At 46.6% G+C, this 67,076-nt stretch overlaps 2 protein-coding genes across 2 annotated transcripts in view; one reads left to right on the forward strand and one right to left on the reverse strand.

The window, feature by feature from the left end:
• The window catches only part of CMTM6 (CKLF like MARVEL transmembrane domain containing 6), a gene marked incomplete at both ends in the record, with an annotated part of 13,504 nt that extends 6,563 nt beyond the window's left edge, over positions 1 to 6,941 (forward strand). The window contains 3 exons of the mRNA XM_084247808.1: positions 1,078 to 1,254; positions 3,397 to 3,495; positions 6,807 to 6,941. Coding sequence (XP_084103934.1) covers positions 1,078 to 1,254; positions 3,397 to 3,495; positions 6,807 to 6,941 — 411 coding nt within the window. The remainder of the gene's footprint in view (positions 1 to 1,077; positions 1,255 to 3,396; positions 3,496 to 6,806) is intronic.
• A 13,369-nt stretch (positions 6,942 to 20,310) lies between these two features.
• On the reverse strand, positions 20,311 to 59,925 carry CMTM7 (CKLF like MARVEL transmembrane domain containing 7; the record flags this gene model as incomplete). Its single annotated transcript, XM_084247809.1, has 4 exons — positions 20,311 to 20,553; positions 23,097 to 23,195; positions 25,556 to 25,735; positions 59,767 to 59,925. The coding sequence occupies 4 exons, from the start codon at positions 59,923 to 59,925 to the stop codon at positions 20,311 to 20,313; spliced, it is 681 nt and encodes a 226-aa protein (XP_084103935.1).
• Positions 59,926 to 67,076: the final 7,151 nt, after the last annotated feature.

Consider the following 67,076-nt stretch of genomic DNA (forward strand, 5'->3'; position numbering starts at 1 on the left):
GTCTAGAAGGATTTTTCAGCTGCATCCTTCAGTGAGTATCCACTTTACTTTCTCCTTTACTACTTTCCTAGTCACTGTCTTTCCCCTGATATCTTAGATCAGTTTCCTAACAAGATGTCTGCTCAACTTTTTGCCCTACTTCTAGTTACATCTCCGTATTGTAGCGAGATCTACTGAAAACATAAGTCTGATCATGTCACGTTTGCTTTATAACCCTTAAAACCAAATTCCTTAAGATAGTCAGTGACAGTATTTAGACATGGCCTGGACTTAACCTCTCTAGTCTCATTTAATAATTTTTATTGTGTTGCCATCCCCTTTCCTCATATGTGACACCTTACCTGTGTTGACTTTCACAGTTCATGTGCAGGTGGTAGGATATATCTGTGTGCATTGGGATGGGGAATGCCATGCTTTTTCACCTCTAGGTCTTTCTGTGTACTACTCCTCTATCTGGAACTTCTTTTCCTATCTTTTACCCCCCCACCCCATCCCCAAATTGACCTTACTGTCTTTTTAGGTCTCAACTTTCCTTCAAGAAGCCTTTCATGATTCCCAAGTTGATTGCATCTTCCGTAGGCTTTTAAAACAGCACCCTGGACCTCCCTGGTGGCGCAAGAGGTTAAGTCTCAGCACTATGAAGCTATCTGCAGCCACTGCGGCTTGGAGTTAGATCCCCTGCCAGGGAGCTGACTCACATGGTGCAGCAGACCTTTCCTGTATGGCCCACTGCCCCCCCTCAGCAGTGTATTTCGGTCTGCCTGTTCTGTTCCCCACTGTCTTTGGTGAATCCTCTCACCCCCTGCAGCTCTGTCCCGCACCCCAGCTCTCGTATGGATATTTAAAAAACAAAACAAAACAAAACACCACCACCACCCTGTGTTTGTCATATTCTGACATGTCACACGTTATTTGTGTTCCTAAGTTCCCTTCAAAACAACCAAGCTAGAAGTTCTTTTTAAGTGTTTGTTCAGTAATCTTGTTTGCCGGAGTCTCCACTTTATAATTGAGTGAACAGATGGTGTTTTCTGAATATATCTGAAAAGCATGTAAGTAAAATGTTTTGTATTTTTCTAGTTGCTATCTCTGCTGGCCTTTATCTGTGAAGAAGTGGTATCACAGTGTACCTTGTGTGGAGGACTTTACTTTTTTGAATTTGTAAGCTGCAGTGCCTTTCTCCTGAGTCTCCTGGTGCTGATTGTGTACTGCACTCCAGTTTATGAAAGAGTTGATAAGGATAAAGTCAAGTCATCGGTAAGCATGAAAATAATATAATCCCTATACTAAGAAAGTAGCTATTTTGGAATCTTGTGTAGTTTTATTGTTCACGGTAATAATGCTTTCAGAACTCAGTAACATGAGAAGACATTCTTCATTATGCCAACTCTGCCTGTAAACAACTGTTTTTCTTGCCAAATGGGGTCATAGAGGGGGTTATTAGAATGAGTGACAAAAAATGTCAATAGTTTATAATTACTGGTCTTTTAATCTAATCTGACTTTTTTAAACTAGGGTTTTGTCACTTTTGATTTCTTACATTTTAGAGTGCCATTTATTGGCTCTCCAATTGTTTATTGTGTACCTGTTAACTACAAGGCATTATATACACTGGACGTAGAGTGATAAATTAAAGTGATACATTTCTGGAGCTTTTAAAAGAAAAGCATGTAATTCTACCTATTTTGACTTTATTAAGAAAAAAGTTGCCTGTAAATGAAGAAAGCATTTGTTAAATTCATTATTTTAATAAAACTGTGTATAAGAATTTTATTTTCACAAAATTAGAGATGTTTAACCTTCTGAAAACAGTCTGCTGAGTTATTTGAATATAGTATGGACTTGTGAGATGACAAATGAGGTAATTCACATATGTACTGCATTTAAGGAAGCAAGAATTGAGCAATTTACCATTTTACTTTTTTTTTGAGCAGTTTACTTCTTGAATGGCATTTGAGTTATCAGTACTGGTTTGTAAAGAATTTTGCATGTTAGAGTTAACATTTGAAAGAATTCACATCTCTGAGGAAAAAGAGAAAACATAGGGTACATTTTTAACTATGAGGAACAAGTGATAAAGGATTAAACACCAAGCAATAAGATTCTGTTATTTTAAATTGAGAAGCAAGCACTGGATTACATATTGCTTATATAGCTAAGATATTTACTTTTTTCTGTATACCCTTTTGTATATCTTGCGTTTTGTGCTGTTGGAATCCATTACCTTCTTTAAAAGAATTTTTTTAAGTTTAAAAGTTAAAAAAATGAAGCATTGATTCCAAACATTTTAAAAATGGACTAGCCAGATAGTGAGAAGTAGTGTAACTAGAATTAGTAGTCTGTCTCTACAATCTGTGTTTCAGGTTCTAGAACTATTCTGTCTCAGATTTATCTTGTTTAGATATCTCCTTGATTGTATTCCAAATAGTAATAAATAGAATATTTGTATATAGCTTCAGAGTATTCAAAGGAATAGAAAAAACAAATTACAGTAAGAAAGACACCTCTTTTAGAGGCTAGAGAAAGCTTTTTAAATGTTTTATAAATGTTAGTGAATAACTGACAGTATAGGAATTCTGTTTGGGCCATTCTGTTGATACTTGGTTTAGTGGAGATTGCTTTTCAGAAAACTCAGAAAGTATCAAACTTAAAACACTTGGGAGTGGCTATCATTTTAGTAGTTTCTCCTCTGAATCAAGTATGTATGTCAAGCACTGTTTTCAGTTAGCATATGAGAGAGACCCTTATTAAGTAATGCCTGAGAGAGCACTTGGAAACCCATGAAGAACTTCATTGTTGTAAGCTGCATTATGAGATATGGAAGCTTTTATGTAGTAGATAAGCTCATTTTGGATTACCCACTTGGAACAATTGAAAGCTATGTGTTGTTCCAGAAAGCTTAAGTGTCTAAGAAACATACTGTTGGCATAATTTTATTTAATGATGGGTGGTTCTTTTGAGTGTCTTTTCCAAAGTGCTTTGAAGCCACTGGCGTACTCTCAGAGAGGCCATCTTAAAACAGAATAATTTGAAAGGGAAGAAAAATACCTTTTTTCCTAAAAGCTGGAATTTAATAAATCCTGGGCCTTTTTGATAATTTTAGTACGTCCCAGATGAGAAGAGGCACACCCAGCCTTTTTGGGGAGCTGCTTTTATTGAAATATATTATCTTGTGATATACTCTGTAAATATGCCCAGTGTCCACAAAGTGTGGATAGTGCTCCTTTGCTGAATGGTCTCTGTATGCCACACTTAATGAACAGATAGAAATTGAAGTAGGTAAGTTTGGACTGTGTCAGGGAAAAAGAAAAAAGTAAAGTGTTTTAAATGGAAAAAAAAAAACATTTTCCATCCACCTAACCAGACTATATTCCTTATCTGTTTTATATGTATGTATAGGATTTTTATATTACTGTGGTAACAGGATGTGTGTTTTTGTTGGCGTCCATCATTTTTGTTTCCACGCATGACAAGACCTCAGCTGAATATGCTGCAATTGTAAGTGACTTACATTTTTATCTTTGCTTATTTTTGCTTTGCTAGAAATAGGAATTTGGAAAGTTACACAAGGTGGGAGAGTAGTCTTTTTTTTTTTTTAAAGATTTATTTATTTATGCATACAAGAACTGTGGTACAGGCCAGAGGTGAGGGGGGTGTGGGGACTCACCAGAGAGAGTGGGGAACAAAACAGGTAGATTGAAACACACTGCTGAGGGGAGCAGCGGGCAAGTCAGGAGAGGTCTGCTGCGCCATGTGGCTAGCAGCCGTGTGAGATGGAACTGGTGCTGCAGCGGCTGCAGAAGTCTCATCGGCTGCCTCTCAACCCCTTGCGCCACCAGGGAGGCCCTTACCTTAATTTAGTGTAAATCTGAATAGAAGACCTGAGAACAAATATGTAAGATAGCCTTAAGAACCTAGAATCTGTCTTTGGAATTTGACTGAGTTTTGTTAAAAACTCATTCATGACACATATGAGCATGATATTACAAATGGAAGTAGAAGAATTGACTTCATTACCTTACGTTGCTGTTGTTTTCAGTTTCAACAAAAACATACCTATATGCTGGTACTGTTCTAGGTGTAGAGAATATGATGCAAAGGAAATATGATCCAAAGGGTCAGCCTAATAAAGAGAAGTTGAACATTTCTATCTGAAATCCTGGAGGTCAGGGGCAAATTTTTTTTGGGGAAATCAGATTATTCTGGATTTTATTTTATTTTTTTAAAGATTTATACAAGAACTGGGGTACAGACCAGAGGTGCAAGAGGGTGAGAGAATTCACCAAAGACAGAGCGGGGAGCGGAACAGGCAGACAGACCAAAGACACTATTGAGGGGAGTAGTGGGTGAGGCAGGAGAGGTCTGCCACGCCATGTGGGAATCTCCCTGGCCAGTTGGGAATCGAACCTGTGCTGTAGAGGCTGCGGACAGCTTCACAGCTTGGCGCTCAACCTGCTGCGCCACCAGGGAGGCCCTATTCTGGACTTTAGAAAATTATATATATTCTACTGAGGGCCTGCAGTAGCACCCTGTAATCCAACATATTAATATTCCTGAAGCAAACCAGAGATAATCACAGTAAATAGAACAGCTAAAGGCTGTAAATAGTTTTACCTTGTGTCAATTTTGAACGAAATGAAATCATGGAACCTGAGATGTTCTTAGCCTTTTGGATTTCAGAATTATAAATCAAGGATCTTGGATCTGAATTGGTACCAGTGTTGTGAATGTAAACAGCTAAGAACTGGCTAACAAATCACTTTGCAAATCAACTGGTTTCCAGTTAGGGATTTGTTCATAATAAAAATGAAATTGTAATTGAGTTGTTAGCTGACAGGTAATTAAAGCTATGATTTTTTTAAAGATTTGTTTATGCATGTAAGAGCTGGGGTACAGGCCAGAGGTGCGGGGGTGGGGTGAGAGGATTCACCAGAGACAGAGTGGGGAACAGAATAGGCAGATTGACTGAAATACACTGCTGAGGGGAGCAGCGGGCAAGACAGGAGAGGTCTGCTGCGCCATGTGGGTAGCTTCCTGGCTGGGGATCGAACTTGTGCTGCAGCGGCTGCAAATAGCTTCATAGGTTGCTTCTTAACCCCTTGCACCACCAGGGAGGCCCTAAAACTACTTTTATGATAAAACAACTCAAAAGGAGTTCAGAGAATTGCTTGGCTGTGATAGCTACCTATACAGGTGAGCATAATTTCTTAGCACTTATATATGTAAAAACAAAACACAGAAATAAAATAAAATAATGCTGAACCCTGACTCATTCTAGTGGTAATATTTATGGCTACATGAACCAGTTGAAGAGAAAATCAGAGTTTGAGTAGTCTTATGATTAATGTTAGTTTATTTACATATTTTTGTTGCGGAGGTATGTAAGAGGGTGATCAGTAAAATACAAGTATAAAACCAAAATTCCGTGGAAGTGAAAGGAAGTTGAGGAAAAGTTGAGTTCAAGGGAGAAGGAAAGCACGGGATAAAAGCTCCAGCTATTTAAAAAAACTTAATTGTGTTTCAATTAGAAGAAATGTTAAATTATTATAGTACTTAGATTTCACTGGATATATTTAAGTGACTATAATATGCTGGAACTTATCTTTTGCAGCTACTTATGAAAAATTTTAGACTTAAATGAATGAGGGAGTACATTTAAGAAAACATTAACAGGTGTGTAAGCAAAAGAGCTGGAAAATCATTTGTCTGGCTTATACGTTATAGAGGGTCCTGCATGGACTGGAGTTCTTAAGGTGGTCAGAGGTGTCTTCACAAACCAGGCAACATCTGGTCAGTAAATTTACCAATCAGCAACGGGGATCGATGCCATTAAGCCAAAATAATGAGTCCAGCAAGGAGAAGTGACTTGGGGTGGGGTGGAGTGGCACTGGTAATTAAATTTAAGTTGAATGTGTTAGTGACACCAGGTAATGAATGAATTTGGAACTCGGGTTGCTGTACAGTGAAATGAGGCAGAATACCTGTTCTTCAGGGTTAAGGAACTGTATGTGAAGGGTCAAGAGACTGCAGCAGACTACAACAAAATGTTAAAAATCACAGAGCTGGAGTGTTAAGAGTTGGAAGGGTAAATTTTATCCTTTACCTCTATCAGTTTTCTCTTTTCACAGAACACGGCTTTAGTTCCCATTTCCATAAGGGTTTTGCTAGTGAAAAAGCTTAATTTGAACCATGGTCTCCTGTCTCTTGACAGAGTTCTCAGAATGTTTGATCATATAGATTACAATGAGGAAGTGATTTAAGGAAGGGGGAAGTAGGTGGTGGCATCGTGTTGCTGTGTCATTACAGTGTGACAGTTAACTGGAAAATATTTTTTTTCCTGAAAGTATTTTTTCCTAAAAGTATCTTCAAATTAGAATTTGTTTTGCTATTAATAGCGTTTTCCATTTTCACATAGGCTCAGTTACCTTCTCACATGCTTTCCTTGTCTGAAGGTTAATCTCATCATTGCTAATAATCCTGTTTTGTGTCATTTTATAGGATTTTGTTTTTTCATCCATGAACCTTATTTTCATTGATTGACACCCCACATGTACACATGCACATATATAAGATAGGACATTTGTGTTTTGTGATTTTGACTAATAGCCATTATTCAGGAATTTTTTCCTTTCATATTTTGGTGACTTTAAAAACTTTCTACCACTAAAGTTACAAATAAAGTCTACAAGAATAAGAAAGATGAATTGATGAATTATCTTGCTTGCATGAAACACTTTGAAAGCCAAATTGGAAATGTAAGGTGATGTTCTAAAATTCCTCCTGTAACTTTACTCCATTTTCTTTCTCAGGTATTTGGATTTTTGGCAAGTTTTATGTTCCTGGCTGACTTTGGCAGTGCATTCTATGAAAAACGTCAGTCATCCCAGCAGAGAAAACCTGAGACCACCCCTGGGGACACCCTCCAACAGCCACTTAATGCCTAAAGACTCTAGGGTGCAGCTTTTACATAAGGCAGTTAACTGTGGGTTACCCCAGCCCTGGCAGAGCGCTTTTGGAAAACTGTGGGAAGGGCAAGAAGGAAGTTTTATCAATATTAGACTTTTTATCATCACCACAAAGTAGACATCAAACATCAAATTGGAATGTTTTGGAATGGTTTTTTTGTTTTTGTTTTTTTTTTTTAAGAGGAAAGGGCAATAGTTTCTTTAAATCACACAGCTCAAATGGCGATAAATTATTTTGTCATTTTTACTAAATTTTCATTATTATGCTTTGTAGCTATACAAACAGCATGATTTAATTCGTTTAGAAATGGTTTCATTTTAAAATTTGCTTAGTTAAGAGTTTTTTGTGATTTAATGTATTTAAGAGATCAATATTTAAAATTTCCCTTTTCCCCCCCATTTACTGTATCTCAGCCTTAAAATTACACTGTAACATTTTAGGATAATTATCACTAACTTTGATACATTCTTAAGATCTCTGGGAGAGGTGGTATTTTATATATACAAAAACAGCAACATCAGTACCCTCATGTTTATGCTGCATTTTGGTTGTTGATATTAAGAAAAAAAAACAGATTTTTATATGATACATAGAAAAATGGAAGAAACTGCATCACTAAGGACCAAAGATAAGAGTTTTTGCACAATAGAGAGAATAATTACACAAGCAGGTTTCGGTTACTTATCATATGTCTGGAAAAGTTCACACTATGAATTAGAAAATATCAGTTCCCCATTTGACTTAGGATTATTTCTACTGAAATTAATACATCTTTGAAGCCAGTATTCTTTTGAAACCCCCTCTTTTGACTTCCTGTCCTCGTCATAATGGTCTGTATCCTGCTTCCTTGTCTGGCCGAGGTGGGCCTCTGGCTCCGACTCCTATTTGTTGACACTTGTCTTCAAGTGCTCCGGGATCATCAAGGGCATAGCCAGGACCTTTCAGGTTTTGTTTTTTCGTATTGCTTTAGTTTTTCTTTGGAGGAGACCTTTCTAAAGGAATTTGCTGGAGAATCTTACCCAGGTTAATTCTGATGTCTGTGTGGAGGCAGTCACGTCATCCTCCAGAGACATTTCATAAACAGTTCTGATAATTTGGGAGAATTGTTTTTGCTCGCATATTCTCTTTGAGCCATCCAGACAGGACACGTGGGTTAGAATCTTCCCCGAGGTCCTAGCAGGTGGTTCACAGACTTTGTCATCTCCTAGATTTTTGACTCAAGGCTATTAAGACCGTGAACCCGTGCTCAGGTCCTGCAGTGCTTTGGTGGAGGTCTCCCAGGCTAGGTTTTCTGTCTGAAATCATGTTTCTAATGAGACAGTTTAATGACCATCCTTTTTAAATTTCTCATCTGCTGTTTATGTGTTTTAGATGGGTTTCAGCTGTATGAGTGTGGCTAATGTGGTTCTCAAAAATTGTCATCATGACCAGACCCAACTTCTCTGTATTACTGACTCAGGACCTTATCCCACTTGTGTCAGAATTTGTATACTAGTGCTGGTGGGTGTGTCACCACTACCTGCTTGGGAGATAATGACACCAATCAGATACTGTTTTTACTGGATGTACCATATAAGAGAGGAGAAATAGCCTGGGTTTTGTATCCAATAGATTGGTTCAAATATACCTGGTTTATGGTAGGCAAGCCCTGGAGTTTCATACGATCCAGTACCATTGCCATTTTAAATATCATCTTGACTTTGCTGAGAGGCACAGCAAAGCATCTGGGCTACCTTCGGTTCCTCCTTCCCCTCACCCCTGCCCCAGTGCATTGGGCTTAATTGAATTTGACAGATATATCCTCAGTTGACGTCCACATACAGCATGTTGGCATTGAACTTGATCTCTGCGTGTTGAGGTCTTGCTTCCATTTGTTTTCATTGATGCAGACGTGAACCTCATAGCTGACCTCATAATCCTTTCCTTTTCAATATGTACACTGTTACTTTTGCTCAATAGACCTTTCTACATGTGGTTTTTAGTCTCCCTCTTCTGTGGGAAGGCCTTATTGAAAAATAAACATTGGGTAAATAACTTTGAGAACTTGGGACCAAAACCACTGCTATGTACAGAAAATATCAGTAAGCGCAAATTAAAAATTTTTTACTAACAGCGAGGGCAAATTTAATTTGTTACATTTCATACAAATAAACTATTTAGAATGGTTCTAAAAATTATGTACTTATGCAAACATTTTGTAATTGCTATGCTTAAATTATGTGCCTGGAGATTGGGACATTATTTTTACACTGTTTATAGCCAATCATTTTTGTATTTATCAGTTTAAATTCTGTGGGGGTCAGGTGTTTTATTAAAAAATCTGAGTGTCTAATTTTGTAGTCTTTTTAAGTAAATCAATTTTATTAAAATGTCCATGTTTAGCAAATGCTTTTTCTGAGTTCTGGGAGTTGGCTCTATAGCCTTGGTGAGTACCTTTCTAGAGGCTGGACTGTGGATCCTACCTGGTGTGGGCATGGGAGAAAAGAATGAAATCCAGTTTCTACCCATGGGCTATCTTTTTCATTGCAAAATTAGAACACACAGTCAAACAACACTTTTAGAGAGTCTCATATGAAGATTGACAAAGGAGTGTTACCATTTAAATGAATCTGAATACTTCCAAAGATGCGTATTTGGACTCTCCATCACATCTCTTGATGTGACATTGCTAAAAATAAAATAGCTACATTCCTTTTCAGATTGTTCAATGATTGAGAAAGTATGAAGTAAAATTAGGGTGGTTCTGTTAAAGTTACAACTATTTGTACAGTTTGCAAAACTCCTGCCTCCAGCTTGATGAGAACAACAAGATCTTTTTGTCACTGGAATTTGTACATTCTTCAGAGTTTTGTGTTGTGTTTTGATCAACATTCCATCAATATACAATAAGCTGCAAGGAGCAAAATCCTAATTAAGTGGATCTTAAATAGTAAGGAAAATTTATTTCACAAGAAACCTGGGTAGGGCAGGTCCATGACTGGCAAATCAGTGACTTGGTTATCACCAAGGACTCAGTTTCTTCCCATGTTTTTCTGCCCACCCATCTTGTGCTGTGAATGGGGTAGCAAGACGGCAGCGGCATCACCCACTTACACAACAGTGTCTAAATGTCAGAAAGGAGGCGATTGTTTATTTTTCTGTCTCTGAGGTGTTACTTTTTCACAGAAACCCTGTGGTACACTTCACTACTTGTCTTAACTAGAAAACATTAAGTGCCCATTTCTAAATCACTTATTGGCATGGGGAATGGAATTACTGTAACGGATTTAATGTAATCAGGATTCCTCCCCTTAGGTTGTGAATACTCCTTTAAAGCACAAAACCTTTGGTTCTGTCAGCAAAGGAAAGGGCCTTTGAGTTGGGGAGTACAGTATGCTATAAGCAAGTTAAAGATTGTGCCTAAACCAGGAGAAATAAAATTCTCAGGTTCATTAGTGACAACACATGGAGAACCCTTCCCTCTCCGTCTTTGTCCTCAACTGGCAATGAAATGTCCACACGGCACTGGGGCTTAAGCCACAACCACAGACAGAATATGGAGCCTCACACTCGGCCGACAGCTAACCAGCCAGGCAGCAACAGATGTATTCTGCTGAATTTGAGGGAAGCTGAGCTCTAGATCAGGGCAATGCCAGGAGCGGAGCATCACCTGTCAGAAGTGCAAATTCCCAGGCCCTACTCAGGCCTACCTAATTAGAAACGCAGTAGGTAGAGCCCAGTAACAAGGGTCAATAAGAATCTAGGTGATCCTCGTCCATGGTCAAGTTTGAGATTCACTTTTGTAGACCAAGGTTCCAGCCTCTGTTCATCTCACCTCTTACTTCACCCGTCTCAGGACAAGTTGTTCTCAGTTCAGAGTATTTGGGTTGGAAATCTAGAATACTTAGAGAGCATGCTGAGATAAACCTGGGTTTAAACTCTGGCCTGCCACTGAGTAACTGTATGGATACCCCACCTTGGCATATTATCAGTGCACACTAAATATTATTAACCATTTTCTACTAAATTTCCTTAATGCTTTCCTCAAAAGGCTGTCCTAAAGACAGAATGAGCTAATTAGTGTTAAATTTCTCCCCTCCCCTCCCCCCAAGTCTTCAATGTTAGGTCTCTTTCCCTTTTTGGTTTTGTGTGCTAACCCGGAAACTTAATTATCCATTTATTTTCTCATTTAGTCATGCCCTTAAAAAAAAAAAAAAAAAACAGTACATTTTTTACAATAGGGAAGTGTATTCCAAGTTCCAAAATGTAATTTGGGACATGCTATGTCCCTTTGATGTTTCTGGGTATATATTATATTGTTAATGTAGTCCAGGATAGTCAAATTCAAGGAGCCAGGGATTTTGAAGGTCCATAAAAATGAACATTTCCCCTCAATACTAATACTATTCTTGGTAAATTAGAACTCAAAGAGCTCACAGTTGTGACTTGTTTTTGGTGCTGAATCCACTAAGCTGAAAAGATACCGGGCATTCGGGCAAAGGTGGACTGACTAGGGCACAGTGGAAAGTAGACACTCCCAGTTTGGGCACCTGTTTGCCCAGGAAGCCACACTCATCTGCACGTCGATTCTCATTGGAGCCACATCACATGGTGGCTTCAATGTCATGGCTCAAGGACGTGAACTTCAGGTGGTTGAAATGAACCACTCATATTTACTGCTCAACAGGAAAGGCACAAATTGTTAGCAGACACCTCAACCTTTGTTCAAGGTCCAATGAATGTGTCCAATGAGCAGCTTCCCGCGAAAGAGCAGACCAAACAAATCCCACAAAACTACAGTCAGTATCTAATAAGCTCAGGAATATTGGGGGTTTCCTCCTTAGTGGGAGGGCATCCTTACACCCAATCCCATACCTGATTGTTGTCCCTGCTTGTCCCACTCTAGTCATTTGTCCCAATCTGAGTCTTCACTGAGGTGGTGAAATCCACTCCAGGTTTTTCGCTGTTCTGGGCTCCTCACAGCCGGTAGCTAGTTACTGGCTGGCCTTTTCATTCTACCAGTCCCTCATATATCTGTCTGTGCAGGGTTTTTTCTGGGCTACCTTTTTTTCCTGATGTTCAATCACCTCATTGCCCAGAATTATTTTGTAGGAAATCCACCTCTTGTTCAAAAGACATGCTGGGAAGAGAGCTTTAGTGGCTTTCTGCCTCACCCAACTGCTGAGGGCCCCGGGCCCTCCTTCTAGAGGCTGTACATTGTTTTTCTTTGTGCCACTTCCACCAGTGAATGCCCCAATGCACTGCTCAGAGTTTTTCCCTGACCATTCTCTTCCATCCTTGTGTAAGGCTGTTAATGTAACTACCACATATTTTAAGCTGGTGCCCACATGCCCAGCCGATTTCTGCATCAGGAGGGAAGCTGGGAAGGAGAGAGCCAATAACGGATGTGCTGCTGAGTTGGCCACTATTGTGTGATTGTCGGCTACATCCCATGGGATCTCGGGGCAGCTGTATAAAACCTGCCTTGGGACGGTGTGTTCCCAAGAGGAGAACAGAACGATCCTCGGACTCCTGGTCCTGTTGGCCAGTTGGACTCCACAGACCAGGACCTCCCCTGCACTTGCAGGTTGCCTTGTGTGGGTGCTAAACGAGTCCCCTGGCAGCACCCCAGGAAACATCCAAGATGACAGTCCATGGTGTGAATGGAGGCCTGAAGCACAGCTGTGTGGTTACAGGTCATACCTTGTGGGACTGGCACTGCAGGGATGGCTGGATTAAGAAACTGGAGAGGCCAAGAAGGTATGAAGTATTGCGTAAGGGGGGTGGTGCCTGTTACAATATAATACGTGAATCAAGTCAAAGATGACTCACTATGTGCTATCCCTTTCATTCAATTATAAACAACTACCAAAGTTACATGCACTTAAAAAAAATTTATGCATACACGAGCTGGGGTACAGGCCAAAAAAATGCATACAAGAGCTGGGGTACAGGGTGAGGATTCACCAGAGACAGAGTGGGGAGCAGAACAGGCAGAGAGACAGAAGACACTGCTGAGGGGAGCAGTGGGTGAGGCAGGAGAGGTCTGCCTCCCCATGTGGGTTGCTCCCTGGCAGGCGGGGGATGGAACTCGTGCTGCAGACGCTGCGGATTGCTTCATTGTGCGGTGCTTAACCCCTGGCGCTACCAGGGAGGCCCTAGATGCACTTTTAAAGCCATACATAGCTCTAGGAGATTCCGGTTGTCGGGTAGAGGAGAAATGGGGAAGCATATGGCTCGAGTTAAATGTACTTTATTGTCATGAGTCAGCTTCATGCCAACTGCATTATAAAAAAATTAATAAGGAAGTCCGGGAAGGAGGCGGCCATGCCTGCGCCAATGAGAATGTGAGCATGTGAGAATGTCACGAACTGAGGTTTATGGCGAATCTCTGTACTTGAGATCCAAACGAAACGTACAAAGCAGTGCTTTAATCGGATCCCTGCATTCAGGTGGTTTTCTGAGGGCTTCCCCTGCGCCGGGGTCCCGGCGGCGGGGCTCCCCGCTGGCCACTGGAGGGCGTGCGCTGCTAGGCCAGGGCTCGCCGCGCGCTCCTTCTGGGTTTGTTTTCGCAAAAGGAAGGCAGTGCCCAGCTGGGAGGAGAGGAGAGGCGGGGCGCAAGTAGGCGCGGCTGCTGGCAAGGGACACCCCCCGCTCCCCCCACCCCCCACCCCTGCCCCCGGCCTCCCCCGGGAGGGCCTCCGCCCTGCGCGCTGCCCCGGGGTTTCGGGAGGAAGCAGCTGCCGGCACAGTACGACCTGGGCACCCCGCTGGCCTCTGCTTGACTTCCTGCTACCCGACACCCCACCTTCCCCCAGGCCCGGGAAGGGTCGCAAACAGGTTTTGTTTGGCTTTGAGGGGTATCTTTAAGGTTAATTTGGCAATATTTAAAAAAAAAAAAATCGAGAAATGTTTAGCCTAAACATCCATATTTTCACTTTTCCCCCGTCACTTGGGATAGCTGACTGCACACTCCACATGCACCCCCTTTCTGCCAGGGGATGTTTAGAATAAAATTTCTTTTTTGCACAACTGATTATAGTTAATTGTGGCTCCTCCACCCCCATAGTTTTCTGTGCACACAGAAAATTATCATAAAACCCTAACAGTGACCAGTTACCACAATCTCCTTACAAGGTAGAGGCACCGGGTGGTCTTCACGAAGTCCCTGTCCCCAGACTTCCCTGCCCAGCGGCCTGCTGTAGCTTCCTTCCTCTCAAACTTCCTCTCAAAAAGTAGAGAAATCCCCCCTTTTCAATCTAAATCACACAAGAAACCCCATTGTATAAAACAGGAAATACGATATTCAAATAAATGATCAATTTACATTGATAACATTTGCTGATTATAAAGGTAGTGCTAAGAATGACACTCCTTGGTGAAACCTGTATTTAGAGTAGGGAGATTTTAGGGGCTGTAGCCTCATCTTTGCATTCTTCTGCTTTGTCTTGGTCATCAGGATGGAGGATCCTGGCTCACCTGGGAGATAGTGGCAGGGTTGTGTTTTTTTTTAACAGTTCGCCTCACATTCTGGGCATCTTCAGCTAGAGGAGGCAGCAAGGCAGCATGGGAGGCTGTCAAGGGGTTCCATGTCAGTGTTTGGTGTTGAGACTGTGTTCCCAATCAGAACAGACACACAAACCAATGGAATCTAATAGAAAATCCAGAAATAAACCCACAGATTTATGGTCAACTAATCTTTGACAAAGGAGCAAAGACTATGCATTGGAGCAAAGAAAGTTTGTTCAATAAATGGTGCTGGGAAAACTGGGTCGCTACATGCAAAAGAATGAAGCTTGACCACCACCTCACACCATACACAAAAATCAACTCAAAATGGATTAAAGAACTAGACATAAGACCTGAAACCATAAAATATATAGAAGGAAATATAGGCGAAACACTACGTGATTTGCACATCAAAGACATCTTTACAGACACATCACCCAAAGCAGTGATAGTGAAGGCAAAGATAAACAGCTGGGACTACATCAAATTAAAGAGCTTCTGCACAGCAAAAGAGACAATAACAAAAACAAAGAGAAACCCCACCAACTGGGAGAACATTTTTGCACCCAACACTAATGATAAAGGACTGATCACAAAAATCTACAAAGAGCAGATGAGACTCAACAACAACAAAATAATCCAGTCAAAAAATGGGCAGAAGAGCTAAAAAGAAACTTCTCTGAAGAGGAAATGCAAATGGCCAACAGACATATGAAAAAATGTTCAACATCACTTGTCATCAGGGAAATGCAAATCAAAACTACCATGAGATACCATCTTACACCAGTGAGAATGGCACATATTAAAAAAACTAGCAACAACAAATGTTGGCGAGGGTGTGGAGAAAAAGGAACTCTCCTGCACTGTTGGTGGGAGTGCAAACTGGTCCAACCACTATGGAGAGCTGTGTGGAGATTTCTGGACCTACTAAACATAGAGCTTCCATATGATCCAGCAATTCCACTCCTAGGTATTTACCCAAAGGACACAGAAACATCAATTCCAAAGAACACCTGCACCCCTATGTTTATAGCAGCGCTATTTACAATAGCTAAGCTTTGGAAACAGCCCAAATGCCCAAAAATAGATGACTGGATCAAGAAGATGTGGTCCATATACACCATGGAATATTACTCAGCATTCAAAAAAGATAAACACATGCAATTTGCAGCAACATGGATGGCGCTGGAAGGGATCATGCTCAGCGAAATAAGCCAGAAAAAGAAAAATACCGGATGGTCTCACTCATAGGAGGAATCTAGAAAACTTAAATAAGGGACCAGGAAAAAGAATAACTATAAGAAAGAAAATATCAAAATCAACAAACAACTATGAACAAGGGACACTCTATGTGGGGTGGGGGGTGGAGAGGGGAGGGATTGGGGTCAAAATAAGGGGATTGCAATTGTTTGGGGAATATAAAAATAAAATTTATTTAAAATAAAAAAAAAAAGACTGTTCCCAAATGTTAACAGGCCTTCCCAGCCTTGGACCATTTTAGCATCCTCACTGGAGGCCCACCCTGAGGGCTGAGCAGATAAATGTGTCTGGAAGAGAAGCCTCTAACCAACGGCTGCAGCACAAGGGCCTCCGTCAGACACTTGCCTGTTTTTGCTCTGGGCCTGTCTGCAGATATCAGGGCCAACTGCCAGTGGAGGAAGACAGGTAGCTCAGGCGAGTTCTGTCCCCACCTTGCCATCCTTGAGGGCCTGGGGCAGAGGGTCACGGGCCAGGCTCAGGAACCAGCCTGACCAGGGCTCAAACCCCAGCTCTACCACTAACCCCACACTTCCTTGACTTTCTCCTTGGCCCCTCTGCGGGACTGCCAGTTATGTTCCAAGCAGGTGTGCTTGCTCAGGCCCTTCAAGATGGCATTTCTGTCGCAGCACACCACCCTGGCTGAGAGAACCATACCAAACCAGGCCAAGGGAGGCTCTGCTGGCCAAGGAGCTGGCAGATATGGGAAGATCAGCTTGGGCATCTCCCAGTGCCCCTTTTAGCCACCATGTGCTAACATCCTCTCCTGGAGGCCTCGGGTTACAATGGGCCAGGGTGACTTTGTCCTTGAGGCAGACCTTTGACTCCCTGTCCTCCCCTGGGGCCCAACATTCCCATCTCTCACATCTTTGCTTGATCCTGCCTGTCTGACTGCTCAGTGGAACACCTCCCTGTGCTGGGAGCTGGGGTGGCGAATACAGATTGGGTTACACATGGACCTGGGTTACCCCAGCTCAAGCAGCTTCCAGAGAGGCCATGGCTTAGAGAAGATATAGCCCAGCCTTGTATTCTCCAGGACTGGGACTGCTTAGCTGTTAGGAAATGGCTTTGACCTCACTGGGCTCTTGTGCCAGCTTCTGGTGGTGTGTGACTGGGTCTTCGTCTTCCCTGGCTATCCAAACAGCTATTTTAACACTGCAGTTCCTAGACAGAAGGTCCTGTTTAATTTTTCTTACTGTGATAAATGAACATTCTAACCATTTGCACAGGGACAATGTAGCGGCATTAATCACATTCACGTGGTTGTGCAAACATCACCCCCATCCATCTCGAGCTTTCATTTTCCCAATTATCAGTGTAACCACGAAACACTTGCTCTCCACCCCCGCCCCCACAGCCCCATCATACGCCACACAATGTTCCTATTCTAGGCATCTTGAACAAGTGGAATCATAGCCACGTTCGTCCGGAAGTGTCTGGCCTATTCAATTTCACGTCGTCTACAAGGTTCATCCACGCATTAGCGTGTCAGCACCGAGTCCTGCTTTAGGTCTCCCGTGAGCACTCTTGTCTCCATCCTCCAAGTTTTACTTTGCAAATACGCAAATCTAAAAAAGTCAATCTCTTCTGTGTCTACTCATCTCCAGTGGGACACACAAACGGGGGGCACCCAGGTAGCAGGGAGTGCTCCCCCACAGGGCTCCTTGGTCCCTTCCCTGCACTCCCGGCTTCACTGACAGCCTTCAGGTTTTATAAGACAGTCCTCAGCAATTAGCCAAGTCAATATTTTATTTAAAAATACACACACACAATAACAAGACAGAGAGAGGGAGATTTGGGAATGGGCTGACCACACGGTGCTTCTTCCAGTGCCTCACCTCTGAAAGAGGGGAGTTTCCCGGCCCAGTATCCAATTTAGAGAAATCTGAGGAAGTGGCTTCTCTCTCCTGAGAAATGTGAAGTAGCAAACCATTGGGGGGGAATTCAGAAAGCCCCCCCTGGTGTTAAGTGAGTCATCGTCCCTGAGGCACTTCTACAAGCAGGAGGGAGAGGCCAGACTTCCCTGGATGCTGCATTTTCTTTCCCAGAGGGAAGGAATGTTTTCCAAGGAGGACTGAAGAAAGATTCAGGGGTCCCAGAGCAAGACGAAGGCTCCCTTCTTGCCCACCGGGGCGGGACTTTGGCACCAAGCAGGAGCACAGGCTCAGAAGTCTTTCTGGGGTCCCTGGCCCCGGGAGCAGGTCAGTTGGGCCGAGTGTTCCGCAGAGCCTTCCAATGGCGGAGCCTGTGGCAGTCAGACAGCTGCGTCTTGGGAAGGAAAAGGCAAAGTCAGGACGGCCTGCAGGACAGGGTGCCCCCAGAAGCCACGCATGAGAAGGCTGCCCCGAGTTCCACCTGGTGCTCTTCTTCCCTGCAGCACTAACTTGTCTTTTTAGTATTAGTATTTTTAAATATCTTTCTAAAAGAGTGAAAAATACTGCAGTGGTGATTCTTATCCCTGCTCCTCCCACCTCAAGTTCCCTCCTCAGAGGTACTTTTAACTTTAGTGGGGTTTTTTTGCTGATTCCACCATCATTTTAAGTAATACATTAATACCAGTTTTTAAAGATTTACCAACCTTAGACATTACCCATTAACTTTGTTTACTTTTACATTTTTTAAAAAGATTTATTTATGCATACAAGAGCTGGGGTATAGACCAGAGTTGCGGGGGTTGACAGGGTCCACCAGAGAGAGTGGGGAACAGAACAGGCAGACTGACTGAAATACACTGCTCAGGGGAGCAGCAGGCGAGTCAGGAGAGGTCTGCCTCCTAAGTGGGTTGCTCCCTGGCCGGCCAGGGATTGCTTCATAGTGTGGTGCTTAACCCCCTGCGCCACCAGGGAAGCCCTACTTTCTTTACTTTTTTTTCCACCATTTTTTGTTATTGCCCTTCACCAGCTTTTTTGAGCAATGATTCGCCTATCATGCAATTTGTTGGGGTGTCATTTAAATAAGGTTAAAACTGGCGCAGTAGGAAGGTTTGGGAGGCTTGAATATAGGGAATTGGTAAGGTTGCCAAGGCCAAGACTGATCACTTTGACCAGAATGCAGAAGCAGGGCCAGGACAATCTGTACCAAAGGTCAATGCCCAAGACCATACATCCCAGCACGCACCAGCCCAAACCAACTCCGCAGTCATGAAAAGCCCACAAAAACCGGTTATAAAACGGAGCCCCATCCTAAGAGCAAACCTCTCTGGTCTCACCTGCTGCTTCTTTTAGCAGTTTATTTCAACAAATCCACCTTTTCTGTTCTCCACTCTGCCTCTGCTGAATTCTTGCACCCCTGCACCTCTGGCCTACACCCCAATTCTTCCTTACGACACAATTCACCCACTTAAAGCATGCTTTTTAGGTCATGGTTTTCAATAGTGCAACCATCATAGTGAGAACATCTTCATAAAGAAACTTGACCCCCACTAACAGTCATCTGGAAGTCACCCCACTTTCCCCCTAACCACTATTCTACTTTGTCTCTACAGTGTGTCTGTGGTGAATATTTCCTATGAATAGAATCCCGCAATACGGATGCTTTGTGACTGGTGCCTTTTACTTAGGTGGCGGCTGGAAGGAAGCCAAAGCTCTGATGTGACGGTCTTTCTGCAGGGCAGCTCAGCCAACACTATGCACATGCTTTGATATTTCTGATGTATTTTTTAAAAAGAAAAAGTGTCAGATGAGAGAAAGAAGTAGATTAGCCCAAACAGCTGATTCAAGCTTTCATCAATTGTACTTCTAGGAATTTTCTTTTTTGTATTCCTTTTTAGTTTTATTTTCTACTAGTTTACATAACTGTGATGGGGGGGTTCCAACCTCACAGCTCTATAGGGTCTACATGTCTCGCTCACTTTCCACCAAAGCTCCAGTGCCATTACCCCATATCACCTTCTCTCCCCAATCCCTCCTCCCATTCCATCTGGTAACCAGAACATTAAGACACAGAGCATAAGAAATATTCTTGTTGTTTTACCAGTTCTCCTTGGTTATTTATAGTCTGCAAAGGAGACCATCCAGTAACTGTCTTTCACTTCCTGACTTGATTCACTTAACATAATCACCTCGAGATCTATTTTGTCCCCAAAGTCACTTACTTATTCCATCTTTTGAAACAGCGGTACAGTATCTAGGAATTCACTCCAAAGATGCAAATTAGAGATGTCAACAGGGACACATTTACAAGGATGTACATTACAGTGTGATTGAGTAATGAAGAATTAAGTACACTTTGGCAGAGTCACACAATGGGGCCATTCCAATAGCACAGAGCCCTTAGGAATGATGGAGAAGAACCATGTGGGGCAATCTAATAGATGGCTGGGGGGAACAGGTTAAAAAAATAACATAACACATCAAGTCTGATCCTCTTAATAAAAGCAATGTGTGTGTCTATAGAGGTTATAGAAACATTCAGAGGAAATACTGGTAGAATAGATACCCCACAGGTGCTGTTTCTGGGGAAAGTGATAGAGCACTTTCATTAAATTTTTTCTAAATGCTCTACATGTTACTTTTGTCATTAGGAAACAAAGAAAATGCTTCGCATCAGAGGCTGGAATATCAGGTGTCCCTGGGCATGGTAGAGGCAGGAGATTCTTAGGTCCTATCTTTCCTCTCCCTCTAACCCCCACCGGTCCCTCAGGGCCTCCTCCACACAGGATTCGTTCCCTGTTGCTGAATTCCAGAAAAGGCCACCCTCCTGTTCCTCTTCTTCCCGAGTGAGGGACTTTTCGGAGATCACCTTTTCTGACAACGGGAACTCACCTGTGGACTGGGTGACACACGAGAACTTGTAGGACAGCCATATGCTCGCCATGCACAGGAAGGTGGCCATGAACCCAAAGACCTGACAGGAGAGAGAGAGGGAAGGAGGTTTCCAGATCAGTGGTCAATTACTGGCACAGTCTTCTCTGTTCCTCATCTCTGTGCTGGTTCCCGCACCAACTATGGCTAGGAGGGAGCTGGGGAAATCACCTGACCCAGCCACCTCATCCTCACTCAGGTGCACAGACCAGACCCTGTCCCTGTTGCCAGCGCCCAGGCCAGGCCTCTGGTGTCCACCTCTCAGCTCTTCACATTGGGCAACTTCAGTGCCCACGTTCAGATTTATGGTTACAACTGACCTGGGGCCAAACCATTCTACTTTAATTACTCTGGGTGAAAAGAGAAAAAGGGGGAACTGTAAATTTTAGTTTGGGTTTTAAAAATTTTAATGTTCAGGTGGATTTTATTGGGGGTAGCCTTGTTTACACTGCATTTATAATAGCTTTGTGTCCTGCTGGCTTTATAGCTGCGTAAACAGCTTTGTTATCGGCCTTACACTGGCAGGAATGTAACCAGTATTACACCGAGAGACGGTCAGGCTGTGAGCATGTCCTCTCTGAGAGTCTACCCAGTGCCCAAGTGTGAGAAAAGCTGACTGAGCCTGGTCTGACCTCCTCACTTGTGGACCAGAACAGGGTGCCCAGAGTCCAAGAGAGCGCTTGGGGGTCGGGGCGGGGGGACATGCATCAAATGTTTGAGCTGGAAGCAGCACACTTAGGTGTTTTTGGAACATCCAAGCCTGAAACCTTTTGCTTACTTGTGAGCAACACTGGCAGCTGCAGCAGCTAAAATTAATGAGCACTTACTATGTACCCACCAGTGTTCTAAGCCCTGCAGCTGTATTGATTCCTTAGCTGCCACCCCTTCACAACAACGCTGCCAGGTGGGTGCTGGTGTGAATCTCCCCTCATTTTATAGCTAACGATATAGAGGCACAGGAGATCAACTGTCCTGCCTAGAGCCACACTGCCACCAAGGGCCCAGGAGGGATCCAGCTGAGAGACCACGCTGGACTCTGTCAGACACATAAAAGGCCTGGGGTTCACTATGGAATCACTGGTGCCAGGCTGAAGCCCCACCCCCCCAACCCTGACTCATGCCCACGAAGCCAGACGATGGGCAGGATTTAAGGTTTAATTTTTGTCAAGTCTGGCTGCTGGTTTATACAGCGCTGCCCCCAGCAAACCACACCACCCCACCACCGCCCCCCCCCCCCCCCCCCGTCCCCTTTCCCTGGCTCCTTTTGTACCGATTGTCTGCACCACATAATTAGCCTATTAGAGCCTGCCCTGGCCGCTCATTGTCTGTTCTGCACAATTAGCGCATTATCCACATCTCGGTCTCCAACTGTCTGTACTGCATAATTGAACAGTTTATTATAGCCCTACATGATGCTATTCTGGACGACAGTGCCTTGTTTGCTAATTGTTTCATGTGCCTTGGGCTGGAATCCTAAGCTAGATTACCACTTTCTCATAAGCAGGGACCCTAGCTTTCTTCTTCGGGCTCCCTCCTGGTATAGGCTTGGTCCTAGGCACAAAGATGGTGTAGGCTAAATGGGGCTTATTTGGGTTCCAGGGCTAACATGGTTATGTGCCACCTGAGTCATAAAACCCAATGGGAAGTTCCCTGTGTGGTCCTGAAGACACGGTGGGCAGGATTCCCTCGGTGCCTGTGTGGGGCAGGTGGCGGCCAGCAGGAGACAGCCGCCCCATTGTGGGAGAGGCACTTAAGGGACTTGGCTGATCCCTGCAGCCACCTCTGCCCGCTGCCCTTTGGAGGATGAACTCCACCCTGAGTGGAATTCTAGGTTCTAGCCCACCTTTGGTCCAAAGTCTGACCAATTTTGTAACTTGTGTGAGTGAAAGACACTGAGCATCACCTACAGAGTTTTGTCTTAAAACTCATTTTCAAAATCTTGCCCACTCAGTGAGGTGATCAGTATTAGCCCACAGGCCTCCACACTGTACACCACTAGCTAAATCAGGAATTAGCTGACAGGAATCTCGAAATCTTTTTAAAATAGTAGATGGACACATATGTATATGTCTTAAATACATATCATTCCCACAGCACTGTATTTTTATATATTTCCATGCTGTTTCTACTCAGGCTTTCGGATGGGACAAGTCCCACCTTTCAAAGTTTTATTTCCTGGCCTGAACACTGTTAAAAAATAAATCAGAAATGACCAAGACAGCCTCTTGGCAGAGATAGCACCAGCTACCCACCCCCCTCCCCGCCCCTCAAAAGGGGCCTCAGAACCTTTCTCTGCATACTGCCGAGGCAGCCTTGAGGAACAAATGATCAGAATGGGCATGTGGATGAAAACCTGCTCGCCCCAACTTAAGCAGTAGCTGTGAGAGGGGGGTCTTGGACCACTCAAATTGCCACCAGCCATGGCGATCCTCCTGACCCTCGCTGTGGGCCCACGACGCAGATCTCTGGAGACTGTTGCTGGCTGGTCAAGATGGGTGCTGACTGACAGAAGCCATAGAAAACAATCCCTTTGCTGCCACATAGCGAGCATTTGAAACATGAATTCACTCCTGAAAATGTCCTCACCGCTCCGGCTACCAGTCCGCTCTCGTTGGAACTCTTGGAGGCGGCCACAATGGAGGCGATTAGGAGGAGCAAGGTACCGATTAAATAGTGCAGAAATTCCTGTGGGCAAAACACAAAGCAGAGCAGAGGCTGAGGAGGTCCATTCTTGATTCCTGGAGACAACCAGGCGTCTGAAGCGATGAAGAGGAGGGAGAGAGAGGGCGGGACACCTTTCTTCCCCCTGAAACACCCCGACAGGAGCGGTGCAGCTCACAGCCAACAAATGTGCAAGGCCAGGCCTGGGAGGTTCAGTGAGAGAAGACGCAGGGCAGGCAGGAGAGGGACAAGATAGGACGGTCCTGTGTGAGCAGAGAGCCCTGGCAAGAACTGCCCCACTCCCGGGAGGGGTTTGCAGACAGGACCTTAATCTCTAGCCAAAGCTACCCAAAAAGCAAACCAGTTTCTCACAACTCCCAGGCTGGAGAGTTTAGGTGAAGCTCCAGGCACTGAGGAGCAAAGATCATTGTGGCTTCTGCTTCAGGAAAAGTTCTGGGTGAAAAATGCGGTGGCTCTGGTGGCCGTGTGGAGTATCCACCCACTCTGTGAACATTCCTAAGTGGAGATTCAGGATCAGAGCCTAAGATGAGGTCACAACCCATCCGTGAAGTGCCATGGGTGTGTGTGGGTGCTGGTTCTCACCCCAAGGACATTTAAACCTCGTTTTGTCTTCCCACTTTGCTTCTCTCTGGAAGCATGTCGTCAGGCCCACCTCTGCGGCTGAGTCTCCAGGCAGGACCGACTCAGTCTTTGCTTCTCCCCGGGCACACAAGGCCGGCCATTTCTGCCCCGTTCACTCTGCCATTAAAGCATCGTGGCAGGCCTGGGTGAGGATGGCCTGTCACTCAGCAGCACAGTCTTGCTTCTGACCTCATCTTTCCTCCTCCTCACTTAATACCAGATCAGAGGAGGAAGGTGGTTTTTTGGATTCAGAGTGAGTCCTCTCGGTCGCCTGAGTGGATCTATTTTTAGCTGTTTTCAAGAGACTTTAGAAATTACGCCTTCTTGAAGTTCTGCCCATTAGGGCAGGCAGCTGTTCCAGTTTAGAAAAGCATTCCACTTTCAAGCTGCAGCGCCTCTCAAGGCTGTGCAAAAATCAAAGATGCTGATTGCTCCCTTAGTGACTAGAAAGACTATCACAAGGCAGATCACAGGGATCTGACTGAAGAGCCGATCAATAGCTGGAAGTTCTCCACCCAGCGAGAAAGCGGAGAATGACACGTGACAGGGAAACCCAAGTGGATGGCACAGCCAAAAAGGGTGGCTGAGCCTAGCCTCCCAACTGTCATATCCCTTCAGTCTGCCCTCCTTGCCCCCCAGCTTTTATTTTCTCCTATGTTCACTATCAGGACTGGAGAAGCTGCAGGAGCTTGTCCTTGAAAGTAGAAAGATGCTGTAACTTTGAAAGGGGCCTTAGAATTTAGGAATACAAAAGAAAGTTCTCAAAATAATGTGTGATAATGTTGAATGTAAATGATCGAACAATCTAGTAAGCAGAGGTTGTCAGACCCACCTACGTACTGTCCAGAGACACACTTTATATCCAAAGAAGTACTGTGTCATGGATCCTTTATCATGTTTTAGTCAACCAGTCTGTCCTATGGGGATGTTAGTCCCTATAGGCTATAGCACATAGTCCATGTGTGTAGTGGGTTATACCATCTAGGTTTGCATAATTACATTATGACACTCACAGAAAAACACTGAATGGTGCATTAATCGGAACATATCCCTGTTGTCCAGTGACACATATAGATTAAAATGGAAAACATGTCATGTAAACAGTAACCAAGAGAAAGCTGGAATGGCTATGCTAGAATCCAGTGTAATAGATTTTACCCCCAAAACAGCTGAGTGGAAAAAGATGTGGTGTATATATACACAGTGGAATACTACTCAGTGATCAAAAAAGATATGTCACTTGTGGCAACATGAGTGGAGCAGGAAGGGATTGTGTTCAGTGGTAAGCCAGAAAGAGAAATACTAGATGGTGTCGCTTATATGTGGAACATAGAGAAACCGAATTAAGGGTCAAATTTTAAAACCAATCCTTAAGCGGCCTCCCTGGTGGCACAGGGGGTTATAAGATGCAATCTGTGAAGCTATCCACAGATACTGCAGCAAAAGTTCGATCCCCGGCCTGGGAGCTACCCACATGGCATGGTAGACCTCTCCTGTCTCACCCGCTGCTCCCCTCAGCAGTGTATTTCAGTCTGCCTGTTCTGTTCCCCACTCTATCTCTGGTGAATCCTCACCCCCCATACCTCTGGCCTGTACCCCAGTTCTTATATAAATCTTTAAAAAAACCAATCCTTGAAAGCTGAGCATAGATCTGAGGCTTCCAGAGGCTGAGGGTACAGCACAACGGCTGGAGGATGATGAGTGCTTCCGGCACAGAGGCCAGGGTCAGGCTACTCCCTTACCGACAGGGGCCAGCTGATACAGGTGAACACACCGTCGAGGCGGAAGAGGTGGACCAGGTAAAAGGCGAGGATCATTATCAAGTTGCAAATGGTCACCACTTCAAAGTAGCTGTAGGCACTGTAGCTGATCCACTGAAGCAGAGAGCTCCTCACACAGATGAAGGCGAGCAGCAGAACAACCTGAGACACAAGTAGAGGCATCAGATGGCACCCGGGGAACAAACAGAAAACTGTGCCGCGGAAGCAATTCAGGTTACTGCCTTCCAAGCTGGCTAGAAGGACAGAAACTCACTGGCTCACAGGAGTACATGCCGGCTGTGAGCGCTGAGCAGCAAGAGCTTCGTGTCCTCTGAAGCCTGATGTGTCGTGCCTCCTCAGAAGGGGCAGGAATGTAGAAAAAGAATCATCCCGTTTATTTGCTCGGCCTCCTCAGAGCAGAGTGGAATATGATGCTGGACCCATGATTTACATACTAGGTTCTACTGGGAGAGGTTGCCAATACCTGCCTACTTTTGACTCAAGATGATGATTCATATGTTACAACCTACCAGTGGCAGAAGCAGTTTTGCCTTTGAAAAATGTCAGCCCTCATCACAAATGCCCTGAAGAAGGTGGGTGTATCGTCCACTGCATGGACAATCCTGGTTAGGCAGTGCCTGCTCTCCATAGGGCATCAGTGAGCACAATAAGTGATGTGTGAATGAATAGCAATGATGAATTAATGACTAGCGTGACATGTTGTTGAATTAGCAGGTCAAGTAAATGATTAGCAACCCATGAATAGCAGAATACACTGGAAGAGAAGATTCTGTGCTTTTTGTGATGGCTAAGGAGAATCAAATCTTGTTCATACCACATAGGGAATAAACTAATGACACCCAGGTGTTAAATGCATATAAAATTAGAATCTTTAAAAACACAAGGAATTTGGGACAAAGAATTTGGACTGCCTCTTTCCAGTAGAACAGCGATTCCCAAAGGGTGTGTGTGATTTGTGTCCTACGGGCCACTTGACAATGTCTGGATACTATGGGGTGGAGTATTGGCATTAAACGGGCAGGGGCCAGGGTGCTGCTAAATACCCCACAATGCACAGGTCAGTGTTGTAACAAAACTATCTGGTCTCAAATGTGAACTCTGAGACAGGTTCTGCAGACAGTGACTTGACAATAAAGTCACATGGTGGCTCTAACACTGGTTACGGGGGGCAGTGCCCAAGCCGCTCTATTTTTAAAGCCCCCCTCATCCCTAGCACACTATCCAGTAACAGGTACTGTAGCAAGAAAAGAACTCTGGGCTTGAAGCTAAAGGCGGGCTTGAATGTTCTGCTGAACAGATCAAAACAGAGGGCTGGGGCTCGGACACAAAGCCACCCTCAGTATTTGCGTATTTCCCTTTGCTAATGAGCAACGTGAATATTTTCATTTTTTCAGTTCCTCAAGGCAACCGGGCATGGTGATATGACTCACACCTTGAGGTGGTTTTAAAGCTCTGAGGGGGGTCTTGCTTCGCTCAGGGGTGTGCATGATTGTTGGGGCTTTATTGCCTCATCAGTCCCCAGCTCCAGACCTCATCTACATCTCCCCAGTCTTGCCGGGACCCTCTTCATGTGCTGGGGTATTTTTATTTAAGGCCTGCCTTAAACTGCAGATAAGTCAGTTATGCCGTATGATTCTCAGGTGGAAAAGCAATTATGCACCTAATTTAATGCAGAAATTAGAATAATTTTTACTACTGTCCATCTGTGACAGTCAGGAAGTTCTGGTGGTGACAGACATGGGAGTTTCCCAACAAACTGAAGTGGCCAGGGCAGGTCTTCCCCTCGGAGCTCCCAGGCGGAGTCATGCATAGCTGGAAGTACTTCATTGCTCTAGCACACACCATCTCAGACCTGCCTGGGAAACCCGCTCATGAAGTGAGACTTCCCGAATCTGCCCCCTTGGGCGAAGGCCCCCTACCATGCGCTCTTCTTTAGGAAAGCCCAAATTTGGAAAGTAAATGTAGACAGGAGCTGGTTTGTAATACCCATTTACTAAAAGCTTCCTTTTTGCCCAAGATTTCACTTATTCCTACTTTAGGTAGCCAGCATTTTATCTAGTGCGCTAAAGATTTCATACCAAACGTTTTAGGAACACTTCTGAAATCAGTAGGTAACACCTGGAGCTGCTGGAGACCGTCTCCCCAGCCCCTAGCATCATTTAGATCAAAATTCAGGGGGCAGCCAGAGAGGTGAAGCAGAAGGCAAGCAGAACAAGACACAGGTGGGGAAAAGGCCCTGTGGTGCGGACCGTGTTCCCTCCCCGACTTGGCCCTCACAGGATCGCTCCTTCCCTCCCACTGGAAAAGCAAGTCAACAGACATTGAATTCAGATGACCAAAGTAGACATTGATTTCAGGACTGAGTGAAGGCTGAGAAGCTTCTGGAAGATAGGTATGGCTGTTTATAGTAACTGAAATGAGACACCGTGCAAAGGACTAGCTTGCTTCTTAGGGTGCTGTCGGCTTCTCTCGTAAAGGTCTGTTCTTTGACATCAAACTGCCATGAATGTTGAAAACACATTGGCGATAAATGTCCAGGGACTTGAGTAAAATTGCAAGAAACTTTAACTCGAAGGGAGGCTCTCACAGACCATCTGTGAGAGCCAGTTTAGTCACTTGGAATCCCCTCAAAAGTAGAAGCCTCCCCTACCCCAAACTGGTCTTTTTGACTCCGTTCTATCCAAATTTGCATTAGAGAGATGAGATTTTTGTGCAAGCAGGAGTTCAGTGTCACAGCGGGTGAAGCAAACTGACATCCCCTAAGGGAAACAGTTGCCTGAGAACTTGTGAACTAAAACAGTCTGGTCCCAGCTCCCCAGCCAGGCGCCAGAGCACTCTCAGCTTGGGTGAATGTCCCTCAAGGAAGAAATGGAACTTTGAAGTCTAAGATGAAGCAGCCTCAAGAGGCAATGCTCGAGAGGTTTTTTCCTGAGCTGAGCAGCAGAACCTCTGGGGGTGGCTGGCGGTTAGCCACTGCTTGCAGCCTGTGCTTGGGAACATTTCCTCAGAAGGCCTGACCCTTCACCTCCATGTTCCTGCCAGGTCTGGCTGTTGAGCACGCCTGTGTCTGGCTAAAGATGACACCAGACTCCTTGTGTCACCAGAGCACCAGGCTGGACGCCGGCAAGTCACCCAATCCCAACCCCCTCTCCCAGGAGTTTTTATTCTGCCCTTGAGAGCATGTTTCAGAGAGACAGGTAGGAGGAAAGGAAGTAACTGATGAAAGCGAACATCAGACGGTCCCAGACCCAACTCAAAGAGGCTTTTCTGCAAGTGTCCAGATGAAAGCCAGCTTGTCCCAACAATCAGACAGGGAGAGAAGGCTCAGGGACTGGAAACTATCTGTGGAGGCAGGCTGGCCCCTAAGTAAGTTTGTTTAGCAGTGGGGAGGCAGGAAGAGGAATTTCCTTCCTCCTCATCCCGAGAGCACCCCTCCCCTTCCTTTGATGCCCCAGGTCCCTTAGCACAGAATTTAAAGCCTTGGTTTGCTCCCATTTATTTTAGAATTCAGTTATTTAAGTTCCCCAGTGGTGCTTTTCTCCTATGCATTTGTCTGATGTAATTTGTTCATCTGAAACTGGAGAACCACCCCCACCCCCACATTGAGGCTTCAGCTGCAGGCAGTAGAAGCCCATTGGTTTGGACCGATCAAAGTATGAGCCATGAGCCGATTGAAAATGGTCCAGTCAGACTTGTAGGTGGGGTAGGGGGGGGCAGCATTGTCCAGTAATGCCGGTCATCACCAGGAGGCAGTGTGTAGGATAAGATAAAAAATCAGGCTTTTCTGCCCTCCTGCCATCAGGATAGATGAGGGAACCCTGTGATCCTGAATGCATGCCTGATGGCGGGCACCTGCAGTGGGTACACCTGCGCTAAGACTGTGCTTTTTAAGGGCGGCATCACGGGGATGCCAGGAGAAGCAGCAGAAGCCGAAGGAGAAGCCCGAAGCAGAAGTAGAGAACGCCAGAGAGCCCAGATAGAGTGAAGATTTGCTGGGGGCTGGGAGGACTGCCAGCCTCCCAGCCCCCCAGCCCCCCAGCACCCCTGCCTGCCACGTACCCGCTGAACCCCAATAAAAGACCTGCAAAAACCACTGAGGACTCTGACTCCTCCTTTACCAGGTCTGCATGGGATCAGAGAACCTGCACTGTGGTCATTCTTGCCTTTACACAGTGATGTCAGAAACACCAGCAGGGCCTCCTTAGTGGCACATAAGTCTCAGCACTATAAAGCTATTGGCAGCCATTACAGCGTGAGTTTGACCCCCGGCCAGGGAGATGACCCACATGGTGCAGCAGACCTCTCCTGTCTTGCTTGCTGCATCCCTCAGCAGTATTTTTGATTGTCTGCCTGTTCTGCTCCCCACTGTCTCAGGTGAATCTTCACATTCCCCCACCCCACACCTCTGGCCTACACCCCAGCTTTTGTATGCATAAAAATAAATCTTAAAAAAAAAACCCAAAAACAGCAACATTGCTGTTCTTTGAACTGTTGGCCCACAATAACAAACAGCAAATTGAGACACCAGGCCCAAGGCCTTTAGGTGCTTCTTTCAGGCAGTGATAGAGGCAGGCCCGGCTGGTCAGGCCTCTAAGAAACTTTGGCTTCATCTGCAAAACTTTCAATGTCTTTGGATGCCAGGAATAGAGTCTGTGAGAGAGCCTAAGAGCCTCAAAGTCTGATCGAGAGAATCCTAAACTGGCTGCTGTCCCTGCCTTATATCCTCTTTCAGGGTTCCCCACCTACAAATCTGATTGGACCGTTTACCAATCAGCTCATCGCTCCCACCTGATCGGTCCATTCCACAATCCAGGCCGCAAACCCATGGGCCTCTCTACTGCCTGCAGCTGGAGGAGCCACAGCTCTGGAGCTGGCCCAGGGGGCCCCCTGCTCCTCCCTGCAGCCCTGAACCAGGGGCTGTGTGCTGTGGGGCGGCGTTTTAGGAGAACCACTGCCGTCTACCATCACTGCTGGCCTCTGCCTGCAGCCCAAGCCCCAGTGGGGCCGCTGGTGGTGGAGGTAAAATGCCCACTGCACTGCTGCTTGCCCACAAGCAGTGCTCTGGGGCCCAGAGCCAGAGGCCGTAAGGTGTGTGTGTGTGTGTGAGGAGTCTCTGGTTTCACAAATAACCTCAGAAGAAGCCAGCAGGAGTGGGGGAATTTTTCCCTGTGTCCCAACAGTAGGCATTTATCACATCTTCAGGTTTTTTTTTTTTTAATATAAACAATCCTCCAAAGAATCTTCTTGGAAAAACTTCTTTGCATGCATATTTCCAAAAGATTCCTGGGAGTGAAATTGATACAGGGCAGCAAGGGGCACTACCGGTTACAAAATTATGGGTGAAAGCATATTCACATTTACAATTTTGATGTTTGCTGCTAAAATGCTACACCATAAAGATGTTCCCCTGCATAGGGAATATTGCCAACACAGATTTTTTTTAAAAAAGATTTATTTATTTATGCATACAAGAACTGGAGTACAGGCCAGAGGTGTGGGGGTGAGAGGATTCACCAGAGACACAGTGGGGAGCAGAACAGGCAGATCGACTGAAATATACTGCTGAGGGGAGCAGCAGGCGAGACAGTAGAGGTCTGCTGCGCCATGTGGATGGCTCCCTGGCTGGGGATCAAACTTGTGCTGCAGAGGCTGCGGATAGCTTCATAGGTTGCGTTTTAAGCCCTTGCGCCACTAGGGAGGCCCACCAACACAGATTATTAACAATATTGTTAAAGAATGGTGTAGAGTAAGGAAAAAAATGTCAGGCTTTTCTGCCCTGCCGCCATCAGGATAGATGATGGATCCTTGGGGTCCTGAATGCATGCCTGATGGCGGGCACCTGGAGTAGGGTGTGGGCATAGGTAGATGGGATTCACCTGGGCTGAGACTGTAGAAGCCAGTAAAAGCCGAGAAAGAAGCAGGAGAAGCCAAAAGAGAAGCTGAGAGAGAAGCTAGAGAAGCTAGAGAAGCAGAAGCCGAGAGAAGGCCAGAGAGCCCGGATAGAGTGAAGACTGGCTGGGGGCCCCCCAGCACCCTTGCCTGCTGTGTACTGGGTAAATCCCAATAAAAGAGCTGCAAAAGCCACTAAGGACTCTGATTCCTCCTTTACCTGGTCTACTGGATCAGAAAATCTGCACTGTGGTGCATTCCTGCCCATACAAATGGAAATCAGATCTTGTTTTAATCTTCATTTACTTGAATACTAGTGCATTGATTGTCTTCATATGTTTACTGCCTGTTCCTATTCTTGGCCTATTTTTCTATTGCTTATATTTTTATTGTGGATTTGAATAACTCTTTATACTCTAAATATTAACCTACTGTCTGCTATAAATATTGCAAGTATATTCCCCTACTCTCTCATTTGCCTTTATTTTTACCAAAGTTAACATTTTTTTATGCAGTTAGATCTATACAGCATTTTTAAAAGTCTTGGTTTTGTGTCTTGTTAAGCATCAGGGATTAATTTTTTTCAGATGGCACCAACTAGGGCACACCGTAGGGTTTGACCTTTACAAAACAGTCAATCAACTGTACTAACATTATTTACTGAATAGAGCATCTTTTCCTGCTGGCTTGAAATACTGCCTTTTACACGACTTTCAACCATATCAATTCCAATCCATTGTCCACAGAGGAATCAGAGCTTTAAAACTCTGAAAGCCTTAAAACTTAAATCCCTTCAATAGTTTGCCAAACTCATGAATCAGGTAAAAATCCTTTAAATGGGCCTCCCCGGTGGCGCAGCGGTTGAGCACTGGGTTGCGAAGCTGCCCGCAGCCTCTGCGGCGCTGGTTCGATCCCCGGCTGCTCCCCGGCCATCGGAGGAGGGTCCCACATGGCGCGCAGACCTCTCCTGCCACCCGCTGCTCCCCTCAGCAGTGTGCTTTGGTCCTTCTGCCTGCTCTGCTCCCTGCTCTGGCTCTGGTGAATTCTCTCACCCTCCCGCGCTTCTGACTGTACCCAGTGCTTGTATAAACAAAACAAACAAACAAATAAATAAATAAAACATGCCTCTATTAAAAAAAAAAATCCTTTAATGAGGCCCAAAGGGGCTGCAGGTGTGGTCCTCACTGCCTCGACTTCTCTGGGCACAGTGGGCTTCTCTGGGCACACTGGGCTCCAGAGCTCCTTGCTGCACGGGTGGCGGCAGGGAGGGTCGGGGGAGACAGAATTCTCTCTCATGACACTGATTGCAAAGCGACCATATCTATGTATTTGTTGGTCAAACATTTACTACCCTTCTCCCCAACTGGAATTTAAGGTCCGGGAGTATATGGACTGTAGAGAAAGTGGCGTTAGGTGGGGTTTTCTCTGCCTTCCTGTCTCCAGCCTCTACAGCTGCCACCTGCGGCCTTGCTTTTCTCCCTGGTTGTGTTACCGGCACCTGATAGCGTGTTAATGCAGTGCTTGGGAGCATGAGCACGGAGCACGCATGAACACCCTGGGCTGAGGAGTGTGAGCATGGGGCTCCTGTAATTGCGGATACCTGGGCCAAGAAGCCAGAGAGCGTGGGGCGCGTGTACCGATAAGTGCCAAAGCCTGAGAGAGATTATTACAGAGATGGGTCAAGACTGAGATGAGAGAGACAGGGAGAGAGAGAACGCATGGAGATTCTTGGGGGGGGAGGGCATTGGGAGGCTCAGTTGCTGGCTGCCCACCCTGCCTGCCTGCTTGCCACTATAGGAACCTTGTAGGTTCCACTCTTACTCGCTGCTCTCAGCAGAGTGCCCTGCACACAGGCCCTCAGTTCACCACTGAGTGGATGAGTGGTCTAGGGTTGTCCTGCCTCCTCTGACAGCCGCATGACACTGTTACACTTCAAAAAACCATGTCCCTCTCCTTCCCTTATGGGCCTCAAGTCCTTTGTGAAGAGGATGGGTTTTGTCTCTGGACATCACTTAGGTTCCTATTTGTGTGGCATCCAGAGATGAATGACTTGGCAGCTACCCTCTGAACACCGTTAGAAATTGGCTGAAGGCTCCTATCAATTGCCTTAGGAGGTGTGGCCTGCAGACTCTCCAGTTTAGGTGTCAGGGTGGGGGGTGATGGAAGAAGGGCTTCCAGCTCCCCGCATCGAGAGAAGCGGCAGGACAGTCTCCACTGAATGCCTACAGGTACCAGGTATGGTGACCAGCTCAGTGCAGCTTCCAAACAGCCCCACTGTGGCCAGGGAAATCTTGTTTCCTGAGTGCCAGAAACTCTAAATGGAAATTTGTTGAGTAAATGAGTAAACAACTGAGTAAATGCAAGTTGTATGTCCCTTTCCCAAGGCTTCCCCTATATTCCAGGCACTGCACTGGGCCTCCTTCCTGTCCTGTGTCTACAGGGCAGAGAGAGAGACAGGTGAGGAAAGGAAGGTGAGGCCATCACCCTGGGGAGGTCCTCCCTGTAACACACGGGATGAGACCAGTATCTTTGCTCTTCTGACCACCTGAAACAAATAAGGGCTTTAAACCCAGAAGTAAGGGCTCGCAGGCACAGTGGTGTAAACACACACGCACAAGTTTAGCTATAGATATAGGTCAGAGGGATGCCCAAGCTCCAGGTGAGCAGGCATTTGAGGTCACCTCTGCCTACCTCTACCTAATTGTGTCCACAGTTTATGGGAGGTGCGAGGGGGGCGGGGGGGGGCGGGGAATGCACACTGGTAGGGGCCATGACTAATTCCTGCCAAATGCAGAGTAGGCCTTCAATAAAATATGCAGAACTGAATTTGGGGTTAAACTGGATTCTCACAGTGTAAACATGGCGGGCCATGCAGCCTTTCATCTGTAATCGCTTCCCCTCAGGCTCTCCACAGTTAATCTCAGGAGGCAGTGCTGAACCCAGAGGTTTGCTTTTAGCCCTCAGCAGAAGAGGGGGCAGCCTGGGTGCTGCCATGACAAGCAAACAGAATGCCCAGCAGTTCAGACACCTACTGAAATATTTCTGGATGAGATAAAACACAGGACCAGATTTGCTTCACAACAACACGGAGTGATGGGAATGCTTTTAAACTTAGATTATGGTGGTGGCTGCACAACTGCTGTTTGCTAAAAAGCAATGAATTTAAAACTAGTAACTTCTGGGGCCTTGCTGGTGGCGCAAGGGGTTAAGATGCAACGTATGAAGTGATCCACAGCCATTGCAGCACGTGTTTGATCCCCGGCCAAGGAGGTGACCCACACGGCACAGCAGACCTCTCCCGACTCGCCCGCTGCTCCCCTCAGCAGTGTATTTCAGTCAATCAGCTTGTTCTCTTCCCCACTCTGTCTCTGGTGAACCCTCTCATCCTCCACACCTCTGGCCTGTACCCCAGCTCTTGTATGCATAAATAAATAAATCTTTTTTAAAAACCCAAAAAACTAGTCGCTTTTATGCTCAATAAAGCTAACAACAATATGACGGATTAAATGGATGGGGATAGAGCTCATAAGGACTGGCCAAGCATTGGTGATTATTGCAGCTGCTTTAGGGGTACACAAGGGTTCCTTTGTGTTTCTGTATATGTTTGAACATTTTCATATTAAAAAAGCTGAAGACATAATATCCGATAAGCTCCGAGAAATAACTACCACAAGAGGACGGAGGGGTGGGAGGGACTCATGGATGGGGATTTGCAGCCATCCCTCTTACCAAAAAGGCACATGTAGAAATTAAAAAATCATTTTTATTTTCAAAGCCATCATTACATCATCAGTTTCATTTAGAGAGCAATTCAGGCAGGGTGCTGTCATGGGACTCCACCTGAGAGTAGATGGCGATATTTGGTGCCTTCCGATAAAATGAATGAAAGTGCAACAGTTCACTTTCCAACCACAGACAGACCAAGCGATTAGATTCGACATTCACAAAAGCCGCCAGTGCAAACACCAGCCAGACACTTGTCTGCAGTCAAGAACACCCAGTGTCTGAATGCAGCCACAGGTGGGCCAGGTGGACAGCTGCCTGCAGCTCTTCCCAATTCCTGAAGCAAGGTGGGCTGAACATAACATGTAAGAGTAAGAGGGACATTCTGGAGTAATGTTTTCCTATGACTGACTGGAAAAACACCCCAGCTGCTTTGATCAACTTGGCAGGGAGTATGAAGACCATTTCGAAGACCCTGAGCTATCTGGAAATTCATGGTATAACTTTACAGCCCAACAAAGACCCGGTGTGAGCAGGAAAAGGAATAAAAAGCCTTACACTAAGATGAGACTGATTTCTTCTAGCCCAATGCCAGCCAGCAGGCAGACTAGCTGCCCGACACCTCGGCTTAATTCCTTTCTTTTTTTTTTTTAAAGATTTATTTATTTATTTATACAAGAACCAGGGTACAGGCCAGATGCGCAGGAGGGTGAGAGGATTCACCAGAGAGAGAGTGGGGAACAGAACAGGCAGACTGAAGAAATACACTGCTGAGGGGAGCAGCAGGCGCGGCAGGAGAGGTCTGCCGTACCATGTGGGCCCTTCGCTGGCTGGCCTGGATGGAACCAGTGCTGCAGAGGCTGCGGACAGTGTCACAGCGCTGCGCTCAACCGCCTGCGCCACCAGGGGAGGCCCTTAATTCCTTTTCAAACCTTTCCTTGGCCCAAATCTTAGACACCTCTGATTTCCTGTTTTTTAGAGGTTAAGCAGCCACTTTAAATAAGCCCTTTTCTAATTGACAGTCCATCTGAACTTTTTTATTTATTCACTTATGTTCCTCTGTGAGGCACTTCTGCCTGGTTGGTACTGAGGTGAGGACATAAAGGGACAGCTCAGGGCAAGGAAGGTTTTCCAGGGCAGCAGGGAGCAGGTCCCCCGCTCGGGTCACCTCTGGTGACAGGGTTTGTGGTGAGGGCATGGGCACCTTTCAGCTCTCAGGCAGGTGGGAGAGCTGTTGGGCATCTCTTAGCACTCAGGGTACTGGTGAGTAGACATCCTCTCCAGCCCCTGCCACCTGATTGGGGACTGAGACCCCCTACACTATCCACAAGAGCACCCCTATTTACCAGGGCCACCTCACAGAACCCTGCTTATCGACCTTGAACCTCCCTGATGTCCAGCCTGGTGACAATACCATCTCTGTCCCAGCCAATCGCATCCAGGCTCAGGAGATGCCACACACATGCAGCCCCCTCATCAGAAGACAAGGCTGTGCATGACAGTTAAGAGATGCAAGATCTGGGGCCTCATGCAGCCCCCTCATCAGAAGACAAGGCTGTGCATGACAGTTAAGAGATGCAAGATCTGGGGCCTTCCTGGTCGCTCAAGGGGTTAAGCATCAACACGATGAAGCTATCTGCAGCCACTGCAGCATGAATTTGATCTCCAGTCAAGAAGCTACCCACACGGCCCAGCAGACCTCTCTTGACTCACCCACTGCTCCCCTCAGCAGTGTATTTCGGTCAACCTGCCTTTTCTGTTTCCTACTCTGTCTCTGGTGAATCCTCTCGTCCCCCCACACCTCTGGCCTGTCCCCTAGTTTTTGTATGCATAAATAAATAAACCTTTGGGAAAAAAAAGAGACGCAAGACCTGATGAGGACTCCTTCATACCATCACTTATGCACTTTAAACTCTATAGAGGTCTGATATAAAGTCCAGACTCACAATAACGCTTGCAGTTCACAGCAAGGAATTGTTAAGCTTCCCTTCCAGTATTTACTTTTACTATCCCATGCACATCCCATGTCCAAGTGGAAGGTGACTTCTGGCCATTCTCCATCCTTTACTTCCATTTCCCTTGCCAAACTCATGCTTCTGGGCCAGATTCACCTAGTAGAACTTTCTGTGATGATGGAAATGTTCTCTATGCATCATGTTGCCCAACATGGCAGCCAACTGTGGGTTCCTATGAGCTGGCCATTCATGGGCAATTGTGACCTATGTGCTATCTACAAATCACAGCAGAACATTCCTTGACTACCTACTGGGTATAGTTCGTATTGCGAGGCAGGCCCAGGGACTCGTAGGCCGCTGTTGACCTGATTACATGACTATCTCCATGGCGGTCTCGGGATAACTCTGCCTGTGATAACATCATACTTTGCTGATGCAAATGTCTCTTGACACATGGTCACGATGTCCCCGTCCCTCTCCCTTATAAAACTTTCTCTCCCATTCCTATCCTACCCTCCGGACCCTATTCCTCATACCAATGTCGCATGATCCGATTTTACGATCCTGTATGATTTCAATAAATGGCAAAAGAACTGCTCAAGTAGCAGAGTCTTGCCTTGCAAACGGGCTCCATGACTGCTGTGTCCTTCATCACATTCCAGTAGCAAAGGGGCAACAAAGTTTCCTTGACAACAGCCAAATGCAACCCAGCACTTGAAATGGCTATATGAGGCTGAGAAATCAAATTTTTAATTTTAATTAAATTTAAACTGGCCACATGTAGCTGGAGGTTATTGTGTTCTACAGTTTAGACCCCCCACAAAGCATTCTTTGTTCTGTTGCCCAGATTGAAGGGAACCTATCCTTCCTTCTTTGGCATTCATTCCAACCCACTTCTGGCATCTGCCAGATCCTTGCAAGTCTCAAGTTTCTCATGAGATGGAACTTCCGTTAGATCCAGGTAGAGTCTGGGCCTCTTTGGGTCTCTAAAACAGCCACTCGAGGAGTGACCTCAGCAAGTGCATGTCCTATTCAGTTGGACCAGACCTCAGTCCCTGCTGGGGTCAAGTATTGGCCATCTCGAAATGACTGTTTATAGACCAGAGAGGTATGTGACCATCCACAGATATTGGCTGCACTAGTCATCTCTTCTTTTTCTGTGGCAATCCCATTTTATTTCCAACAGGTAGATTTACTTGATGCAAGTCCTGTTTTTCCATGCCTCACTTTCTTTATTTAGAGATAAAAGAGATGGTATACACACTACAGGACATTATGATGATAAAATCAGTTAACATGTAAAGAGCTTGACCCCAAAGAAGCCAGCAATAATCAGTGAAAAAATATCAATGGAAAATTAACACATAAAGTTGATGGTTCAGCCTGGGTCTGGAAGGCACCTCTGGACTTAACACCAAATTATCAAATATGTATATCCTTTGACCTCAATAATGTCATCTCTAGTAAATTACCCTAGCATATCCACTCAGGAAACAGATCAAAGATTTATTTATAAGAATATTCTTTACAGGGCCTCCCTGGTGGCGCAAGGGGTTAAGCACCGCACTATGAAGCAATCCACAGTCTCTGTAGCACGAGTTCGATTCCCGGCCGGCCAGGGAGAAACCCACATGGCGAGGCAGACCTCTCCTGTCTCACCTGCTGCTCCCTCAGCAGTGTATTTAAGTCAGTCTGCCTGTTCATTTCCCCTACTCTGTCTCTGGTGGATCCTCTCTCCCCCCTGCACCTTGGGCTGTACCCCAGCTCTTATATGTATAAATAAATTTAAAAAAAAAGAATATTCTTTACAGATTGTTATAAAAGTAGAAAAATTAGAAAAAGATAAATATCCAATAGCACACATTGGTTAAATAAAATTATGGCTTATCATCAGGACAAAATATAATTAACCATTAAAAAATATTTTCTCTACAGAGAAAAAAATCAGAAACAAAATTAATGGGCCTCCTCTGGTGGCACAGGCAGTTGAAGGCCGCGCTGTGAAGCTGTCCACAGACTCTGCAGTGCTGGTTTGATCCCTGGCCACCGGGTGAGGGTCCCACATGGCGCGGCAGACCTCTCCTGTCGTGCTCGCTGCTCCCCTCAGCAGTGTATTTCTTCAGTCTGCCTGTTCTGTTCCCCACTTTGTCTCTGGTGAATCCTCTCACCCTCCTGCAAATCTGGCCTGTACCCCGGTTCTTGTATAAATAAATAAATAAATCTTAAAAAAAAAAAACAAAATTAATACTCCCATTATTACCAATACCCTAATAAAAGTATATCCAATACATTTAAAGGAAACTACTATAGATACAATGTTAAGAGTGAATATTTTGGGGTGATAGCATTGTAGGTATCCTTTTCCCTTTGTGCTTTTATCATATTTTTAGAACATTTATATTGAAAATATTACTAGTTGTGTGATTATGCCAGACATACCTTTGAATGATCTTACTTTAATAACAAGGGAAGACTTTTACAATATCGCAATAAGTATAAAGAACATTTCCCAAAAAAGCTAGGTAATATGACTGAGTGAAATGTGGAAGTTGAGAGGAAAAACCAGAAGCCAAGTCCATAGTTCTGCTAACAGTGTTCATGCTGGTTCTAACCCTGGGCTTAGTTTAGGGAAGCAGATGAGCTAGCTTGTCAGGGGTAATCCCAGTTTATGCTCAGGCCAGGTGGCCAACTGGCATTTCCCTGCTCTCTAAAGTGTCCTGCTAAATTATACACTTGATCTAATTAAGAGGTTATAACTTTCCCACTTTTGTTTTTCTATATTTCTAAATTTTAATGAACATGTGTTGTCTTCTAACCTCTCCCACATTTTAATGTTGTTGACACTGGAATGTAAATTACATCAGATTAGTGCTCTTTGCTTGCCTCCATGCCTCCCCCCAGGTTATGAAATCGGGGTGAGTCTTAGAATCAGTAAGATCTTAGAATTGGGCAAACACAGCACATTAATTTAGGGATGGGGAAAACACTGGAACTATATTCAATGCTCTTGTTTAAGACTCTAAGACCTAGATAATTGGATAAAATCGGTGAGTCAGACCCCTACAAGCAGCTGGGGAAGGAAGTGGTGTTTCCCAGAGATTCCCTGATGAAGTGATGAACAAAATAAAATAATTGACTGCCTAGGAATCTTCTCCAGAACCAGGCAGAGCCTACAGCCCTTGCTAGGACCTGAACTTTTTTACAAGGTGCTGAAATAATAATGACGATTAGTGTCACGAATGGCTAATATTCATGAGGGACTAACCACGTGCCAGGCATAGAGTTGCTGAAATATGACAAGAAGCCTAGAGAGGTACATACTAATGTTACCCCCCTTCTACAGATAGGGAAACTGAAACACAGACAGGTACCTGCCCGCACATTATGCATAGAGAAAGGCTTCATTTTTTCCTACCTGGTTCTAAAATGTGATTCTTAACCAGAGTATACTCTTTCCTGCCTCTTGAATGTTTTTTCCCAAGTTGTGAGCTGGGCAGATGAACTCATTTGCAAAGCTCTCCCTGAGGACTCAGTGGGGGTGGTAAGTAGGGGTGGGTGGGAATGGGGATGCGACTAGAGGCTTAAACAAGCTCCCTAGCAAACCACGCCCCCCTCCCCGCCCCCGCCAAGGATATTCTAATTACCTTGACTTGGTAATGAGGTATATGAAACCATTTCCAGTATGATGTGACTAATCATGTTTCCCCAAAATGGCCACAGCAACGTTCCCCATATCACGTACTCCTAGAACCTGGCTGCTGCCCACCAAGAAGCAGAATCTGTTTTCCCCCCCTTGATTCTGGCAGCTTCAGGGAGGTCTTGGGTTTGGTAGGAGCAACTCGGAGGCCCTGGGTCTCGATAACCTCCTTCTGGCCCTCAGTCTCTGGATAAGCTGGTAGGAGAAACTCTGAAGGCCCTGTGGCCTTCCCATGATGTCAGCAGGAAACAGTCCACTGGGAGATGCCATGTGTGGTTGTCTGGCCAGTCAGCATCATCTGTGACACATGAGCGAGCCTTCCAGTCATCCAGTCCCAGTTTTTCAGTCTTCCCAGCCTTAGCTCACTCACTGTGGAGCAAAGACAAGCCCCCTTCACTCAGTCCTGCCTTCCTGACCCACAGAATTTGTGAGCAAAGTGGTTGTTTTGCATCGCTACCTTTTGGGGTCATTTAATATGCAACCACAGTAAGCTGGAGTAGGTAGTGGAACCAAAAAAAGGTCCCGCTTGGTCTGTTTTGAAAGTAGAATATGAATTGTTCTGGGTTTTGTGTTTTGGTTCTTTGCATAAGGAAGTTGAGCTCTGTCCAGAGGACAGTGATGGGTCCAGATGAGAGAGAAAATATGTGCCACCTACACCTGGGACTCTGGCTGAGGGGCGCCCCCAGCAGAGATGCTCTTGGAACAGGCTCAACTGGAAGACAGCTGTTGCTAAATGTTCTACAAGGACGCCTGTGGTGGGGACCACTTGCACCTGGTGCCATAGATCCCACCTACTCCTGCATCACTGACAGGATGCTTTCCCTGAATCATCCAGACTGGAGGCTCTGCTAAAATTGTTGGGCTAGGAGGCTCCACACACACTTAAAAAAAAAAATGCCAGTGGCGGGCAGAAGTGACTTTTGGGAGTCCTTGGTTTGAACTTCCCTACAGCCCTGGGATTCAAGAAGGAGAAACAAGAGCACAAAGAACTGCCACCTCCACATGCTGAGGGTCCCACCCATCCCTGGGCAGCTCAGCGTGTCACAATCATCGTCATCTGCTTCCTGGTAAGATTTCATATGAAAGGCAGATCCCACTACCAAATGTATTTACGTACTGGTTTTCCTTTTTTTTTTTTAAGATTTATTTTATTTATTTATACAAGCACTGGGTATAGTCAGAAACATGGGAGAGAATTCACCAGAGTCAGAATGGAGAGCAGAGCAGGCAGACAGACGAAGTACACTGCTGAGGGGGGCAGTGGGTGGCAGGAGAGTCTGCGCTCCATGTGGGACCCTCACCCGGTGGCCGGGGATCGAACTGGCGCTGCAGAGGCTGCAGGCAGCTTCGCAACCCAGCGCTCAACCGCTGCGCCACCAGGGAGGCCCCGTACTGGTTTTCCTAAAGTGCAACATGGCCACTCTCTCCAAGGGCCACGGTGATGCTTCTCCAGCTTCAGTGCGCTTTGTGACACTGCAACCTCCTGCCACTTTTCCCAAGCTGTTAGCCTGCCAGTCCCCGGACAATGGCAAACACACAGGGACAGTGCTGAGTCAGTGCAGGTACCCTAGCTGAACCCAGCCCAGATCATATGACAGAAGCTGGCGCCGAGATGTGGAAGCCAGTCTAGTTCAAGATGAGCCAAGCCAGTCCAGCTGACCTCAGTCACATGAGCAACCCACACTTTGTGTTACAGGCCGCCTGGTCTTGAATGTCATGCAGTTAAAGCTAATGGAACCCAAGTTTTTTATTTTTATTTTTTTTTTTTTTAATTTTCTAGAGGCATGCCTTATTTATTTATTTATTTATTTATTTATTTATTATTTGTTTGTTTGGTTTATACATGCACTGGGTACAGTCAGAAGCGCGGGAGGGCGAGAGAATTCACCAGAGCCAGAGCGGGGAGCAGAGCAGGCAGAAGGACCGAAGTACACTGCTGAGGGGAGCAGCGGGCGGCAGGAGAGGTCTGCACACCATGTGGGACCCTCCTCCGGTGACCGGGGAGCAGCCGGGGATCGAACCAGCGCCGCAGAGGCTGCGGGCAGCTTCGCAACCCAGCGCTCAACCGCTGCGCCACCGGGGAGGCCCGGAACCCAAGTTTTTTAAATGCAAAGAATGAAGCTATTTACTAAAGTGATTATTGAATATTAACCATGTCACAGCCCTACACTTAGCACACTAGATTACAATGATTTCCACTTTTTTTTTTTTTTCATGTAGAAGAACTGGGGTATAGGCCAGAGGTGTGGGGGTGGTGAGAGGATTCACCAGCGACAGAGTGGGGAGCAGAACAGGTGGATCTACTGAAATACACGCGGTAAAGACAGGAGAAGTCTGCTGTACCATGTGGGTCAGCTCCCTGGCCGGGGATTGAACTCAGGCCTTAGTGGTGATAGCCTGCTAGCACTGAGACTTAACCACTAGGCCACCGGGGGGCCCTGACTTCCACTTTGCCAAAAAGAATCCTATGGATGCTCTGATGCAGAGGACTAGTTACACTGCTCAGTTCTTTGACCAGTGTCTGGGAAATAAATATTTGGAGAAGTTGTGGGGCCAGCCCCAGCAGGAAGCCTGGCATCCTACCGGGGGCACATGCCAAAAGTAAAATGCCTGTTGAATTTCAGAATGTGGATATGGGACAGCTTAAGTGAAAACCCAGGCAGCAGAATGCCAAATTAGTGACAGCCTGGGAAGAAGAAATTAGTCTGGGATAAAAAAATGACACAGCAAGTACATGAGCACCATGAAAGGATTGTAAGCATGCGTCACTGATGGAAACCACAGTTGTGAAGGCCACCTGTGCTGCCAGTGAGGAGTGGAGGAGGAAGGCTGGGCAGGGTCAAAGGCTGGCCTCCAGAGTAAGGAAATCATGGCTAGCACACCCTAGATCAACAAACACAAACACAATCACTAGTGCCAGTTAACCTTTAACCTTCCCAGGCCTCAGTTTCCTCACCTTTAAAACAGGTATACTACCACCTAGAATTGATATGAGGATTAAATGAGCTGGTTCGGGCCCAACATTTAAAGCAGCCTGCTCCTGTACTCATGCACATGCCATAGATTTTAGGCATTAAAACTCCTTGAGGTTTGTTGGGAAGAGTAAATGGGATGTTTGAGCGTGATTAGCACAGAGTAGCACTTTAGTGGCGATTCTCCTAAGTCCAGTGAGCTGTCACCAGGAGATAAGCATGATATAAGGACAGCTTAGGCACAGGTTCTGTCCTAAGGGGCTTCAGACCCAGACACCAGTGTCTTATAAGAAAACAGGGACAGATGCTGTGAGGGAGGGATAGGGCACGAGGAAAGCAGGGCTGGAGGAGGGAGGCCGAGCATGTCCTCTGTGAGGAGCAGATATGGCCTCATGTGGACTTCATAGGAGGTTGGACTGCAATATGCAGAGGAGGGGCACCAGAGGCTTGCCACAGAAAGAACACAGCAGGGAAGGCAGAGGGGTGTAAAGGCACAGGGCATATTTGGCAGCAAATGAGCTGTCCAAATCCCACACCCTTGTGAAGGGACATGATGGGGACAGAGCTGGCAGGGAGGAGGTGGCAAACTCTAGGCAGAGAGAGTAGATGTTACATGGGCAGGGGCGTGGGGGGTCATAGGGAGCCAGCGAAGGTTACTGAGCACAGAAGAGCTGGAGTCAGAACTGCACTTTGGGTAACTAGAGGAGCGGCAGGGGGCCTGGAGGTGGGGGAGAAGACACACAGAAGTCAGTAGCAGGAGGTTGTCAATCCAGCAGGATAGTGAGGACTGGAATAGAGAGCCAGCCAGAGAAATGAGCTGGGAGAGGAGATGGCAGGTGGCACTGAGATCCCAGGGGACCCTGGGTGGTGTGGGGCGACACCCCCTCTACCCCTCCACCATCCCCATTTCAGAGACCATACTGCTGTCTGGGGCCAAAAGGAAACTCCCTTTGCTAACTCAATAAGGAGGTAGCCGCCTCGGATTCCTGACATGTTCAGAATATGTTGACAATTCTGGTTGTCCAAACATACCCACATGAGAAAATGTGCCCATCCTCACCCCTTCTAAGCAAGCTACGAGCTATCCCCGTCTTGTTCTTTGACCCAGTTCTAGTTAACAACTCCCCAGGAAGGCCATCTCCCACCTGTCTTCTGGCTGCCTGTAATTTTAGGGGGCAGAAAAGTTTGCCATGGTGACCCGCTCCCTTCAGACAGGCAAGTTCATGGGGCTACAGTGTGGACAAGGACCCCGCCTTCCTCCTGCTCCAGCCCTTTCTACCATGTCCCAAGTTCAAAGGTATTATTGTGACCTGTGTCCCCAAGTTCAGTGACATCATTCCAGAAGTCAGACACACTCAGGCAGCCTCTCAATTGCTTACCTCCTTTGCCCTCTTCCTTTTGAGTCATCTGAGTGCCAGATGAAAACAAAGACCTCGATTCAGAAAGCTCCCCACACCCTTGGCCTTCACTTATTAAAAATAACCTGGTGAGGCTGGAACCTGGCCACGCCTTGCCTTTCCCCTCACCTCCTTGCTGCTGCAACAGCTGCCTGGTGGTGAGACAAAGAGGGCCATTTAGTCCCCCAACAAGCATATCTGCTTCTGCTCTGGTCTGGGTGCCTTTGGAGGAGGGCAGAGAAGAGGGAACAGGAAAGAGACAAGAACAAAAGACTCATCCTAAACAAAGCCTCCTCTCATACACCTGCAAATGGGGAACAATTGGCTCCCATAAATGCCAAACAGATAAACTTTCATCCAAGGGCAGAGATGGGGCTGGGCAATTCATATGAACTTATGAAATCAGTAAATTACAACCATGCAAAGTTTATATATATATAATATACATATATATATATGCTGCTCTGATCATATTTGTGTAATAACATCAAATCTCAAATGCTTTCAGTGGAAGCTCTAGATAAAACAGCTCAGTTGAGGGCCTCCCCGGTGGCGCAGTGGTTGAGCGCTGGGTTGCGAACTGCCCGCGGCCTCTGCAGCGCCGGTTCAATCCCCAGCTGCTCCCCGGCCACTGGAGGAGGGTCCCACATGGTGCGCAGACCTCTCCTGCCGCCTGCTGCTCCCCTCAGCAGTGTACTTCGGTCCTTCTGCCTGCTCTGCTCCCCGCTCTGGCTCTGGTGAATTCTCCCACCCTCCCGCGCTTCTGACTGTACCCAGTGCATGTGTAAACAAAAAAACAAAAAACAAACAAACAAATAAATAAATGCCTCTTTAAAAAAAAAACAAAAACAGCTCAGTTGACATGCTCACTGCATGATTAATTCCTCCGGCAGTTTCTGGAAGACTGGAGAAATGGAGAATGGAGAAATACCAAAGCCTAATAGAACTGCCACTAACTTATTTTTGTGGTTCACGCCTCTTCTATGCTTCGCCACCACCAGAAGTTCATTTTATGCATTGCCCAAAAAATTTCCAGACCCTCCAGCTCCTCTCTCAACACTGGCCCTCTGCACAGGCTGTTGCCTCCCCCAGTACACTCTCCCTGCCTTTACCTCTGCCTTGCTCCTTCCCCTGGTCAAGTCCATGGGAAGGTCTAATAGCAACCTGGGGAAGCCCCATCCAGTGGTGCTACGGGGCCCTGTACTTCCCCTTCATGGTGCACAGCACCACTGCACTAACCACACTTACTGATTCAAAGACCCCCATTCTTTCACATTTTTACTTCCTTCAAGTCCCGGGTATATCTCGCAATGGCTGCCCACCAGCCAGACAGTAGTCGTAGAGCAGTTACCATTACCTGCCACATGCCCATGCCCAATAGGCCAGCATAGACACTCGCTTTCTGGGGGACAGCAGCATGGAAGAAAATCTTGGAGCAAGAACAGAGCACTCCTGGACCTCCCTGGTGGCGCAGAGATAAAAGTCTCAGTGCTATCAAGCTATCGCCAGCCATTGTGGCATGAGTTCGATCCCCAGCCAGGGAGCTGACCCCCATGGTGCAGCAGACCTCTCCTGTCTCACTTGCTGCTCCCCTCAGCAGTGTATGTCAGTCGATCTGCCTGTTCTGCTCCCCACTCTGTCTCTGGTGAATTCTCTTACCCCCTGTACCTCTGGCCTACACCCCAGTTCTTGTATGCATAAATAAATAAAAATAAATCTTAAAAAAAAAGGACCACTTCTTCAAGTCTGCAGACCTGGTTGGAGACGACCGGGCTGGTGACTCTGACATCATTCCCAAAGAGGGAGACAAACCAGGCGAGCAGCCCAGGCCCACGGCGCGAGCTCTTCCGCAGCTTCTTCTGCGGATGCTGCAATCTTCAGTCTTGGCACAGACCACAATAGTCAAAACACTTAAAAAAAAAAATTTAGAAGAGGAGGACTCTGACTATAAAGTGTTAGGAAAACCTTAACCCATTAATTTTCCTTCATCAGTATTCCTTCTTAAATATGCAGAAGAAATATTAATCTACGTCTAATCAAGTCTAAACAAACTTTTTCATTAAGTATAAAATAAAAATTCTAAATGAGAGATTTGTATCATATAATTAACATTCTCTCTCCTCTCTCTCAGCAGTGCCTAAAACAATGGACACTAAACAGGCAATGAAACATTAAATTGGTGTCTAAATTATTAGCCCACGGGGAGGGGCTGGATCTTCCTGGTTCTTTATTATATCCCCAGCAGCTGGCAGCTGGCACAGACCTGGCACAGAGTAGGTACTAAATAAATACCTGACAAAGCAACTGGAAGCAGGTAAAGTGCTGTGACTGGGACCACACCAAAGGGTGAGCAGCTGAACCAGAATTCAAGATCTGAGAGTGAGCATCGCCACATCTGGCATTTGATTCTTTCGGCCTTTAATCCAACAGCGATGCCACAGTTCAGCCCTTCTTGGTGGTGCCTTAAATTAGCAGCCCTGTTAATAAACTGACAGGCACTTCCCTCGCTCCTCGCTTGCTGGCTGCTGTTTGCTTTAGTTTCTGTTTGCTTTAGCGTGGACACCCGCTGTTTTGACTGTTTGAGTCAGTGGAAAACTGTCAGCTAAACTAAACAAAACAGAAAGGGCTCTCAAACTGGCAGTCAGTGCAGAAACTATCTTTATCAGAAAGTCTGCGTGGGCATTCCAGCCTCTGCTTACTGGGGTCCCCACCTGCATCTTCTCAGCCTTTCCTTCCTCTGCCCAGAGACTCCCCGCTTCCTGGCCTGCAGGTCTAAGCTGTGAGCCCCAGGTCCCATGACATGTCCTAACTGTCAGGGGGACCCATCCTCCAGTAGGCTGACCCCTGCCCCCCACTTCCTGACACAGCACTATGCAAGCACTTTATCCAGGCTGGCTTTTTTGAAAGAAATACTATCAGCAGAGGCATTGGCAAGGAAATATGCTTGCATTCATTCATTCATTCACTGGTTCAAAAACATGCAACATTTTGGGAATGAGGTACCCAGACAGAATGTGGCAACCCAGACAGAAAGGTCCCAGTCTCTGTGCAGTTCGGTTCCTGGGGGAGACTTCCAGAAACAAGTTACAAGTAAGGATGTGAACAAGGGGATTCAGCTAGAATCCCTCATAGCTAGTGCGGTGAAGAAATCAGAGCAGGACAACAGGATACAGTGCAGGTGCTGGTGCTGGTGCTGGTGCTGGTGGGGGAGGTAGGTGGAATTATGGAACAGTCTTAAATAGGTGGGGGTGGGAGTGGAGTATGTCGGGAAGACTCTTCAGTAGAAGAACAGGGAACAGTCCACAGGGGAAGCAGACAATCTCTAGACCTGGGGTGTTTCCTCTCTCTGAGGACAGATAGAAAAGAGTAGAGGATCCTGCTTCTTTCTTTCTTTCTTTTTAAAGATTTATTTATTTATTTATACAAGCACTGGGTACAGTCAGAAGCACGGGAGGGTGAGAGAATTCACCAGAGCCAGAGTGGGGAGCAGAGCAGGCAGAAGGACTCGAAGTACACTGCTGAGGGGAGCAGCGGGCGGCAGGAGAGGTCTGTGTGCCATGTGGGGGAGCAGCCTAGGAACAGCAGGGGAGCAGCAGGGGGGGGGAGAGCAGCGGTGGGGGGGAGCAGCGGGGGTGGGGGGAGCAGCTGGGGATAAAACCGGTGCTGCCGAGGCTGTGGGCAGCTTCGCAACCCAGCACTCAACGGCTGTGCCACCAGGGAGGCCCCTGCTTCTTTCTTAAAAGCTCAGACAGGAAGTGACAGACAGCACTTCTACTCTCATTCCATTGCTGAGAACTAGCAGCATAGCCGAATTCATATACAAAGACTACAGGAAACGTCTGTGTCTGCACAGCTGTCAACCTGAAACAACCCAACGCTATGAAACAAGGAACATGTGCTTTTGGTGAACACCTACACATTCCTGCCACTGAGCTGAGCCCTGGCAGTATCTGCATAATCACTGTGAATTCAGATGCTGGACATAAAATATGAAAAACAGTAGTATCTAAATGGTAGGGCTCTTTGGTGGATGAAATGAGATTTGTGTCAAGTTCATAACACAGGACTAGGTTGGTGATGAGTTCTCAATGAACTTTAGCCACGGAGGTGACATTTGAGCTATGACTTTTTGCAAAAGGGACTTTTGTGAAAACAAGAGCACTAAAACTGAGATAAAGGTACACATTGGTCCAAACACATGTTCTTTTGCCTCCATCATAGCAACAAAATGCTGAGAATCAGAGGGTGCCCCATCTCTGAAATCCAACACCAGGGATCTTTTCCTGTGGCTAGGGCTTGTGTTCTTAGGAGTTAAAACAGATACCGTCAGGTTATTTATACTTCCATAACGACATTTGTGATTCTTCCATAAAAATATCACAGAAATAATTTAGTTCCCTATTGATTTTATTTTTCATTCCTCCCAGCTTTGCTTCATAAAGGAGTTGAAAAAAAATAACAGTGGTTTTTGGGTGGACAACAAAAAGCAAGATCAGGGCCTTCCTGGTGGCACAAGAGGTTAAGACGTGACCTATGAAGCAATCCACGCCTCTGCAGCACGAGTTTGATAGCCGGGTGGCCAGGAAGCAACCTACATGGCACAGCATACATCTCTTGACTCGCCAGCTGTTCCCCTCAGCAGTGTACTTTGGTCAATCTGCCTGTTCTGTTCCCCACTCTGTCTCTGGTGGTTCCTCTCAACCCCCACACCTCTGGCCTGTACGTCAGCTCTTGTATGCATAAATAATAAATAAATCTTTAAAAAAAAAAAAGCAAGATCAAAGTCTTATGCAGTTTGTTGGGCATTACAGATCCAGGGGGAACCTGGACAAGAATACTGATAAACCACTTTACAGGTGGAAGCTGCAGTCTGGTTTTTATGTTCCCAAAGTATACCAGCTTGGCCTGAGCATTAGCCAGATAGACAGGAAGTGCTTCAGTGGCTCCTACAGGACACAAGCAGGCACTCCACTGGTGCTCAGCTGGGCTCCCTTTAACCAAGTTACTACTCCCTAGATACTGCAGGGGGTGCTGCTGCTAATTTCCCCATCTGAAACTTTCTGCTAATAATTTCCTTCTGTGGCGGGAACAGTCTGGCTCAGAGGTGACTCTGGGAGTTTATCTACTTCTCTCCCAGGATGTAGTCAAGAAAGGAAACAAAAGCCCAAGTCAGCTCAAAACAGGAGACTCTGTGTGGTGCACCTTCTTCCTAGAGCCCCTGTAATGCCAGGCTGAGGCTATCCCTCTGAAATCCATCTCTGTCTGGCTCCTCTTCCTACTTCTACTCTAGAAACCAGCTGCATGAGAATGAGAATTCCCATTTCTAGCTCTGCTTCTAGGAAGTTAATGGCAACATTTCCTGTGATAGATTTTGGGAAATTCTAAGATGAATGCTGGTCACACAGGTCTTTTTGTTGTCTAGATGTTACAGGTTCTTAATATCTTAAAGTTTAAATTGATCACTAGAATAGTGGGGCTCTGAACACTGGACTCTGAACACTGAACACCAAGTGGGGTCTTTCTCAGTGGCAATGGACACGGAAGCCCCTGAAGCCTCGGGAAGACCAGAAGGTGATATTTGAGAATCTGAGTTATGGAACAGATGAGAACAATTCCAAGAGCAGTATCTACTGCAGTACTGGAGGTAACAAAAGAGGAAAATTAACTTAAATGCCTGTCAATAGGGCCTGGCTAGATAAATTATGCTAAATCCATGCTCTGTTACTTAGGCAGATGGTAAAGAGAATGAGAAGAAAGAGAACACTTAACAGATGTGGAATTACCTCCAAGATGGAAGGTAGTGAGTGTAAGTGTGCTCCCATCTGGGGTAGAAAAGTACACACACACACACACACACACACACAGAAGTTACTAGAAAATGGTAGTTTCTAAGGAGGGAAACTGAGTTGGGGGACTTTTTGTACTTATAAAAATCTTGATCACATGGATGCTAACTTTTTTTTTTAAGTAAATACAGTATTAACAATTCTATACAACCATGAATATTGTTTGGAAAAGATTTTTAATGCTTTAGTATGGCTTTGGGAAGAACCATGAAAGAGAGTGGGACACTGAGAAGTGGCACCGACCTGTCATGAGGCCTCCGTGAGGTAACACAACTGAAACACCTGGACAAGTGGCTGTCACCTAAGGGGCCTCAATGAGTGATAGATGCTGTTACTGTTCTTAGTTAAATACTAATATTACCATTTGCCAGGGTGAGTTCAAAAAAAGACTTTTCATTAGAGCTACCGCTGCCTTCTTGGGAGAATAAGGAAAATCTAAGAGAAAGAGGTAAGTAAAAATATATTGAGGCCATACTAAACTTAGTAATTTTCTCCGCTTTTCAGAAGGTTCCAATTACTCTGCATCTGAGAACATTTAATTAATTTCTCCTTCCCCCCTCTCAGCCTCCCATTCCCTTCTGAAGGAACTTGATTTTCTGTCTTTGAAAAAGAGGATGATACCTCTTTTCTCATAAGTTTCACAGCAATCCTTTCTATGGTTAATATCTGGAAACCCTTAACAGTGTCTCTATCAATCAATTTTAAATTTTAGCTAAAGTAAAGGGGAGAAAAGTGTAGTTTTCTGGAAACTAAGAGCCATATCGCAGCCTTTGCTGAGTAAAACACAAACCAGGGAAGTAATTTCTCTGCAGGGGGCAGAGAAACTTCATGAATGATTTCCGCCTAGAGCGTAGGATGAGGCTGTGGTGGGGAGAGATCTCACCCTTTTGCTCAGGAAGACTCGGGCACCAGGACCCAGCTGTCAGCACTGGGCTCAGAGCCAGAGCCAGCCAGTGCCAGGAGTTACTAAGGACCCCAGTGAGGAATGTAGGGGGGTGAGCAGCAGCGGGCCAGGGAGCCAAGTTGCCCAACTGGTGACAAAGCGAGCATGTGGCCGGCGGCCGGTCAGAGGGAGGCCTCCATGGGCAGCACGCCTGGGCCACACGGCAGGCAGATGGCAGAGAGGAGGAAACAGATGGACGTCCAGCAATACTGAGCAGGATGCACTGGCCCGGAGAGCGGACCAGGGGCTGGGAGGAAGGGAGCAGAGGAGGCCTTCTCTGAAATGGTAATTTAAATTAATACATTCCACATCGAGAGGCCCTAGAGTGATTGCCTTGCCGGGTCTAGTGGATCTCTGGGAGGTCAGAGCACCCTGGAATCTCTCCATTTTCACACAGGACCATGCACTCATGCCCTCCCGTCTCTGCAGCATGCTGGGCCCTGCAGCTGGTGTTCTCATCAGCACTACCTCCTCTGGGCAGACATTCCCAACCTGGGGGCAGGGGGTTATTTAGGGAACCCTGACGGGGAATTCTTTCCAGTAGTTAAAAAAATCACCTGCTCCATACCTGAAAAAATAAGGCCTGGGACCTGTGTGTTCCTAACATTCTTCAGTGTAAGTGAACACACAGTCCTGACATGCAGGTGATGTGAATGCACTATAGGACATCACAGGTCATGGTTCTGTTTTCAAACCATCTGACACCCAAAGCACTGCTACAACATTAAGGTCATTATTCCTTTTGCAAACACTGATACTAAGAGCACCGCTACAACTTAAAATAATTACTACTATCACATCTGGTTCCAGGCAAATTCTGGATAAGGAAGTCTAGACAATTAAAAAAAATTACATTTATTTTCTTACATCATTGTTCATTTTTGGACAGTATTTGATTGGGAGGAATCAAATTTTTAGGTAGGTAATATTTTAAAGCCATTATTCTCAGAAGGGCAAGAAGTTCTGCATTTCTCTCTGTAAAAGGGCACTGCCATGGGCCCTGAGGAAGCATCTATGGACTTGTACACAAAGACTTCCCTGCAAGGAAGTTCACCAAGGTTGCCTTAGTACACAGGCTGACAGGAAGCTCCTTGTGCAGCTGTTATAGAGCAACCCCGATATTAAACGGGTTTCTGGCTGTGGGTCCTCACCCGCGCGCTTTAAAGGGACTTATGAATACTCTACTACAGACACACACAAAAGGGTTAATAAAAGGTTTATTTACAAAAGAAAAGAAAATAAGGAAAATGTACAACTCAGGGAAAAAATAGGGAAATAAAGTCTTTAATGCGTCCTACCCCATCCGACGACCTGGAAACCCAAAGTCACTCCCAGAGCTGGCCGGACGCTCCGAGCTGGCCGAGAGCCCAAAAATGAAGAGCCCCCAAAGCCCACGTGTCTGCCTTTTGTATCCACCTGGCTGCTTAACCCCACCCTCAGGTCCCAGCCACCTTCCCTTTGGTGGTGATGGGATTTGGAGTTCCCAGTGTCTTTGGCTTTGACCTGGGGTGGGGGTGGAGTCCACAAAGCCTGTATGGAATTTGCTTTGGGACCGCCTTTTCCCCCTAACACTACCAGGGGAAAGAGGCCGGGTCACGCAGGCTTGGGTCACCCAAGACTGGCTACAATGCTGTTAAAGACTACATTGCAGGTGGACATTAAGCAATAGGGGAAACAGTAATCACATTCCATGAGAAAGCATTTTGCAAAATGTGCAGAGATCATACTTTTGTAAAAACAAGCCACATAACTGCAAATTATATATTATTTTATACTATGAAGTAGTATGAAATTGTATTTTACATGTTAACCTCGAGGGAGAGGGGCTGGGAGAGTCCATTTTATCTGTGTTTCGCCAAGTTTCTACAATGAGCATTTTTTTCTGTTATTGGGAAGAAAGCCCACAATTTGTCTTATTGTTTTTATTTGTCTGACCCTCGATGGAAAGTAGTTTCTTGTTCTTGGACCAGTGTTGGGTTTGGTGGGGTAAAGGAGACCAAAGGATCTTGGCAGTGTGGTTCTTTGCTGCCTTCTACTCTCCAGCTTCCAGAAAATAGGATATGGGTGTGCAGAGCACATTTGGGAACCAAACTGGTGCTGCCCTGCTGTACAGATGTGAACCAAACACAAGGGGTGGGCCCTGCAGGCTTATGCTGATTATTCTTCACTCATAGCCTATTCACAGCTAACCAGAAGCTGAGATCCCCATAGTCTAGTTCCATTTGGGAACTGGGCTGTGAATTCCCAAAGTGAAGCCTGTAATTGCCTTGGCCTCCTGGAAGGTCTTTCAGGGAGTCAGAAAACATATATTCTCCCAAACACACACCCATTCAGGTTCCACCCTGCCTGGGTCGGCAACTCAATCTCACCAAAGACAAACCATCTCTTTAGGGTATTAAGAATTGGCAATGCCCTCACTGTTAATCCTGTAACAAATAAAATGGATACCTACCTAATTCGATCCAAAGCCCTGTGACAATCAAAAAAAGTTTTCACAAGGTTCCAAAATGACCGGCAGGGGGCACTACAGCCCTGGGGGTGAGAAGCACTACATCCTTGGTGGGTTGATTGAGACATGTGTCCCTGATATTCTTTGAATAGCATGATCAGCATGATCCAGAGGGCCTCTGGGAGGTCTGGTCCCTGCATATTTCTCCAGTCTCCTCCATGCCACTCTCACCTTTGTTTTCTCCCCTCCAACCATGACAATACTCCTGCCTCCAGGCTTAAGAGCCACTGTCTGTGCTTTTCCTTTTACTGATAATGCTGTTCCCTCATCCTTTAAATGCCCCTTCTTCAGAGAAGCCCTGGCTTACCTCCTAGACAGAGCAGATCTCCTGGTTAATTCTTATGGTACCGAATACCTTTCTTTCACAGTTTTTGCCCCAGTTTATATTCTATATTTATAATCATTTGATTAATGTTTATTTTCCCTATTAGCGTGTCAGGGGGACAGAGGCTGATCTGTCTTGTTTACACTTCTTTCCACAGTGCCCTAGCATATGGTAAGGGCTCAAATATTTGCTGAATAAATAAACAAACCTTCTGGAAGACGTTTAGGTTTCCACCTTTGCTGCTTGTGAAACTACATTCTGATTCTCCTTCCATATTACAGTTCTGCAAATATCACAGTCTCTCTTTTTCTGCCATGGCAGAAAGGGTCTATCTTGTTAGTGGCTGTATTTTACATGCCTCACACAGAGTTAAGAACATAGCAGCTGCTCAATAAATGAGATGACATCCTTTCTAAATGTTGGAGGTGGGAAGGTAAGAATACATACTGGCTCATGTACAGCTATATGTCTCCTTATCACCACCACCCCACCAACATAGCACTTATCCCCAACTTACACATACCAAACAAATGGGAAACTCCAAAGCCTACAAACGCACTTTTGTGGCTCAAGATTCAGCTCAGACGTCACCTTCATTTCCCTAGCCTTCCTCCTTGATGTGGGCAACCATCGGAGCTGTTATCTCCCTGACCAGATGGCTTTGGGACTTGCCTGTCTCCAGAGCAGAATCACAGCTTCTGTTTCTGCAGAAATGGAGTTCGATGTGGCACTCCTAAGTGCCCGCTGAACAATGTAACTGATGAGGAGTGTTGGCGAGGCCACGATGCTGGGCATCTGGACGCCTTCGACCCCCCGGACATCCCTCCCAGCTCCGGTGCTCAGGTACCCTGGTGATGCCAGGAGACCTGGTTCTTTCTTTTTTTTTTTTTTTTTTAAGATTTATTTATTTATTTATACAAGCACTGGGTACAGTCAGAAGCACGGGAGGGTGAGAGAATTCACCAGAGCCAGAGTGGGGAGCAGAGCAGGCAGACTGACGAAAGACACTGCTGAGGGGAGCAGCGGGCGGCAGGAGAGGTCTGCGTGCCATGTGGGACTCTTGCCGGGGGCCAGGGATCGAACGGGTGCTGCAGAGGCTGTGGGCAGCTTCACAGCCCAGTGCTCAACTGCTGCACCACCGGGGAGGCCTGAGATCTCGTTCTTTAGCTTAGACTTTGAGTTTTATGGGTGCACCTTCCTCCTTCCAGTAGTGGATGCAGGAGGATACCAGGGAGTTTCCGGAGGCACAGCTGTGCCCTCCCCACCGAGGGGGTCTCGTTCAGAGTACTCCCCCCACTGGTCCCTACATCTATTTCTTTTCAACAGATTTATTGAGACACAGCTTACACATTTAAGCATACAATTCAATGGTTTCATCAGTTGGTGACCCATGTTAGAATATTTTCATCACCCACAAAAAGAAATCCTCTATCCAGTAGCAGCCATTCCTCATTGCTCCCAAATCCCCCAGTCCTAAGCAAACACTAATCTACTTGCTGTCTCTATAAATTATGCGCCAATGCTAGGCATTTAATACAAGGGGAGACACTTTTCACATGCTTTCAAAGTTTTTCAAATTGTAGCATGTATCAGAATTTCATTCTTTTTTTTTTTTTTTTTTTGCAGAATAACATTCCACTGTGTGGTTATACCATATTTATTTATCCATTCACTAGGTAGTGGACATGTGGGTTGTTCCCACTCTTTGGTGATGACGAATAATGCTGCTGTGACCCTTCACATAGACACGCACAAATTTGTGTGTGGGCATATGTTTTCCCGTATGGCTGCATCATTTTACATTCCCATGGGGCACGTATGAGGGTTCTGATTTCTTCCTATCCCTCACATCTTAGCCATTTGCTATTATGTCTACTTCATTGTTAGTATTACCTCAGTGTGGGCCTCCCCGGTGGCGCAGCGGTTGAGCGCTGGGTTGCAAAGCTGCCCGCGGCCTCTGCGGCGCCGGTTCGATCCCCGGCTGCTCCCCGGCCACCAGAGGAGGGTCCCACATGGCGCGCAGACCTCTCCTGCTGCCTGCTGCTCCCCTCAGCAGTGTATTTCGGTCCTTCTGCCTGCTCTGCTCCCTGCTCTGGCTCTGGTGAATTCTCTCACCCTCCCGCGCTTCTGACTATACCCAGTGCACGTGTAAACAGAACAAACAAACAAATAAATAAATAAATAAACATGCCTCTATTAAAAAAACAAACAAACAAAGTATTACCTCAGTGTGAACAGGCACCTCACTAAGGCACTGACTTCTCCAGATCTATTAACAAGCGGGTCCCTGGGGATGAACCCTGCGTTGGCCCAACCCTGCAGCTGACAGCTCAACCTTTTAGCTAGTTTCCTCATCTGTCAAACACATTACTTCACTGGATTTTTTTAAGGATTTATTTATTTATGCATACAAGAACTGGGGTGCAGGCCAAAGGTGCAGGGGGTGAGCAGATTCACCAGTGACAGAGTGGGGAGCAGAACAGGTAGATCTACTGAAATACACTGCTGAGGGGAGCAGTGGGCGAGACAGGAGAGGTCTGCTGCACCACGTGGGTCACCTCCCTGGCCGGGGATCAAACTCGTGCTACAGTGGCTGTAGATAATTTCGTAGTGCTGAGACATAACTCCTTGCGCCACCAGGGAGGCCCAACTTCACTGGATTATTAAAAACATCTAAGGACACACACAATATATAGTATGTCATTCCCATAGAGAACAATAGTAGGACTCAACACATCACAGCAGCAACAACAAAAAACCTGGTTCCTGAGATGCAGTAACTGTGTCTGTAGTCCAGAGAGGAAGACCAAAGACATGAAAGCCTCATGGCCACAGGGTCATAGGATGCATTAAAATGGCATGCCAAGTGGCAACATTCGCGTACGAATTCATTTTCTTTCTATTTTCTCACCTCCCCATTTTGTGGCAGTAGTGGACCCATGAGAGACCCAAAGCAAAGAAAGGAAGTTGTTCTCCAAGGGGGACAGCCAGTCAGTGCTTTTTTAGGGTAAGACGTTGACAGGTGTGTGGAGCAGGCCATGGTGAGAAGAGCTGGGCTTTAGGGGATATGTTCAGAATGCAAGTGAGACATCAGTGGTCAAAATTAGAGACTCAAAGAGTACTCAAAGGTGGCAACTTCTACACAAGTATTTTCCAGCAAAGACAAGTAAAAATCAAATGTCCAAGCACGCGCCCCAGGAGAGAGGAGGGACAGAATGGGAAGGAGTTAGGCAAAAGGCCCAAGTAGACGGTCCTAAAGAGCCTCTCTGTTGTAATATGACCCCCCTCCAAGGCAACTTTATTCTTAGAGGGTCTGCTCAAAGCAGCCTGCAGTCACAAGGGCCTCCCCAGGGAAGAAGGATGGTGTAAGAATTTTGTGGGCATGGTTTTAAGAAGGGCACACAGAGAACAAATCCTTCAAGTCTATGGTGCCCTCTTTAGAACAGACCCTGCCATGTTGCCTGAACCCAGCACAAGGGCTGCAGGCAAGAGGCTACTGGAGGAGTTTAAAGTGATATGGAAGTTTCTCTTCTCTACCATCGTGGCCCATCAAATTAATGGACCAAGATGGAGGCTTCTGATCAGATCTTTGCCCACTAAATTCATCAATGTACTGATGATATAACTTCCAACGCTCAGGTAGGACCTGTCTCCCCTCTGGTCACCTTTGAAGGATGGACTTGATCGGCGCTTTTAGCCTGAGCCAAAAAACACCTTGCTGAAAACCAACATTGCTCAGAACAACAGTTTTTTGTTAGTAGCTAAGAGCCTCTAAGTTCCTAATTTTTAGTTCATCTACATAACTTTTTTAGACCAGAGGGAATTCAGGCCCCATTCTCCCAGCTCTGGGTCAAGTAGGAAACAAGAGCCCCCTCCACACACACTGGCACCCAGAGTAACACTGCTGCCCGCAGCTCTCGCCCTGTGTCCAGGAGACCCTGGTGCGGGTCCACTTTGGCAGGTCCCGGCTGCAGGGGCCTGGCCTTGCTGCTAGGCCCACGCTCCTTCCTCGGAGCCCTCTTCTAAGGCCCTCCTCCACCCTTCGTCTTGCAAACCTTACAGCAAATGGAGAGTCACCAGCAGCCGGACCCGGTTTCAAAACACATTCAACAAATGGAAAAAGTGCTTAAGATGAAGCCACTTTTAAGGATGAGGAAAAAAAAAACAAAAAAGGGAAGGGAAAAAGAGTGAGAAGAGAGGTCGCCATAGTCAGTGTTTACGGTGGAAGACCCTGTGGGTCACGCCGAGGCCAGCCCTTTATCCTACCCGTTTCCACAGCTGACCCCCACCCCACAGTCGCCCCACAGCACTCCAGCGCCCCCAAGTAAGTTTTGGTTCCCCCAAAACAGGCCATCCCCTTGAATCCTCTGCTTTCCAGGGGCCCCCGGAGACCTGCCCTCTCCGCTGAAGCCCCGGAGCGCAGGGGTCCGGGACTGCAGCCCCAAAGGTCCTACTTCTTCCCACCTCGCCGGGTCGCCGCGCACGGAGCGGGGGCGCCTGGGGCGCTGGGTTGGGAGGAAAGCGGAGGCCCGGGGCAGGCAGGAGGTCGAGTTTCGCCGCCTCAGCGCCGCCGCCGGGGCGAATCTTCCCACCCCCGGCTCGGGGTCGGAGCAGCGCGGGCCAGAGAAGAGGAAGGAAGACCGAAAGAAACTTGTGCGCTCGGCTGCGATCAGAAGGCGCGTTAGGCCCCAGAGGGGTGTCTGGAAAAACTTGGGTCCCCGGAGATCCCAGCCCGAGCGAGCCAGGACCGGGGTTCGGGCTACGTCCCCCGCGGCGCCTGCACGAACTTTCCCGGGCCCCGCCCGCGCGCGATGCTCCGGCGGCTCCACCCGGCCCCGGCGCGCGGCGCCTCGCCCCCGGGATCGCGCCCCGCGGCCCCTCCGGAGACCCCCGCCCGCGGCCCGGCTCTCGCTCACCATCTGCGCCACTTTCAGCAGGGCCGAGTAGGTGCGCGGATAAACGCGGTCCAGCAGCGCCACCGAGGGGCTCGTCCCCGCCAGCCCCGCGCCGGCCCCGGGTCCGAGCGGGGCGCCAGTGCTGCACGTGGTGCGGACGAGCCCGGGTCCGTGGGACATCGCGCGGCTCCTGCCCGCCGGCCACCTCCCCCGGCCGCGGCGGAGGGGCCAGATAAGGGGGGGCGGGCCGGGGGCGGGCCGGGGGCGGGGCCGGGGCCCCGGGCGTGCGGTCTGCAGGGCGCACGGGAGAGCTGGGCGCGCGCGTCTGCAGCCCCGCGGGGCACCGAGCCAGCTGGGGCGCGGCCCTGCCCGGGACTAGGTGGCGGTCCCTGCCCGACGAGGGGCGCGGAAGTTGGGCTGGAGGAGGGGGAAACAGGACGCCGTGGGCCGTAACCTCTCCGGGGTGGGCAGGGCCGGGGCCGCAGCTGGTCTGAGGCTCCTGGGATGGTGCGTGGGCGCGGCTGCGGATGTGTGCCAGGAGTGCTTTATAGCGGGAGAACCCGTGCACGGGACAGTGTGCAAACCTTCCATGATCGGGCCCATTAATTTGCGTGTATGTGTACACCTGTGTAACCACCACCCTCCCCACCCGCCCCCAAAAGTTCCCTCCTGCTCCTTCCCAATTTATCTTTCCTCCCTTTTGTGGACTTGACAGGCTTAGAATAATACAGAATGTTCTCCGTGTGCATCTGGGGTTTTATTGTCGAGTTATTGTAGTTCAATTATTTGCTTTATAATAACTTGAATGTACGACTGGTTCCAAGACACTTCATCCTAGCGATGGGCGGCAATGGCAGGGGAGCCAGAGGTCTAAGCAAGAATGGGACTAAGGATCACCATTGCCTCAGGCATAAGGAGCAGCTGAATTCTTGCCGGATTTCCCTCTGTGGCCAGAGGGCCTTTCCCCCACAGCCTTTGTTTTTAGCTCCTCAAGTTTCTTTTGCTCCTCTTTCAGTTTCTGCTGGAATGCCTTATCTCCCTCCATCTCCTTGGGCCTTTTCTTGGACTGCTCCAGGGGCTTATCACCTTTGTGGTGGACACCCTGCCTGCCATCGCTTCCCCCAGAACCTGCCTTTCTGTTGTATTTTTTTAAAGATTTATTTATTTATTTATTTATTTATGCATACAAGAGCTGGGGTACAGGTCAAAGATGCATGTGTGTGTGTGTGTGTGTGTGTGTGAGAGGATTCACCAGAGACAGAGTGGGGAACAGAACAGGCAGACTGACTGATCTACACTGCTGAGGGGAGCAGCTGGAGAGACAGGGGAAGTCTGTTGCACCATGTGGTTAGCCATGTGGGTAGCTCCCCGGCCATCCCGGAATTGAACTTGGTGCTGCAGAGCCTTCAATTGCTTCATAATGTGGTGCTTAACCCCTGCATCACCAGGGAGGCCCCTGTTTTTTTGTTTTTGTTTTTTTTAACTCAACACAATACATTTGAAATTATCCCTGTTGTGCATAGTAGTAGTCCACAGCAATAATTCCTTCTTTTCTATTGCTGAGTAGTATTGCACTGTGTGAAAGCATCATGATTTTTAATTTGTTCACCACTCAGTGGAACCTAGCTGGTTTCTTTTTTTGTTTTTAGCTATTGTGAGTAAAGCTGTGAACATTCTGTTACAGGGTGGGGAGTGTGTGTGTGTGCGTGCGAGTGTATGTGTGTGTACATAAGCTATCATTTCTCTGGGGGTAAATAGTTATGAGTGGATTTACTGGATCACAAGATGAACACACATTTACTTCTTTTTTTTTTAAGATTTATTTACTTATGCATAAAAGAGCTGGGGTGTAAGCCAGAGGTGTGGGGGCTGAGAGGATTCACCAGAGACAGAGTGGGGAACAGAACAGGCAGATTGACTGAAATACACTGCTGAGGGGAGCAGTGTGTGAGTCAGGAGAGGACTGCTGTGCCATGTTGTTTGCTCCCTGGCCGGGGATCGAACTCGTGCTGCAGTGGCTGTGGATCACTCCATAGTGCTGTGCTTAACCCCTTGCACCACCAGGGAGGCGCCCACATTTACTTCTGTTAGAAGTTGCAAACAGTTTGCCAGACGACACTATTCTAATTTTTTGGGGTTACTTTAAAAATGAAGGCAAGCCAAAGAGGGATCCCAAGAGAGCCCTGTTATCCATGTTATCCACGTTCCCTCTGAGCGGAGTATGCTGGTGTGGTGCTTATACCTGCATTTGGAGATAATCTTTACAACTCGACCTCTGAGAATATTGAACGTCAGTATTGTTGGGTCATACGACACTCATAGGTGGTAAATGATAATTCTAGAATGTGGAGACAGTCATGTCATCTCTGTTTTGACAAGCCTCCTGTTCTGATGAACACTCCAGTTTGAGAACCAGTCATTGCCAAAGTGGAGACATTTGAGGGTTTATTGTACTATTTTCCTCTTTGTGTACATCTGATCATGTTCATGACACACAAAAATTTGCCTCCCATGCCTGTCTTCTCTTTAGACCACAACCATAATGTCTGGTGTCACTATTTCTTTCTCTGGAAAACAAAGATAATTATCCTAAGGACCTGCTGTGACATTTCCAGCTTTATTCCTGAAGGCAGAAAATTGGTATTGCATAAAATTCTTCAAGATTTCACAAAGAAGATGACAAGTGTTTGTTGAAGTGAAGGCTTTGGTGGAGCAGAAAAGCCACATGCTGAACAATTTCCTGTCCTCCGAGGGGCCCTCTTCAGTTCTCCAGCAATCTTCTAAATCAATGGATGGTCCCCAGGCCTGCAGCACGAGGAAATCTGTGTCAAGTCTTGGGCCCCACCCAGAACTGCTGAGTCAGAAACTCTGGGGGTTAGATTCAGCTCTCTGTGTTTTAGAAAATTGTCCCTCGCCTCCCCTGTGATACAGATGTGACTAGAGTTTGAGAACAACTGTCTTTTGTTGAGTTCACTACAGTTGAGACCTGTCTGGGTTTTTTGGTGTTTTTTTTTTTTTTTTTGACTGGTGTTGGCCAATGTTCCATCTGGCACAGAGGAAATAACCTTGAGGGTGGCTGCCCTGTTGATCACTTTGTCACGACCACATAAGAGCGTAAGCAACATGCTAGGCAGTGCAGGGGCTAAGTGCTGGCTTGTGTGCATTTTGGCCCTGCTGCCCAGGACACTACGGTGTCTACAGTGGCATGATGCCTTCTGGGTGGCCCTTGGGGTGCCCTTTGCTCCCTTAGGGGAGCAAGCACTTAGGCAAAGGACTTCTTGGCTTTCTTTCAAGATTTCACATGGAGTCAGTCAGATGGGTGATCTCTGAATAACTGGTGAGAATTTAAAGAATTTCCAAGTTCTTCTCCATTCCACCTACCCAGAGGCTGTGGATTCCAATGCTTCGATTAGCCTTGGTAGTACTGAGACTTCAATTAAGGTGTCACTGACCACAACTCATTTACATCAGTGTGAGGGTGATGATGATGTAACTGGATAATATGATATAATGAAGAAAAGAATAAAATAGGAGTTGATGCTGTATTAGAGTGCATTTGGTTGTATGTGACAGAAACTAAACACAAGTAAAAAGAATTCATTGATTTGTGTAGCTGCGGTATGCAGAGGTGAAATCATTTCAGGCGTGGTTGGATCCAGGTGCTCAAATCAGGCACAGTGAGGACCTCTGTCTCTTGGCTTCATTCTCCTCTGTGTTGGCTTAATTGAAGGCTAGCTGCTCTCAGGACCTCTGGCAGCACAAGCTGACATTTCCTCCCAGTTAATAACCCCACTTTTTCCCAACGGCTCTGGCCCAGAGTTTTCTACTTGAGATACTGTAACAAAATAAGGAGATGGGTTGTCTTTTTTTTGTTAATATTTATTTATTTATGAATACAAGAGCTGGGGTATAGGCCAGGGTTATGCGGTGTTGGGTGGGGAGAGGATTCACCAGGGACAAAGTTGGGAGCAGAACAGACGGATCAACGAAAATCCACTGCTGAGGGGAGCAGTGGGTGAGACAGGAGAGGTCTGCTGTGCCATGTGTGTCAGCTCCCTTGCTGGCTGGGAATTGGGGATCGAACTCGGCCCATGCTGCAGTGGCTGGGGATAGCTTCATAGTACTGCTTCTTAACCCCTTGCCCCACCAGGGGGCCCGAGATTGATTGTCTTAACCAAGAAAATTGATCTCCTCACAGTTCTGGGGGCTGGAAGTTCAAGATCTAGGTGCACTCAAGCTGTTTCTGGTGAGGCTTTTCTTCCTGACTCGCAGAAAACCACGGTCTTTCCTGTGTGTACGGGGTGAGAGCACTGTCGTATCTCTTCTTAAAGGGACGTCCATCCTATCAGATTGGGGTCTCACCCTTATAATCTCATCTAATCTTAACTATCTCTCTAAAGGCCCCATCTCCATACAGTCATCTTGGGTATAGGGTTTCAACATAAGAATATGGAGGAGGGAGGAAGGGCATAATTCAGTCCAAAACAGGCTCTCATTGCCCAAACATGGGCCATGGCGCTGTGTTTCAACCATGACTATGTCCAGGAGGTGGGAACATTTTTATTGGATAGGCGAAGTTCTTCCTACCCAGGGAGCTAGGAGTGGGAATCCCAGGAACTGAGTGGGGGGAGTTGTGGATCCCAAAAGGAAAATCCACACGCAGGTCCCAGAGGGAGGGATGGCTCTGAGGCAGTGCTATGGCTTGAATGTTTTTATTCCTCCCAAATTCAGATCCTGAAGCCCTCACCTCCAATGTGATAGTATTTGGAGCTAGGGTCTTTGGGGGGCAATAAGGTTAGATGAGGTCATGAGAGTGGCCCTCATGAAGGCATGTGCCGTTACAAGAGACACACCAGAGTGTCCTCTTCTCTGTCTCTTTCCTTTTCTCACAGCAAAATAGTAGCTACCTACAAGCTAGAAAGAGAGCTCTTGCCAGAAACTGAATTGTCTTCCACCTTCACCACGGATTACCCAAGCCGCTGGGAGCTTTAGAAAATTAATTTCTGTTGTTTAAGGCAGACAGTTTATGGTCCCGTGTTGTGGGAGCCCTGGCTGACTAGGATAGGAAGGCAAAAGCATTCACGTCAGGATACTCTTCTAGTACATTTTCCAGTGAATTTTTCAGTTTATTTGGCTCTGAGAACCAGTCAGAGACCCCTCTGAGGAACACTGTGGAGTTCCTTACCTGCTGGCACACCCGATGGGCACACGCAAGCAGCTGAAGCCCAAGGACACCCAGAGAGGCCTGGACGGGCCCTGGGAGGAAGCTGGGGGAGCGGAGTGGAGCGAGCGGCCTGGGGTGGCCGGCGGGGAGGCTGCGCTCAGCCCTGAGGCCAACAAGGAGCCTGCTGCTTGGTTCTGCGTAGGACCCTGAAGCCTTCGTCTTGGTTTCCTGGCAGGGCTCTGGAACCACACCACCTGGTGTGGCTCCTGGTTCCATTACTTGCTAAATGTGAGACCGTGGGCAAGTTGTGATCCCTCTCTGAGTCTCCATTTCCTGGGCTGATAAAAAGAGCAACAACGGAACTGACCTCTCAGGGCAAATATAAGACTAGGATAATACACAGGGCAGTGCCTTGAATAGAATAGTGGTTCATGTAATAAATGTTACCCTTTTCATCTCTATTCTGAAAGTCTTTATATATTTCAACAAGAACACCCCCACTACCTGGAGGCTCAGGGATCCCCAGTGTGTTGCTATTTCTATAACCATAAGCCATCAGAGACGATCTCTAAGCATGAAATAAAATACTTTTGGGATCTGTACTAGAATTTCAGGCAATCTCAGTTATGGAGAGATCTTCTGGGGAAAATTTTGTAGGGAGCACGCAGGGAGGAGGATTCACCTTGTTACTTGTGACTCATACACTCATTCAGCAAACCTTGCTGGACCCTGTCACATGGCAGGTAGAATAACTCACAGAAAAGAACTCCCCCCGAAGCCCCCAGGGAGTTTGTAGCCAACACAACATGGGGCGAAGGAGTCAGGGAAGAGAGGGGGCAGTAAAATCATCTCCCATGGGGCAGAGGCTAAGACTAGGCTAGAGGTCCCCACTGTGTCCATTGTGGAGCTGAGAGCCAGGTCCAAAATGGTTCGCTATACCAATCTGTAGGACTAAGATAGAGCAGGGGAGGCCCATAGGAGGGAGTAATTAGTTGTCCTTCTATGAGATTCACTAAAATAAGGCACAAGAACCCTCCGCCTTGTGCCTGGCACATAGCAAACCCTCAAAAGCATGCAGGCTCTTCTTGATTTTTGCCCTGACATCCACAGCACCAGTCACCATGCCTGGTGCACAGAGTGCATCTTTATCATCTTTAAATTAGATAGTGGTAGAATTGTTTACCATTTACATACCCTCAGTTGCCACATAACCCCCAAATATTGATGACTCTCTTAAGCAATTCCAATCAAATTTCACTGTTCTAGTAAATTAACTTAGTCTGAGCATGAATGCTCAGTGTGCACTGCTTGGTGTGTACACAGAATAATCCTCTACTTGGAAATGGGGGGGAAGTATAATCTTCTACTTGGAAATGGGGGAAGGAATAATCCTGTACTTGGAAATGGGGTGAAAGTCGAGGCAGTGCGTCTGGAGACTCAAGAAAAAAGTGGAGGGGAAAGAGTGTTGGATTCAGAGATCAAAGATCAGACTTCCAGGCCCAGTTGCCTCAGGGTGGCTCTGTGCATGAACCTCAGTATTGCAAAGCAGGGTGACGAGGCTCCCAGCAAAGGGCTGTGGCGAGGACCAGTGGGATGCACTTGTTCAGGGAGTTAGTACTTGGTACTCGCAGGTGGCATCTGAAGTAGCCTGGGATGAAGGTGATTGGACATGGAGGTGGGATTTCTGCTCAATTCTGCCAGCATGAGCTTATCTGGATCCCAGTTCCCATTGGTGAACTCATACCATTTGTCTTTGCTTTGTCTAAAAAAAATATTTGAAAATGTTAAGGTAACAAAGCACCACACAATTGTAAGAACAATTAACTTTTTGTGCTAATGTTCGTGCTGTTTTATGAATCAGTCTTCCTTCTGTAACAGGGTGGTCCCCAGGAAAGGGGGAGGTTCCAGGTTTCCTGCCCCACACAAAAGGAGGGTGGAGCTGAGCAGGGAGAAGAGGCTGCAGAGGAGACTGAGGAAGGAAGGAAGCAGGATGGAGCCAGGAGACCTGGAGGAGGCGCATGGAGCCAAGAGACACGTGAAGAAGCTGCGCTTGCCTTTTGGTCGTGGGCTGGGTGACACAGATGTGGGTGAGACCCGTGGGGAGGTGACATGGCTGTTTTTGTCTTGATTTTGATTTTGCTCTTTTCCTCCCAGACTTATCTTGTTT

This window comes from Talpa europaea (genome assembly GCF_964194135.1).
Source record: "Talpa europaea genome assembly, chromosome: 11".
Taxonomy (NCBI): Eukaryota; Metazoa; Chordata; class Mammalia; order Eulipotyphla; family Talpidae; genus Talpa; species Talpa europaea.